Here is a 69,258-nt window from a genome sequence, read left to right as displayed (position 1 = left end):
TCTCAGTTCTGAGTCTGCCTCCCACCTTCACATCCCACACAGAACAAAACGGACCGCTCCTAAATAGCCACAGAAAGGTCCGGGCCATTCGGTTCCCACACACGAAGCTCTCTTGGCCTCTGTGCAGTTGTTTTTTTTTTTTTTTTTTTGACATTATATTAAAAAATAATGTTTCTCCATGTGTATCATTCCTGAAAGTCATGACAGAGTGGCTTCACGTACAAACAGGACCATTGAGGGATCATCTTGTTCCTTCCAGCCTCCATAAAAGCTTAGAAGCATGTCATAACCACCAAGTGTTCTCTTCTGTCTCAATAACTCATTAAGGTATTAATAGGCCCACATTCTCGGCAAAGTGCAGTAAAATGCAGACATAGTTAAAGTTTCTCTTGTGAATTCCCTCAAACTGGGAGAGAAATCGAGGCAAATTCCCCCGTCTTTCTTTGCACAGCCCTGTGGAGCTGGGCTTCCATTCCTTTCAGCTTTCAACCAAGGCCATTTCCGGATGAGCAGCGTCTGTGTGTTTTCATGTTGAATCAGTTTGTTTTCGGTGTGTGGCTGAGTCCTCTGTGGACCCAAGTGCAGGCAGGGCATTCTGCAGAGGCAAGGCTGCCGTTTTCAGGGGTGTGCCATCCGATCGTTTGAAAAGACCCACAGAGCCAGACAAGGTAGCTGACGCCTGTGATTCCCAACACCCGAGTTGAGCTGGAGTCCAGTTTGAGCTACACAGTGAGTTCCAGGCTGGCCTTGGCTACCGCCTGAGACATTGTCTCAAAAAGCCAAATTGTTGGGAAGACGTTTTCCCTTCAGTCTTCATCACGAAGGAAGCGTTCTCCATATCCATGGCAACTTAAGAGGAGACAGAGAAATTGGAGCTGGAATAATTTGAATCAGGAATGTCCTCAGTAAAGAACTGGGTATGTGTGGCCTCAGTCACAGCCTTTCCGATGGCTTTGCATGATGGCCAAATTACTAAGTCAGCTTGGCTGGACTACAGTACCCAGATATTTAGATCACAAATATATGTATACCGTCTCTGAGTAAAAGGGTTACTCTCCTTTGTGATGGGGGTGGGTGGGTGGAGAGGGATGGTGATGTGGGAGTGATTTCTTATTAATAAAGAAACTGCCTCGGCCCTCATAGGACAGAAAATTAGGTAGGCGGAGTAGACAGAAGAGAATGTTGGGAGAAAGAAGCTTAGTGGAGGAGTCGCCATGATTCTCCCGCTCCAGACAGACGCAGATTAAGATCCTCCCTGGTAAGCCAGCTCGTGGGCTACACAGAATATTAGAAATGGGTTAGAACAATATGTAAGAGATAGCCAATAAGAAGCCAGAACCAGCCGGGCCAGGCAGTGTTTGAGAGAATACAGTTTCCGTGGAATTATTTCGGGCATAAGCTAGCCATGCGGGCGGCTGGGTGCCGGGGACACAGCCCCGCCGCTCCTACTTCAACAGGATGGGAGAAGGTGAGCTGAGCACCAGCATGCATCTCTTCCTACTCTCTGACTATAGATGGGAGGCCGTCAGCTTCCTCAGTCTCTTCTGCCATGGTTCTTGCCCCCGAGGGGCTGTACCTTCAGACCATGTGCAAAACAAGCCCTTCTTTTCCTAGGCTGCATCTGCCCAGCATTTTGCCACAGCAGTGATGAAAGGACAAGGGCTAAAGTATTATTTTACAATGTCCTTATGGATCTCTTTTTTGGCTTCATTTGTTAACAAGCCACTGTAGTCTAAGCAGAAGAAACCACAGGAGCAGAATGAGAAGTCTCTGAAGGCCTTATTTGGCAGCGAATGTGCCATCTGCTGCTGAGGACAGTGTGGTGACTGCAGCCCTATAAGCTCAGGGCTGGGAGGCAGTAGGTGGAAAGTTCCAGAAAAGTCACTCCCGGGGCCATGATGCACCTTAACATTTTGTTCTCCCAAGCACACTGCTCCAAGGCATATTCATATTCCAGGGCTCATTGCTCACGGAATTTCAGATGGCTTTGCCGTTTCTATTCACGCCCCAAACACAGGTAATATTTTGAATTTTTAAGATGTGTTTCATTCCTGAGAGGCGGCACATGTCGGGAGCCTTTGTGTACTCAGTTAATGACCCATAAGAAAATCCCATTATCAACCAGGTTTGTCCAGATCCAGGCTTCTAAACAGCTGATAGTATCTTTATTTCTAGAAAGGTGGTACTGGCTGGGACGGTTAACCCATGATCCCACAGAGCTAGCAAGTCCCCAGTCCTCGGATAGGAAAGGGAAGTTCTAGAAGTTTTGAGACAGTTCTACGCACTGACAGACCCTCTCTATAAACATCATCTCACTGGGACTAGCTCCATAGCCTCCTGGGGGCTCTGCTTTCATTCTGTCCTTGAGTGATGTAGACCAAGTAGCCAGTAGTCAGGAGCCGCCATAATTCAGGTATTGTGTTTTATCTCTGTTTTTTTATTTTCTTTTATTTTTACACACCATCCTGTGGCCTCTGGGAGCTTCTGGAATTGGAGTGTTGCTGGGGTGATGGGACTTAAGACAGAGGAGAAATGCAGCTTCCTCTTAACGTGGAGCCCCGGCCATGACTCAGCCATTACCTGCCACCCAAAAGCAACCCTAGGGTAAGACTTTATCTAAGAGTTTATCATGGAAACTTACCACGGACCCTAGCAAAAGGTTTTAGTCTCTCACCATTTTGGCTACCTTGGTTGACTTGGTTCTTAACCTTAGACCTGTCTGCTAATAGAGAAAAGAAATAGCAAAAAGCCAGTAGGTTGGTAGGCATACAGAAGGACATTAAAGCCAGGAGGTCGGTAGGCATGCAGAAGGACATTAGACACAGTGTTTATTTATTAGCCAACACCAAGGCAGGACTGTGATGTCTGCTTATGGGTTGCTAGAGGAAAGAAGACCCACGCTGCTTCCATTTTAATTCTTGCTGCCACACCAGCAAATGACCTAGGACATTTTAAAGACAAGTCACCAGCTAGATGTGTATTGGACCCTGTCCAATCTTTGAACATAACTCATTTTGAGTTGTAAGTCTCACTTCATGACTCTTTAGGGGTGAACTGCACTTCTAGCAGAAACAGGAATGTTGCACAGAAATTCCAGGCATCAGCATCGTGGGATCTCCAACACCATTTCCAGTCCTGGTTGGCCTAGTTGGTGGGGCTGCCCAATGATGGTGACTGGGTCTTGCCATATGTAAGACAGCAGGAGCCAACTGTAGAGGTCAGTCGTGCTTATGAGAGCCAGTTCCATCCATCCATCTCCACCTGGTTTAAGAGGCAGCTGTCCACACCCACGGCAGGAATTACAGACCCAACCGGCATGAGCCACCCACATGTGCCCACTTAGCCAAAGAGATGAGAGGAGGGATAAGCAATTGAAGTCCAGTGATCGCTGATGTGCCAGAGCTGTTGAGTTCTTGCTCTGAGAACACACTCAATCACTTCCGTTTGCTGTTGCCCCTTAACAGGGCCAAAGCTACCTTGGTTTATCTCTCTCAGCCATCGACAGAACAGTCATGATACAGTCTCTCTGCCAGAGTGCGAAGGTTTACTTAAGTCCGGAAATTAAGCTAAAACTGTTCTACTATTGGAGTTAAAATCGGAAAGGGCATCTTCATGGGGTATGTAAATATGTTCGCTGAACTTTGAATTGTAATGCTGATATTTTCACAAAGCAATAATCAGGAGAAAACAGTTTATTATGGGGCAATCACACCTTACACCAATATGCAGGAAGAAAAGTTTCCAAGGGGAGGTGTAAGCCTCTGACAGAGGTGGTTTTGCTAGATCTTCTTCCATACATAGAGACCACACACTCAGAAAGAGGGAGACACCATGACCTGCACCCATGAGTCCCTGCCCCACGCTGGCAATGAAAAGGTAGTCATCCCCAGGGAATGTCATCACCTGCGGAGACTCAAAACACCGCAAACATCATTAGTGAAAGAAGCATTGGTGTATGCAGCTTAGATGTAACGAAAGTCACCCTCATCAGCTAGCAGCCAATGGGTTCTAGTCTACTGTCCCTAGAAATGGGCTCATGATGACAAACGGTGGGAAAATGACAAACCAAACACCACTGCCTAGTTTGGTAAGCCCTGAGTTTACTGGGGTGACATTCAGGACTGTGGGCGACTCAAAGGCAGCTGCTCCACCAAAAATGCCACCTTGGCATGGATGATGACTCATGAAAGATGCCCGGCCGGAGCTCCCACCAACTTGCAGGCATCCCAACTGCAGCATCTTCCTTGCCAGCGACTGTTGACTGCATGTGTATCCTCTAGATGGGGCCTCTTGAGTCTCGTAAAAAAAAACTCCCAGAAGGTCACACTGGAATTCTAAACAAAGCCTCCACTGGGACAGCTCTTTCAGCTGTCAAACACTGTCAGGGCTTGCGGCTCAGCAGTTTCTAAAACCAGCCTGTCCCCAACTCTCTGGTCTCTGGTGGCCGGTGAGGAAGTCTAGAATCCCGTGGTCTATTCCAGCTTCACGGAAGATACTTTGTTCTTAGCCCGCATCCCGCTGAGAGTTACAGAGATAAGGAGAGCAGGTGTCCCAGCCACCATTGCTGCACCTCCACACTCAAACCACGGGATAAATCCAGAACTGAGAAGAATTCAAAGGCATCCCCATGCCTGGCCAAGGTCACTGACCTTGCGGTTTTTCAGAACAAAAGATAAGAGTCCAAAGATCCAACCGGTAGGAATCAGCCTGGAGCCAGCAGCATTGACTTGAAATGGGGCCTGGCTCCTGTCCTTAAATTCTGATCCTAACAAAACAATGACTTGCAGGTAATAACTATTACCAGACAAGTGAACAGGTGGTAATTTGGCCTCATATAACAAGGCCATATATGTAAAAAATACCATTTACACAAACTACTTTAATAAATAGCTTATAAATATACTTATTTTATCATGTATTCTCCTTTCCTATTTTTAACCCACCCTCTGATAATCCCATGCACATAAGGTATTTTGAACATATAGGCCCCTCTTCTCCTCTCCCATATCCCCCTTTCAGTCTCACGGAATACCTTCTTCCCACAGCTTCCCCTTGTGCTTTGACGTCTTTTTTTTTCTTTCCCCAACTTTTTGTGGCCCAAGTTTAATTAGGGTTGATTTATGAGCATGCACACAGTGTTATTTACTGACGCATGAGTAACTCCCCAGTGACTGCACCTACAAGGAAGATGATTCCTCTTCCACAGGTAGACAATAACCACCAATGAGTTCTCGGGGAGGGGGCGGGACTGCCAGAGCTCCTTCCCCAGTTCTGACCCCAGCTGTGACCCCAGCCATGACCCCACCCATGACCCCACCCATGACCCCAGCCATGACCCCAGCCGTGACCCCACCCATGACCCCACCCATGACCCCACCCATGACCCCACCCATGACCCCAGCCATGCCCCCAATCATGCCCACAGCCATTAACAGAATGTTGATGGTCCCAGTCTTATACAGGTTTTATGAAAGTGACCACAGTTTGCATTAGTGCAACAGCTACGGTGCATCCAGAACACAACTTTCCACAACTGTCCTCTCCACCCTGCAGCTCTTCCCCTTCTGTGGTGTCCCCCAAAGCCTTGGAGCAGGTTCTAAAGATGCTCCACAGAAGACCGACGATACCCAGCGCATGGTGAGACCCTATTGCCAAAGAACCACACACTTAGTTTCAGGACAAAGAGGAAGCAAGCAAGGAAGCAGGACCCTTCCCAACAGATAGCTTCCCGGTGCCAGAAGGTGCTATGCTGGCTGCTGGAGGGATCAAAGTTATCAGTGATCTCATCTAGCTGTGAACCCTGCCTGCCCCAATGCTGGCCCACCAGACCATTGGTACAGAAATGGCACAGTTGTTGTGGGGAAAAATGACCACATTCAGATTGGATTTGAGGCTTGATTCGTAAGAAGGAATTGCATGTCTTCACTGCAGAGGTGAAAAGCAGAGTGAGAGAGGCCCAGTGAGAGGGGACACTGGGCCAGCAAGATGACTTAGTGACTAAGGGCACTTGCCACCAAGTCTGATGGTCTGGGTTTGATCCTTGAGGCCCACATGTTGTAAGAAAAAAAAAGCTCCCTCAAGTTGGCTTCTGATGTCCACATAGGTGCCAAGCACACTTGTGTGCACTAATAAACGCACACAAAATAAACAGGCACATGTAATAAGAGCTCTTTTTAGGGGCTGGAGAGATGGTTCATTGCCCAAGAGTACTGGCAGTTCCGCAGAATCTGGGTCTGCTTCCCAGCACCCACATGGTGGTGCAGTCAACTGTAGCTCCAGTCCCAGGGTATCCTACGCTTTCCTCTGGCTTCCATGGGTCCTGTGCACATGAAGTGCACAGACATACATGCAGGCAAAATATGCACGCACATAAATATAAACAATTACTTTCAATTTTCTTTTCTTTCTTTCTCTGTGTAACTTTGGAGCCTGTCCTGGAACTCACTCAGTAGACCAGGCTGGCCTCAAACTCCCAGAGATCCACCTGCTCCTGCATCCCAAGTGCTGGGATTAAAGATGTACAACACCACCGACTGGTGCTTTCAAATGTTTTGTAAGGGGAGATACATTTTCCAGGAGAACCCACAGTTTACATGTATCTTCCTACAAACACTCCCTTTATTTTGCCTGCTAGCCCATGGAACAGGAGATGCTCTCATTGAGACACGTGGGCAGAGAAGTAGGTTCCACAGTCTGCTTTTATCGTGAGGACAGACTCTCCACATACACTCAGGTCAGAAAGCAGGGGCTTCTGTGCTGGCTGAGGGAGCCGCACTGTGTTGTGGAGGATAGTGTAACCACGTGTGAACACCCATGACAGACTGCTTGCTGCAACATCATCCACTCAGAGGAGATTTCCACGACTCCAGACAGGCTCTAGGTATCCACGCGTGGGGAATAAGATCGTGTCTATAGAAACATGTGACACACAAGGAGAGACAGATCCCTTTACGGTGCACGCCGTGCTGTGCTGTGTGCAGTCAGGGAAGGCTCACTCACTTTAGGAAAGAGGAGTGACCTCCAGGAAGTGCATCAACTTCTGTGGTGTCAAGTACAGTGGCAGAGGACGAAAAGCTTCTCTTGCTCTGGAGGGAGCCGTGACGGTAAAGATCAATGCATTTTTATCATCACTGCATGCTTTAAAGATGGATCAAGATAGGAAGCAGTTGATGACACACGAGCATACCCCTAAGTGAGAAGTAGGCCAGAGCAGGCTAGTTTACATCTGTCCACCTGCTGTGGACATCTGGCAGAGGCCCATGCAGTTTCCTCCCACAGATGAACCCTGTACCTCTTCCACGTCAACCGCTCAAATCCAAGAACCTTACCATTACTCTGGCCGACACCACAGCATAGCACATTGCCCTGAGTCTCTGTGAGGAAAGCTTTGACTCACCCATCTTCTGAGTTAGGGTTTCTCTGGCTGTGAGGAGACACTCTGACCATAGCAACTCTTATAAAGGGAAATATTTAATGGGGTGACTTACATTCTCAGAGGTTTAGTTCATTATCATCACGGTGGGGCATGGTGGTGTGCAGGCAGACATGGTGCTGGAGCTGAGAGTCCTGCATCTAGATCAGCAGAATATAGGAAGTAGTCTACCTCACTGGTGTGACTTAAGCATACATGAAACCTCAGAGCCCACCTCCATAGTGACACACTTGTTCTAACAAGACCACACCTACAAGGCCACACCTCCTAATAGTGCCGCTCCCTTTGGGGACCATTCTCTTTCAAACCACCATACCCATTCATTTTGTGACTGAGTATGAGTTCATGCAGTAAGAAGACTGCTTGGCCCAAGCTCTAGCTTCTTAATGGCTAACTCTTACATCTTATTTTAACCCATCTCCATTAATTTGTGCATCACCACGAGGTCATGGCCTACCAGCAAAGTTCCAGCGTGTCTGTCTCCAGCGGCGGCTCCATGGCTTCTCCCTGACTCCACCTCCTTTCTCCCAGCATTCAGTTTAGTTTTCCCTGCCTACCTAAGTTCTGCCCTATCAACAGGCCAAGGCAGTTTCTTTATTCACCAGTGGTATTCACAGCATACAGAGGGGGGGAATCCCACATCAAGTGTGTGCACGTATGTGCGTGCGTGTGTGTGTATGTGTGTGTGTGTGTGTGTGCGTACTCATATGCACATACTTGAGGAGGCCACAGAACAACCTCAGGTGTTGTCCCTCAAGAACAATGAGCTTATGTTTTCAGTTGGTACTTCTCATTGCCCTGAAGCTTGCTGATTCAGCTAAGCTAACTGGCTTGCAAGCACCTTGGGGATTCTCCTGTCTTTTCCTCTTGTCATTGGCATGGAACGTGGGTACCATGCTTGGCGTTTTGGCATGAGCACTGAGAAATTAGGTTCAAGAACTTCAAGCTTGTTTGTATTTAAAACAGTACCATCTAGGGCATCAGAAAATGGGTGGGGCTGTTGCTGGAAACCTGTACACCCTACATAGTGTGTGCTGGAAAATCCTAACCCGTTCAGAAGGCTGTTTACAATGCATGTCAGAAGTCTGGCAAGCGATCATCATACCCCATTCATTGTTTTCCGGGGAATCTACTCTAAAGATAGAGTCCAAGTTTCAGAGGAAATGACATCATGGGTTTCCCTTTGGCATGATTTTTTTCTTTCTTATTAATTGAATTCTTTATTTACAAAACCATTAGACATGACATCAACAACAGTTCAGAATAAACTACCCACTCAACACCAAGCAGTTGGCTACTCCATGGAGTGCAGGCTAGAATGACAATCAAAATATTTCACAACCATGATGTTATCAGAAGTGACACCTCACCATCAACCTGAACCCCATAGGGATGGATGGGTACTGCCGGAACACCCGAGCGACAGTCATTTTTAACGATACTTTAGAAATCAACGGAAACGCTGCTGCTTGTGACACATAAACCTGTATTTGAATAGAGCAAAGAAAGAGGGTGTATATGCTAAATGCTAGCCATGGCTGTCTCTGAGCCCCGGAGTTGGAGTGCCTTTTCTTTCTTTGTTCTTTTCTTTTCCAACATTCTATAAACAGCCTTGCTTGTAATCAGGAAGAAATGCAGTGTTCTCCTGAGCACAGCCCCAAGGGCTTAGATGCCCACATGCGTCTGTCTCAGGACCTCCATGGAGCTCCATCTCTCAGTCCGAAGAGAGTGCGTATGAATCGATTTTTATGCTATTGGTGGAAGCATCTGGAAAAGGTTCTCCACGGCTAAAACGATCAAGATGCTGACTCCCTTCTGCATTTTATCCGATGCTGTTTCCCCATTGCTCTGTCAACGTTCAGAGTTTTGGAAATTATATTTAGGGATGCATATAACTTTTTCATTAAAAGTTTGTCAAAATAAATGTAGATTCAAAGACAGTTTTAAGAAATCCAGGGGCGAGAGCCTGGGCTCCGTTTGCTCAGTTTGTGCTGATGGTAACATCTTTTGAAGTTATGAAGAAAACAACCATACAGCCAGGTACCAACACTGTTTCTTCCCTTCACACGCAGATTTTCCTAGGAGGTACCTTTCATCCATGGGAAAAGAGCCTGGCAGAAGCAAATTAGATGAAAAGGGGTTTGCTGAGGCCTCCAGTCTCATGGAGAGGAGAGCATGGCAGCCAGGACACCATCCATGGTGGCAAGAGATGACTGTGAACTGTTGACAAACTTAGTGGGTCAGGAGGGAGAGCCTGAACCAGCTCACGACAACTCACTAGCCCTACCCTCATGGCCCTGGGTTGGTCAGCAAAGTCAATCCCATGTTCCCGAAGTCCCGTGTTCTCCCGAAACAGTGTCACCAGATGTTTGCAGAGGGACATTTCACATTCAAACCATGACGTCAGCTGCACTCACACGTCTGGGGGCTATGTTTAGCTCAACGTGACTTTACCACAGAAACAATTGCACATCCACAGCCAAAACCAAGACCAGAACGATTCCATTGCACGAGCATTCCTCGACCAACCTGTTTTCATCCTCAAATTACGAGCTGTTCCACCCCCCAGTCGCCAGCCTCTACTTCTCCCTACAGTTGGTTCGAATTTTGTATTGTACTTGCTAGCTTACAGTCCAGACTTGTCAAAGGAATGAGACCCTGACCTCTGGCCTCCTCAACTCTCCAATTACGGTCAAGGGAAGTCAGACGAGGGGAAGTGGGATTTTTTCCCCCTCCAGGTCTGCAAACCTCACTGTGGGAGAGAAGTTGATTGGTAAGGACATTCTTCCACACACCAGCTGGAGGAAAACAGTACTTTGGTTCAGGACAGGCTCCCAATCAGAGAAACAAGAGGAAATTTTCGTGGTTGTGTCCATTTGCAAAGCCTACTTCTACAAATTATCTGAAAGAACGAGTCACGTCTGCTGGGCCCTGACTCAGTTCCTTTGGATATCAAACTGACCGCTGATCAGCTTCAGTAGCCCCCGACATGAAAACAGAATTTTCTAGGAAAAAAGAAAAAGAAGGAAAATGGCTCATCAAGCTTTCCCTAACTGTCTACATATGGGTCCAGGCTGGGTGTGGGCTGCATGTGGGCTTGGTTACAGGCAGGGGCTCGATAACTGATGTAACCCAACCGCCACAACCCCAGAGTTACCAGGAGCTGACAGGCATGCAGCCTCTGGACTGAAAGATGGGACCATATTGAAAACTTTCCTGAGAAGCCAGTCATCAATGGACTGGATCAAACATGGCTACCCCTGAAGAGTGAGTGGGGGCACCGGCCACGGCAGTGACCTTTGCTCTCTAGTGATAAAGATTTTGCTACCTGTGGAGTTTCAGTTACCTCTACACATCTAGATTTCATGTGCACCCATCAAATGTGAGCCAGATAGTGTTGACCAATGGACCAATGTGAGATGGGCCATTCTAGAAATAGAATAGGATAGTTCCCAGCTGCCCAGATCTGAAATAATAACTGAGAAGCTATATTATTTACAATACTGTTTGGCCAATAGCTTAAGTGTATTTCTAGCTAGCTCTTACATCTTAAATTAACCAATTTCTGTTATTTTATATTTGATCACAAGGCTTGTAGCCTACCCACAAGGTTCCAGCTGGTGGCTCATGTCTTTCTCCTCTGGCAGCTACATGGCATCTCTCTGACTCCACCTACTCTCTCTACATCTCTGTTTGGATTTCCTGCCTGGCTTTACTCTGTTAAGCCATGGGCCAAAAGCAGCTTTATTCATTAACCAATAAAAGAAGGACTTCCCACACAAAATCTGTTTGATAACACCTCTACCTGTGATGCTCTCTCTCCATGCCTACAACTCCTGCTCCTGCACCCATGACCCCTCCCTGCCTGCACTTCCTGCTCCACCCATGACCCCCTCCACATCTTCACCTCTGCCTTTTTGTTGTGTGTTGTTTTCAGACGGGGTCTTGTGTTGCCTTTATTTCCCTTCAACTCCTGATCCTCCTGCCTCTGCCTTCCAAGTGCTAAGGATATGGGACACCATGCCCAGCCCCTGACACCAGAATTCACAGCCTCCTACTTTGTTTGTGACCACATCAGGGACCCCTGTGGGCTCCTGTGCCTCTTTTGTTCCCTTTAGAAAATTAACATGGAAGGAGGGAGTCAAAGGGGTCACCAACAGTGTTCCAAATAAAAGATAGAGAAAATCAGAGGAAAGAAATGTACTGTGCCCGGATGTTGGACTATAAGGGATCCATCACCTTCCCCTGCCTGATGCCACCACTTAGCTCAGCTACGGCACCTTTGACCTTGTTTGTAAGAACTCTTCTCCGAGCCTACAGCCATACAGACTCTGGGCCTCCGGGATGGGAAATTGGTCTTCAGACAGCTTATGGGTGTGGCTTAGTGGATTTGATTTGAGCTGTCTGTTATTGTGATCTAAGCAATCCTAGCTAATGCAAGAGGAGGTCCTGGCAGATTGAAATCAGCCTTCTATCTGAATGGAGGTGTTGAAAGGCCTTCTCCTGAGATTTCCAGGCCAGCCGTGCCACACGGCCTCTGAAGGAGGTGATGGTCCAGCACTTCCGGAGTTGGAATGCGCCCTGCGTAGGCACATGTCTTTAAGCACTTGGTTTGGAAAGGTTGTGGAACCTTCTGAAAGGAATGAGCCACAAGATGTCTTAGTTAGGCTCTCTATTGCTATGGAGAGACACCATGACCATGGGCACTCTTATAAAGGAAAACATTTAATTAAGGTGGCAGCTTACAGTTCAGAGGTTCCATCCATGGTCACCGTGGTGGGGAGCATGACAGCATGCAGGCAGACATGGTGCTGGCCACATTTTGATCAGAAGACAATGGGAACTGGACTGTGACTCTGAGTAGTATCCTGAGCATAGGAGACCTCAAAGCCCACTCCCCACAGGGACACATAGCCTTCAACAAGGTCGACCTCCCAATGATACCACTCCTCACGAGCTTATAGGGGCCAAATATATCCTAACTACCACACAAGGATAGGCCTGGTCTTTATAACCCAAACCTACTTCCTGTTCTATTTCTGGCTCCTTCTGGTCCTGCAGGCATGGTCCTCAACCATATGAGAGTGCAGTCCCTGGCAAAAACCAAATCCAACCCTTTCTGCCTTAAGTGATTCTTCTGAGAGCATTTTATCACGGCACGGGAAGAGGAAACCACACGAGCACCGGTCACCAGTCAGAGACGGCTGCCGGCTTTTCCTCTGCAGAGACAGGAGGGGTCACCTGGAACCCTAACAGAACGCTCCATGGGTCTTGAGTGTAGCCGACCTGAAGAATGATGCAGATACACAGTCCAACCTGAGCCAGGACACGCATTTCAACACCAGAGAATGGGCACTGAAACCTGTAGCACACCATGCCTGCCCGTCTGCGCCCTATGTGCTACCATACAGTTCGTGAACCAGGCAAGGGACTAGAGATTGAAACACACAAAGACACACAGACAGAGACATGGGTCATCCTTGATGCCAGAAGGCCCCCTTAATTGTGTCCAGGGGTATCTTATCTAGGGATCCTTAACTGATAGCCACGCCCCAGCCAAACCCACCAGAAACCACTCCCCTGCCATCAGGAACTCCTGAGGGTCTAGTGCTCAGAGCAACTGCAAGCATTACAAGTTGTTTACCAGAAATTCAGGATCTGAAGGGTTCACAGCTCCCAACAGAAACCAACTCACCCATTTAGGCAAAATATGGCTGTATTTGGCAAAACCAACAAGTCTTGGCAATTACTTCTATTTCAGTCAAGGAGCCCAACCTGAAACTAGAGCTGCTGAAGGGCTGCTCTGTCCATCCACCTCCTGGGCTTGTGTTTCCAGAGTCTCAAACACGGCTAAGTAGCAATGAAAACTCCAAATTCCCTCCTTTCAGAGATGCATTCCCATTCTAAACATCCTCAGACACAGACATGAGAGTCTATCAAAATAAAAGTGAAGGCTGGAAGCTGTACTCACCGAGTGTTCCCTACACACTGTGAGATCCCCTTCTCCTGCCCTCCGTCACCACTGACTCCAGGTTCCCTACACACCTGGCACCTCTATCTCCTGCCCTCCACACTTGCTCTTTTGTTTTGGGAGCCAGATTTTTACCCCAAAAAGATGAGATTGATGCCGATATCATGAACATTTACCTTCATGGTCAAGGAGATTAAAACATAAGCAGAAAGGGAGGACGGGCTCTCTCCTGTCCAGAGCAAGATTAGATGCAACTAAATCTCAGGGACATTAAAGTAATAAATCTTCTTTGGAGTGGGCAGCAAGCCAGTCACAGAGAAGTTCCCAGAACAGGCAACGGAGGGAGCAGAGGTCAGCAAAGGGCACAAATTTCTTCCCTTGCAGCAACAACAAAGGCCAACCCCCCTTTCCTTTACTGCTCATTCATCACTGGCCATAAATTCTGTTGCAAACCTATGTCCCTTGGTGACATTGCTTCCAAACTAAAGACAACACAAAGAAAAAACCACAGAGGTGAACAGAAGGGAAAAAAAACTCTGAGAATGAAAGTTTGGAGGGAAATACAGAAGACAATCTTTCCCGGAATGAATTTAAGGTGAGCAAGAGCACTAACTGCCTCGCTCGCAGTTTGTGTCTTTTATTTTCCTTCCAGGTGTTACCATAGCGGGAGGAAAATGTCTTCCTTATAATAAAACCCTGTCCCTTCATATCCTTTCTCCCCTCAAGAGCGGAAGTGAAATCAATTAAGGGAGGAAAGAAATAAACCAGCACCATTATATCCAATGCCATCCCCAAATAACACAGGAACTCGGCTCGGCTCGCCTAGGACTCTCGGAGTCTTTTCATAGATCCAACCAGCAGGAAACAAAGTGATGTCCAGTGCCAGCTCGGTCACGACAGGACCCTGCCTGGTGGTCCCATAGCTAGCTGCCCAACCGGGGGAAGCTGCTGTCTCTTGAGATCACCAGTATTAAACGATCCCAGAAGTGGACTCATTTGCCATATTATCAACTCTGACATCTGCTCAGACACTCCTTAATGCTTAGCAAAACAAAACACACGTAGACAAAGCATTGCTCCCTGCACAGGTATCCTGCAGCCAGACTATCATCTGTAGAATCATGACCCTTACATGTCTTGCTTCTGTCAGGGGAAAGATCTTGCTTAGGAATGAATAAAGAAGCAGCTAGGGCTTGCTGCTATGCAAGATTAAAGACGTTAAATTTTGTCTAAAGACAGTGAGAAACTCCCACCCCGTGACTCTAAGTCACATCATTTGACATTGGCTCTTGGGGGATAGTAATACAGGCATGCCGGAAATCTGATGTATCACGTCCCTTGACTGCTATTAAGAGATTAGATTCACATATATTCATTTTCGTGTCAGCTGGCTGTGTATTAGACCACAGTAAATTAATCTCTGGGCTTTGATACATGAGCCGCGTTCCTCTCCGATTTCTAGGAACTGAATTGGAATCAAATGCCGCACCAATGTGGCAGCGCTCCACTTCAAACTCTTCTCCAAGTTTTATTTTTCCAGAGCCAAGCACAAATATTTACTGCATCTGACAAAGTTCAAAGGACTCTGACCAGAGAGCCTCTGGTCAACAGCTTCGTTGACCTTCCTGGGTTTGCCTGTAGAAATCTACTCAGGCATTTGTGTTGGCCAGCCGAGCCTTTTACATAAGATTCCATCAGTCCATTTTACAAAACCTTGAACACAGGGGAACCATGTTCCCTGGTGTGTGTTGTCTTCCCAGAATACACTAGGCTCAGAATTTCACAATCTGAAAGCTTTCTCTTCAAAAAGGCAACTCAGGTGATTATTCCAGAGTTTCTTTTAAAAAAATAGAAAATTTTTTTTTTATTTTACATACCAATCCCAGTTCTCGGTCCCTTCCCTCCTCCCACTGTGTGCACCTTTTTCCTACCCCACCCCCAGAGACGGTAAGGCCTCCCAAGGGGAGTCAATAAAGTCTGTTATATCATGCTGAGACAGGACCAAGGTCCTCCCCTCTGTATCTAGGTTGAGGAAGGTATCCCTCCATAGGGACTGGGCTTCAAAAAGCCAGTTCACGCGCTGGGATTAAATCCCGATCCCACTGCCAGTGACCACACAGACTGTCCATGACCACAACTGTCACCCACATTTAGAGGGCCTCGTTCAGTCCTATGCTCTCACTAGCTTGGGTCAGCTGTTTCTATGGGTGTCTCCATCGTTGTCTTGACCCCTTTGCTCATATTATCACTCCTCCCTCTCTCAGACTGGACTCTGGGAACTTGGCCCAGTGCTTAGCTGTGAATCTCTGCATCTGCTTCCACCAGTTACTGGATGAAGGTTCTATGATGACAATTAAGATAATCATCAGTCTGATTACAGGGAAAGGCCAGTTCAGGCACCTTCTCCACTGTTGCTGAGAGTCTTAACTGGGGTCATCCTTGTGGAGTTAAAGCAATGCATGAGCACAGATTCTGGGGTCTAAGCATGTGTGCCTCTTGCCTTGGCTTCCAGCTTCCTGGACTCCCTAAATCACGTGGTCCTAAGCCCGTGGACTGTCCAGGTATCTGAGCAAAACTTGTTTCTTTCCTGCTCAAGTGGGCTGGGGAGTCTGAGAGGAGAATTTCTGCCAGGGAGACCTCAGGCCAAGCACAGGGTTATAATGAGCATTCTGGGCACTGGGTGATATTCTTGGGTCCCTGCCCTAGCCACGCCCACTCCCATAACCTCTGACCCTCCCATCGCCATCTTGGGACCCCTCTCTCTCTCTTTCTGCTTCCTTAGCGTGCGCACGCGTTTTCTCTGTCTCTCTCTTCTCTTATCTCTCCTCTCTCCTTTTATCTCTTTTCTCTGTCTTTCTTTCTCCCCCTTTCTTAATAAATACTTATGGCTATTTCCTGTGTTTACGTGTCTGTTACCTGCCGCCACCGTGGGCCAAGGAAGCGTGCCCTCCTGTAGCCGCTCTCCCATGGCAGGCTCCGCCAGCCCGCCCGGGGACCGTTTGCAGCGCTCTCATCGTTTTTTAAGAATAACACTGGGGACATAAAATCAACAAAGGGCAAATGTTAGACCATTCATCTTTGTGTACACACATATCCTTCTAGTACAGACCAGACCTCCAAAGCCAGTTCTATTGCTCATTAAAGAAAATAACAGTGAATTTAAAGAGAATCAGAGAATCAAGCACGCAGGCTCTGAGGGCATAGGTGAGCCCAGGAAAAAAACAGGTCATTTCTCTGAAACATGTTCACTGTATGTGGAGGGGAGCAAGTTGGTAGGAAGCACTTGGTTGGGTTAGAAAGAGAAACTCACTTAATTCAAGGCTCCTAGTCATCCTTAACTTTTCCCTCCCTTTCCCCCAGCCCCCTCTCTGACTCCTCTCTTTCCTTCTCTATGCCCCCTCCCTATTCCTCTACACAAAGTACTAGAAGGAAAATTCCAACCCAAGGTAATTGGTCTCATCAACAAAAACACAGACAATTAATAATCTCACAGCAGTAAATCCCAAAGAAGGGGGAAACACACACAATAACATCCCAACAATGAAAACTAAATTAACAGGAGATAGCAATCACTGGTCATTAATATCCCTTAATATAAATGGATTCAACTTGCCTATAAAAAGACACAGACTAACAGATTGGATATGAAAACAGAATCCATCCTTTTGCTGCATAAAAGAAACACACCTCAACCTCAAAGACAGACATCAACTCAGAGTAAAGGGTTGGGAAAAAATTTTACAAACAAATGGACCTAAGAAACAAACTGGTGCAGCTATCCTAATATCTAACAAAATAAGCTTCAAACTAAAATCAACCAAAAGAGACAAAGAAGTACATTTCACATTAGTCACAGAAAAAAAAATCTATCAAGAGGAAATCTCAATACTGCACATCTATGCCCTGAATTCAAGGGGGCCCTCATATGTAAAAGAAACATTTCTAAAGCTTAAATCACACATTGAACCCCACACACTAATAGTGGGAGACTTCAACACCCCACTCTCACCACTGGAAAGGTCAGTCAGACAGAAAGTTAACAGAGAAATAAGGGAACTAACAGATGTTACGACTCAAATGGACTTAACAGACATCTACAGGACATTCCATCTAACATAAAAGACTATACCTTCTTCTCAGCACCTCATGGAACCTTCTCAAAAATTGATCACATACTCACATACTAGGTAACAAAGCAAACCTCAACATATAAAATAATTTGAATAAACCCCATGTATCTATCTTATCAGATCACTGTGGCTTAAAATTAGAATTCAACAGCAACACTAATTTCAGAAAGCCCATAAACACATGAAAATTAAACAATTCTCACCTGAAGAATCAATGGGTCAAGGAGAAAATAAAGGGAGAAATTAAAGATGTTCTAAAATTCAATGAAAATGACCACACAACATACCCAAATTTATGGGACACAATGAAAGCAGTGTTAAGAAGAACGTTCATAGCACTAAATGCCTACATAAAGAAGCTAGAAAAACCCCACATGGGGGAGGGGGAGGGAAATGGGAGGAGTGGTGGGGAGGAGGCAGAAATCTTTAATAAATAAATAAATTAATAAATTAAAAAAAATAATTAGAAAAACCCCACACTAGGGAATTAATAGAACACTTGAAAACTTTAGAACAAAGAGAAACAAACTCGCCCAGGAGAACTAGATGGCAGGAAATAACCAAATTGAGAGCTGAAATCAACAAAATAGAAACAAAGAAAACAATACAAAGAAACAATGAGACAAAGAGTTGGTTCTTCTAGAAAATCAACAAAACAGACAAAACTTTATCCAAACTAACCAAAAGGCAGAGAGAGAGATAATACCCAAATTAACAAAATCAGAAATGAAAAGGGGGACATAACAACAGACATGGGGGAAATCCAACGAATCATTAGGCCATATTTTAAAAACCCTATACTCCACAAAATTGGAAAACTTAAAGGAAATGGACAACTTTCTGGATAAATATGACTTACCCAAATTAAATCAAGATCAGATAAGCAAATTAAATAGACCTATAACTGCTAAAGAAATAGAAACAATCACCAAAAGTCTCCCAACCCAAAAAAGCCCAGGACCAGAATCTAAAAGATTTTCAAAGAAGAACTAATACCAATACTCCTCAAATTGTTCCACACAATAGAAACAGAAGGAATATTGCCAAACTCTTTTTATGGGGCTACAATTACCCTGATGTCCAAACCACATAAAGACATTACTAAGAAAGAAAATTATAGCCTAATCTCACTCATGAACATTGATGCAAAAATAGTCAACAAAATATTGGAAAATCAAATTCAAGAAATCATCCACCATGATCAAGTAGGCTCATAAACACTTTCAGAAATGTGGCAGGATACAAGATTAACTCAAAAAAGTCAGTAGCCCTCCTTTACACAGGTGATAAACGGGTTGAGAAAGAAATCAGAGAAACATTGCCCTTCACAATAGCCACAAATAGCATAAAATATATCGAAGTAACTCTGACCAAACAAGTGGAAGACCTGTATGACAAGAACTTTAAGTCTTTGAAGAAAGAAATTGAAGAAGACACCAGAGAATGGAAAGATCTCCCATGCTCTTGGGTAGATAGAATTAACATAGTAAAAATGGCAGTCTTACCAAAAGCAATCTACAGATTTGATGCAATGCCCAGCAAAATTCTTCACAGACCTTGAAAAAACAGTACTCAACTTCTGTTTTTTTTTTTTTTTTTTTTTTTTTTAAAAAGCAAAAAACTATGGATAACCAAAACAATCCTGTACAATAAAGGAACTTCTGGAGGCATCACAATCCCTGACTTGAAACTCTACTACAGAGCTACAATACTGAAAACAGCCTGGTATTGGAATAAAAACAGACAAGAGGACCAATGGAACTGAATCGAAGACTCAGATATTAATCCACACACCTACAAACACCTGTTGTTGGAGAGGATGTAGGGTAAAGGGACCACTCCTACATTGCTGGTGGGAGTGCAAACTGGTACAGCCCCTTTGGATATCAATATGGTGATTTCTCAGAAAATTAGGAAACAACCTACCTCAAGACCCAGAAATACCTCTTTTGGATATATACCTAAAGGATGCTCAATCGTACCACAAGGACATGTGCTGAACTATGTTCATATCAGCATTGTTTGTCATAACCAGAACCAGCTCAAATGCACAGTAGCCTCAGTAGTTCTGAATAACCAGGGATGCTTGTGCTCCCGGGTGGAATTTCACCAAAGGATTTTAATTACTGAAACCCACACAGGCATTTCCCAAGGGGCAGTCCCGAGTATCATAAATAATTGCTATTATCATGATAATTTTCAACATGGAAAATGAAAAAGGCTACTTCTCAGACTGACTTCCCAGGTCAGCTTTAGGCTGACAGGGAACTCCTGCCCCTGCCCTCAGGACAATTAGTGCGCAGACTGTCACACCTGAGGTTTCCAAGATGGTTTCTGCAGGTTCCCCAAGGCAATGATGCAAACCACCTTAATTAAAACAATTGGAGTGCTTTATAGTGGGAGGTCGTGTAAGAAATGTAAGGCTATAAACCTCACACAGAGTCTGGCCACAGCAACTCAGAGTCGGCTGTGCAAAAAGAACAGTGACCAGCAAGAACTCCACCTTCAATCAGAACCCACCGGAAACAGACCCTGTTGGGACAGGAGTGCTCGGAGACTGCCTGCAGCTGTGTGCCGAAGTGTGCACCGTCATTAACCGTCCCCCTCCCCACCTGCCCTCCAGCCTCCTGCTCCTGCCCTTCAGAGCTGGGCCAGCTTTCTCTGGGGTATGTCCTGCGTCACTGCAGATAAATGCACCAGAGTGAAAGCTCCTGCCCACTACCTACTGCCATCTTATTGTAGCACAATCAATATAAACCCAGAGACAGAAATTGGCGTTTAAAACCTGAAGGTCAGAAAAGCAAAACAGCCAATTACTGGCTTTTACCTCTACTTCAGTCCGAAACGGCAATCCAGCCTCCAGGGATCTCAGAATAAGACTGTAAGCCGTCTCCTCCCGTCTTATATTCCTCTTTAATGCTGGGATTAAAGGCATGCACCACAACCGCCCAGTTTCTATGAAAAAAAAAAAAAAAAGAAAGAAACAATGTGACTGGAATTAAAGATGTGTGTCACCATTGTCTGGTCTGTAAGGCTGACCAGGGCGGCTGTTTTACTCTCTGATCCTCAAGCAAGATTTATTAAACTACAATGAAATGCCACTACATCTTATCACAATGAACTGCAAAATGATCCCAAGGAACCCTGCAGCATAAACTGGTGGCAGGAGGCACGGCACCTGCTTTCTGCATCTAACCAACAGTGATTAGATGTGATTTCTTGATAACCCGAGTTGGCCACGCTGGCTAAGACGGGCCCTCTATCCTTGAAGAGCTTGCAGTCCTGTCAATACTGAACCGTTTTCTGTTTTGAAAGCTGGGGTCCACCGCCCCCCAGCTTCTCTGGCATCATCCTGTCCTGCATTCATGAAGCCCTGAGATGGTCTCAGCTCCAAGTCCTGGACACATGTGCGAAGCTCCTGTTTCCAAAGAAAGCCACTTCCCGAGGTTCCAGGACACTGAGGAACCGGTGGAAGTCATGACTCGCCTCTCCCATCTAAGCTGCCAGCTCCAGCATAACCTGTGCACACCCCTTTCTTTCACTGACTGAGCTGTCTTAGAACTCATATTTTGATAGACAATGGTATCAAATATTTCATGTTCCTACTGAACTCTACTTGTTCTGCCGAGGGTAGAGGAACTGCTGAAATTATTGAGTTATGTTTGTAAACTTGGTATACTTATCCTCAGTTCTCTAATTTTTTTTATGTATTTTAAAGCTATATCATGGGGTGCCTACCTACTGAGGATTGGTACACACCTCCCTCTTTGTTCTCTATTTGGATAATTTCTGCTGGTCCACTTTCAAAGGCTTCATCTTTCCTTCAACAATATCTAAACTTCTAGTGAGTTTAGATACTAGCCGGACAATTAACCATCACAATAACCCAAACAATTTCCATTTCACACCTTGTATGTCTTATTTTAACCGCCCCTCTGTCTTTCAGCCAATGCCTTTACTCTGTAGCCCAGACATGCCTTGAACTTATAGCTGCTTCTGCCTCAGCCTCCTGACTTATTCCCAGCTCATCATGTTTTCTTTTTAACAGTAACAGCTGGAGCCTGATCTGTGCTCGCTCTCTCGCTCTGTGTGTGTGTGTGTGTGTGTGTGTGAGAGAGAGAGAGAGAGAGAGAGAGAGAGAGAGAGAGAGAGAGAGAGAGAGAGAGAGAGAGAAAGAGCCTTCTGTCTGTCTTTAGATGCATTAGTGTCTGCCCACTCGTTCCAACATTTCTGCCACAGGTATCTCATATGAACTGTCAAGGACTCACTCAAGAGGCTTGAGAGGACAAGAATTTTAGTATGTTGCCTAGAGATCATTCTCGGGATATTTTGGTGAAGAAAATGGCTGCCTTTTGCCTTTGTCAGAAGAGTCTGCCTGAGTCTAAAGTGAAGAGTTTTGGATTAATTCTGTTGGCAGAGGACATCTCAAAACAGCCTGGTGTAGACTCTGTTGTGTGGTTTTTAGTGGTTACTCTAATGAAGATTTATAATGAAAAGGAGCAAGCTGAGTAACGTCAATTACAAAATATAAATTTTGAGGAGAAAAAGAACACCAGAAGGGGGGATAGAGCTAAACCCTATGTTCAAGGAGACTGATTAAAAATGGAATATAGGGAGGGAGTGGTGACCTCCAGGCAAGATCCCATCCACTTATGATTCCAGCTCGGAAAAGGGAACTAAAGAAAAGCTTAGAGCCCGGTGTGGTGGGGCACACCTTTACTCCTAGCACTGGAAAGGCAGAGGCTGGTGGATGTCTGAGCTTGGGGCCAACCTGGTCTCTAGAGCAAGTTGCAGGACAGCTAAGCTTAGGCAGTGAAGAACAGAAGGCTGGTGTAGTCATTGAATTAGGGAGCTATATTCTATCCTCATAAGCAGCCGAACTTGGCAGCTTCTGGCTTCAGGGTTATGTATAGACAAAGTTATGAAATGAAGCCACTGATGCCAGGCTAAAAAGCCTTTGGGGGCCAGGAAGTGTGTGAAATGGGGTGGCTTGAAAGAAAATGACCCCCAAAGAGAGTGGCACTTTTAGGAGATGTGGCCTTGTTGGAGGAAGTGTGTCACTGTGGAGGTGGACTCTGAGGCCTCTTTTGCCCAAGCTCCCTGCAGGGTGACTTGCCGTCAGCTTCCTGTGGTCTGCAAGATGTAGGACTCTTGGTGATTTCTGCAGCACCACATCTGCCTGCAGGCTGCCATGTTCTCTGTCATAATAATAATGGACCGAACCTCTGAACTATAAGTGAGCTGCCGCAATTAAATGTTTTACTTTAAAGAGTTGATGTGGTCATGGTGTCTCCTCACAGTAATAAAAACCCACACTAAGACAGAGAGAACATATGAAGTTCTCACTGCTCCACACATGAGTTCATACCTGAGGATCTAAGGTCCCTAAAGCCAAAGCCAGACGTATCATTCATGAGAAACTCCAAGCTGGATTTGTTTCAGCTCTGGAAGAGCTGCCTTCCAGAGTCCTACATGCATAGAGTCTGCCCTGACAATACCCTAGGAAATCCATCATTCCCCAGGACTCCAGAGATGGCCTTAGCTCTGGTGGACCTAGTAAGGGGATCACAAGTGTGACAATCACCCAGAGTGTCACTGACAGGCTTCTAGCTCCCTGCAAGGTTCCTGACTTAAAGGACTGAGGATTTCTCAGGTCCCAGGGTGCTCATACCAGGGCCCTACCTTTGATTACTACTCAGAGGAGAATTTTAGAGTAGGAGAATTCAACAGCCTCTCCTCTTCTTTTGCCAGACTCACCCTGGCCTCAGGTGTAGCACCTGCACTATGGAATGGTATGAAAGCCGGGAACAAAGCTGGAGACTTAAAAACCCACACAGAGAGACAGAGACACAGGGACACGGGTCATACTTGATACAAGAGTGCCAAGAACACCCCCTTTATTGTCAGCTTATATAGGGCTCTGGCCACGCCCCAGCTCTTGGGATCTTTCAGCTGCAGACTAATCAGAACCCACTCCCCTGCCATCAGGGTCTTCTGCTCAGAGCAGCTGCAGCCTGCTCAGAGCAGAGAAAAAAATGAATTATTTACAAGAAACTCAGGGTCTGGTGGTCCGTAGTCCTCAACACTCAGGGTTTGCCCAACTCCTTCAACTCAGGATTACTAACTTGGTGTCCTGAAACCCACTCTAAGCCCCATACAGATGCTTTTTCCGAGGAAGCCTTCTTGACACCCCAAACTCAAGATGGAATCCTCTTCTGTGCTCGCCTAAACGTCTCTCCTCTCTCAGGCCTGCAAAGATGCTGCAAGCATGTGACCAGCTCCTGGTGTCGAATGTGAGGTGCCACATGGAGTGTCCCACAAGCCTGCACGGGGTTTGGGAAAGCAACCAGGATGGGGTGAGGTCAGGCTTCTGAAGAGGCTGCTTCAGGGGCTCTGAATATCATGGTTTCGGATGAGGAGTCTGCTTCCGGCCTCAGCAGAGGGCTACTATGAGCCAGAACCCGAAGCTTCTGAATATCATGGCAGTGTGTATGGGTTGCTGGAAGAGGAGCATAGTGACCTCACCTCTTCAGTCATGTGTCCCAGTCAGATGGTTGCCAAGAGACCAAAGACCATCTCTACCTGTGGGCACCTCCCACCCAACACAGTGAGAAAGACAAAGAGACAGAGAGACACACAAAGACAGAGAGATCCACACAGAGAGACAGAGAGGCACACATACACAGAGGGAGAGAGGGGGAGAGAGACTCCGTCTCTAGCCCAGGTCATCCCCTTGCATTTGGCTCATTCAGTACCATCTTACAACTCAGTTCAGGGACCAGATCATCTTTCATGACCTTGTTTACTACAAAAACTGTTTGTGCCAAATTCCAAACAGCAGATTTAACCTTGAACCATGAACAAAAGTCATTTGTGTTTTGGGGCCAGCTGGGGGCAGAGCCCTGGCCTGAGCCTGAGGGAAACAACCCCCCGTCCTTGTCAGCAGTGACGGGAACTGCACCTTCCTAAACGAGGAAGGCACAAGAATTGCTACATTTAAGACCTTAACGGTGGTGTTTCTTTTGTGGAGACAACATCCACGTGTACATTAGTGATGATGTTTAGTAACCGTTCTGGGCATCTAAGAGAAGGGCAGAGTTCTCCAGACAATTGAGGTATGAAGGCTTTAAACTGTGCGGTGTGGTTCAAAGCCCAATGCTCCAATAGGATGGTGTTCTCATTAATAGGACGCGGTGTCATGTCTTTTTTTAGCTCGGGAACCGGAATGCTCTCAACATCACATGACCCAAGTGTGACACAGGTGGCCAGAAATTAGGGCAGGTTTTGTTTTTCTCTCCTGGGGTGCAAAGTACTCGGTTTGTTGGAGAAAAATCAGAGCGCCACCTACTCCTCTTTTCCCTGACTCTGGGGTGTATTTTTTATTGGATAGATACAGGTTGCTGTGGGCTTGAAAGGCCCTTCAAGTTTAAGCAGGTGGTGAGGTCTTTCCCGGACCTGTCTGACTGTGAAGTTTAACAATGCAAATCTGGGGTTGGGAATTTAGCTCACTGTAAAGCGCTTGCCCGAGAAGGGCACAGCCCTGGGTTAGCAATGATACAAACCGGCTGCTTAGTGTTTTCTGCTTCCCTGTAACAAACTTCCCACAACTTGGTAAGCCACTGAAAGTCTTTAAGGTTCTGCAAGTCATGCGGGGCTCACTGAATAAAACCAAGACTCATCAGGGTGGGGTCCAATCCCATACCTTCCCAGTTTCTGGAAGCTGTGGGTCCTCGGCTCTGTGGCTCTTTCCTCCATCCTCAAGGCTCATGTTCTTCCCCGTGTGAAGCTGTGTTTGGCGGGTGCGAAAGGGTCTCACGAGGCAGCTTTGGACCACCTGGATCGATTGCTTGGCATTCTCCTCACCCCAGGTGTCCACTTCCCTCTGCCATACTAGAAGCAATGCAAGGCTTAGAGTGTGGACATCGTGGAGGTCATGATCACTATTAGGGTTTTTACCATTTCAAGTTCACATGTGTTTTGAATTTTAAGGTAAAGGTCACATTCTCTGAGTTTCCATCCTGTGGGAGGGAAAAATAGACATATAATTCCACTCTTGTTGTATTTTTCACATGAAGGGTTAGAAGATGTTTTATTCAGGGACTCTTGGAGTACTAGGATGTCCTGAGACAGAGTCCAAGATCTGTACAGAAGGGTGCTCCCACACTGTCTTTCTGTGGTCACTCTGTTCCCCAGGCCCTCTGTGCTGACTCGGCTTGGGGAATATTATTTTCAGGTGTGTGACTTTTGTTTATGCTACATTTGTTTAACTCTGTGAAGCTGTGTTACCGTGCCTGTCTAAAACACCTGATGGGCTGATAAAGAGATGAGTGGCCAATAGTGAGGCAGAAGGAAGGATAGGCGGGGCTGGCAGACAGAGAAATCAAAGGAAAAACTAGGAAGAAGGGGAGCAAGAGAACAAGGAGAGGAGGACATCAGGGGTCAGCCACCTAGCTACACAACAAGCCACGAAGAAAGAAGAAAGGTATACAGAAAGAGAGAAAGAACAAAGTCTAGAGGCAAAAGGTAGTTGAGATAATTTAAGAAAACCTGGCAAGAAACAAGCCAAGCTAAGGCCAGGACCTGATAACTAAGAATAAGCCTCTGTGTGTGATTTATTTCAGAGCTGGGTGGTTGGCCCCTCAAAGAGCCAAAAAGAGTAAAATATGGCACAGCAGACACATTTGACTCTTGTGTATAAGATCCCTCCGCTTTGCTTTGCTGATGCCCAGAAAGTGGCTTCTAAGGAACAGCAGGTGGTCCTGCCCAGCCCAGGCCTGACTCCACCTCCACCGTCTCCATGACTTTCCCTGTTAACAGCGGTACCTTGTCCTTCCTGACTTTTAGCACATGCCACGGAGAACATGTTCATTCCTGGCCTGTGCTTTCTTAATACATCCTAAAGTCCTTCCAGCCTGACTTAATGCATCCTCCTTAGACTTCTGCACATGGAGGTATCTCTAACGTTTGCAGCCCTGGGTTTGGCCTGTGATGTCACACAGAGACCTCGATGTCAGCTTCTTTTCTCCTATAAAATAAACTCTCACAGTAAGTTGGCCAAATCTTTCCATCCTGGCTTGGAAATGTCTTCCAAGCCCAACCTTTGTTTTCCTAAAGAGATCTGGTGACACAGAGATGTAAGTAGAAGAAGCCAAGCCTCCTTCTCTCTAGACAACGCGGGGCATGCCTAACCTACAGCTCATGGGCCACAGGCAGACCAGGAGAGCCATGACTGCAGCCCGACACATTTGTGAATGCTAGCGCCATCATGTCCTAATGTCCAAAGGTTGGACACCCTCCAAAGGCTCCAGGACAGAGAGTAGACCTTTGTGGTGGACACAGCAGCTCGATGCCATGTATTCTCCATCTATGTAGGTGGAATCCTGCCACCATCAGAAGGCCACTTGAACTTCTGCGGCATTTTTATGTGTACAAGGCACTGGTATGACGCAGGGGGCTGGGGGAGTCAATTGTAACTGCTCTAGAAACATGGGATGCCCCAGTGTCACCATGAGACCCCTGGAGCCATCATACCTACCTTTGGATTGAGTGGCTAAGTACCCCTCTGCTGCTGAGAGAGCTGAAATCCTCGGCCTTTGTAAGCTCTGCATTCCCATAGCCTCTCGACATCAGCCATTTCCTATTATTTTCTGAGCGAGACATTGTACCTCACTTCCTCCAAATGTGAGATGATCCCATCAAAATTAGTCTTCTCCTGAGATGAGCCCCCTGGATGGTTATCCAATATCAGCCTGAAAGCATGTAGATACATACATGGGGGGAGGGGTAACAATAATAACCAAAGAAAAGACACTGGGTGTGGCCTCTTTTTTTCTTTTTTTTTTTTTTCTACTTTTACTTCTGGATCAAGTTCAGACCCCCACTCTATTGCTTTGATTTTTTTTTCTTTAGCTCTTTCTTTCCTCTCTTTTCCTTTGCCTTCCTCCCTTTTCTTCCTCCCTTTTCTTCCTCCCCTCTTCCGTCCTTCCCTTCCTCCCTTTCCTTTCCTCCCTCCATCTCTTCTTTCCCTCCTTCCCTTTTTTTTATCTTCTACTGACCCTTTGGATTGAACCCAGGGCTTCAGCCTTGCTGCGTGCTAGGCAGTCTTTCTACTGCTGAGTTCTCTCCAGACCGGCTGGCTCTCTCTTACACTCGGGTCATGCTTTAGCTTAGACCACTGTTTCCCATCAGGTGAGATTATCTGTGTGTGAGTTCTTACATATTGTCTGCACAGATGGAAACAGAGTCGGAATGAGTGCAAAGGTGTTCAACATTGGCCTAACACATTGTAAGATGTCTGCATAACAGAGGATTCCAGGGTTGTCTCAGCCTGTTCAGGCTCCCATAACAAAATAGTCTGTGCAATTTATGGACACAGAAGCCTATTTCCCACAGCCCCTGAAGCTGGCAGAAGATCAAGGTGCTTGCAGGATGGGATCCAGTGACTCTGCCTTCTGGTTCTGAGATCAAATGTTCTCACTGCAATCTCACAGAGTAGAAAGAGAAGGGAGTGCTCTGAGGACCTTAACCCCACACCTTGGATGACCTTATCGCCTCTGAAAAGCCCGGCTTCCTGTTACCCCTGGCTCGCAGGTTGTGGATTTTGGCACGTGAGTTTTAGAGAGACTCACAGATCAGACCTTAGCAAAGTTTAAATTCACTCTCCCAGAACATGGATAAGCAGCTTCCTACATCAGGGCCCACATGTTTGCTGGGGTGAGATTCTCTTCCTACAGACTTTTACCTCTGTCTTCCTCCTGGGTCTCTGCTGAGTGAGAAGCCCTAACCTTGCTTCCCATCCTCTTCTGATCAATGTGTCCCAGTGCCTGATGTTGTAGAATTCTATTTTAACTATGTAAAGACTTGAGTACATGTGTTTATGCTGTAAAATATTACTTTAACTCTGTGAAGGTGTGTTACAGTTATTTCTGCTGCCTTTGTTACCAATGTAAAGAAGTGTTACATTTGTTTCTTCTGCCTTTGTTACCAATGTAAAGAAGTGTTACATTTGTTTCACCTTGCCTGCCAAAGGCACCTGATTGATCTAATAAAAAGCTAAAAAGCCATAGCTAGGCAAGTAAGGGACAGGCAGGGCTGGTAGGCCAAGAGAATAAGTAGGAGGGGAGAGAGAGATGGAAAAAGAGAGGGACATGCCCAGTGCCAGAAGCTGGGCAGCTGCCAGACAGACAGACATGAGAAGCAGTGAAAGGAAGACAGACAGAAAGAGAGGTAAAAAATCCCAAGGCAAAACATAGATGAGGAGAAACAGAGCTAGTGGGATGAGCAGAAGATGAGGTCGAGCATTCATAACTAACAGGAAGTCTCCGTGTCATGATTTGGGGACTAGTCAGTGACCCCAAGGAAAAAGCCAGGTACAGCCCACACCTGCTGTACTGGCAACACCAGCCCCCAGTGCTCTCGGACCAGAGCAGTGCTTGGCACACAGCAAATCTGAGAGGAAGACGCGAGAACTGAGGAAGGCAGACGGGAGGAAACTTGCCCTGGCGTCTTCTGGCAACCTTGTGAGGAAGGAGTCCTGCTGCCCTTACTTCTGTAGCGAGGGCCCTGCTGAAGCTCCCTGGACTTAGGGTTCCCCCAGCGCTGTCTTCATCTCTGCTCTGCTAAGGTGACCCAAGACCTTCCTAAGCACAGCACTGTGTGGCTGGATTTTCTGCATAGCTCTCTCAGGCTGAAAAGAAAATCATTTTGAGCTCAAGGACCCTTACCATTTCTCAATCTGCTCTCCCTTCTAGTGACTTCTCCCTCAGCTCTGGGAGACAGACCTGCTTTTCCATGTCTGTACTCTTTCCTTTCCCATCCCTACTTCTACTTTCTGAGCTAAACTTTCTTAGCATTGTTTTCCAACACATTGATATTTTTTATATCAACTGAATTCATTCTGCTGGATAGCTCATCCCAACATTTTATTTTATTTATTATTTAATATTGGGGTGGGGATGCTGTGGAATACTGTCAAGGCCAGAAAACAGCTCTGGAGGCTCTGTCCTCCCCTTTCACATTTTTGTGGGTCCTAGGGATCAAATCAGGGGGTCAGGCCTGACATGAGGAGCCTTCACCTGCTGAGCCAGTGGCCAGCCTGACTTCATCTACTCATTCTATCCAAAACACAGGAAAGTGCTTCCAATACATGGTCCCTTGTGGCCAACAACAGTTGTGGGTGAGACCAAGAACAAAAACCATTAACCAAAAAAAAAAATTGAGGGTTTGCTTTATTTATTTTTTTATTTGTAACTTGATTACTAGTCTCAGGCACGAAGTTTGTGGATGCCGATATCAAGTCACAAAGTCACACACAATAAACATATGTCCCCTAGCAACTCATGAGCCAGTGGTCAGACATCCTGAATTTGACAATTCTTTGTCCAGTGGGAGTCCAAAGAAGTTAGAAGGTCAGGCACCCTTGAGTTTGAGGATTTTCCATTCTCTTCTGTTTTGGGGGTACCGGTCTTTCTCCAAAGGGCAGCTGCACGACCTTACGTCATGGTTGTTCTCGAATGCTTTTAGATCTTTTCAGCTGCCTGAAGGTCCTATCTGCTCTGAATTCTGCATGGAGGATTGTGCCATCTCAAATGCAGGGCAGGCGTGCACTTCCCTCTAGGTGGGCTCCCCTACAGTATGTGCATGGCTTTGTATTTTCCTTGGCCTCCTTGAGGGGACCTGGGTTCATTGTGCACACTCAGCAGCAAGGAAAGATGTCTGCATAGGAACTGCACAGAACACAAAAGACTCTACAGCAGCCATCCAAAGAACAAAGGCTCTTGTTACCTCTGCTGCCAGGGTATGAGTTAGGTGACTGCCTTGCCCATTCAGGGCTATTTCTAGGCACAAGGCCCAGTTTCCTTAGAGAAAGTGCCCTGTTTTCTCTAAAGGATATGAGAAGAGGAGGTCCTAGGCTGGCCTGTAGGTCTGAGTAAGTACCCAATGTCACGGGTCCCAGGCATTGACCTCAGGTCCTCAGGCTTAGCAGCAAGCCCCTCTAACCACTGCACCATCTCACTACCCCACAATATGTTATTCCAGCCATCTGCCTAGTTCATTCACAAGTGGAAATGTCCCTGAAGCTCTCAGAAAAAACACCGCCACTCCTTGCTGTCTTGGAATGTAATTCCCCACCCCCTCCGATCCCAAAGCCTTTCTTTCTCTCTGACAGGAATTCCTCTACACTTTTGCCTCCCCAAACTCTTGGCCTCACTTTCTACATCACTGTTGGGGTTACTTTTCAGGAACCTCTTTTGGACAGGTCAGTTGGAAGTGGAAGGGGGTACCCAGCTCCTTCTATTAGCAGAACAGACCAACCAGAAAAGCAAAAGTGGTCTTCACAGTCCACTAATTAAAAACTCTGAAAGGAGGCACTGAACATCACCATTTCCCTCAAAACCTATCTCCACGTTACAATACATCTTTCAGATCTCAGAGCCATGTGGGATCTCGAATTCAAAGTCCCTGGTCCTCTTCACACAATGGCAGCCAACAATGAAAACTAACACAATGCCTGCAGAGATCCAGGGAACGAGGATATATGGAAAGTTGCCAGAAAGAAGGAAGATGAGGCCTCAGAGAGACACCCTTTAAGACATCACACAAAGCACACATAACATCAGCCCCAGATGCAACCTGAATTCGGGAGGAGAGCAGAAAGATGCGAGTACCAGACCCTGCAGCCATGCTGTGGACGAACAGCCCTCCTGCAAGGCAGCTGAACCCAAGGTCTCCTGACACCCACACCTAACACCCAGACACCATTTGCATGTACAGTGACAGTGAGGTGTTTGAAAAATGCAGCTGGGTACAAGGCAGCCTTGGAACTTTCCATGTCCTCTAAGCATCCCTGGCACTTCCTCGTCGTTCACTGGTTCTGTTGTTTGTTGTTCACCTATAAAATTAGTGTCTGAGTCATATCTGCTTTCTCCCCGTGTCTCAGTGTGTCCCTGCTCCCGGCCATGTGACACTTCTGCTACCGCCTTTCCTGACCCCGAGGACGCAACAGGAAATGTATGCCTTCCCATAGGTGGGTGGGCAGGAGCCGACGCTGGTAGCTGTGGAAGGCAGAGTGGTTATAGAGGTCTCGCCTACCAGTGTCCCAGAGGACATGAGTCCCAGTTTGTAAGCCTTAGGCTCCCAGAGCCTGCATCACCTCGAGGCTATAACATGCTAACTGTGCCTGTCTGCCCGTCTAGGTACTCCTCTCCTCTGACACTACACAGCTGAAGCGCAGCTTTTTATCAGTTTTAGCTTGGTCTTTGTTCCCAAGGCTTAATTTAAATCTCTGATGACTGGAACACTTAATTGACTTTTAAAGAAAGTAAACAACAGGAAGTGGCTTTTCATCAGGCTGCACTAATTGACTTCACCCACAGTGCGCTTGGTGGGAAAGCAGCTTTCTCCTCTTTCCTGGGTGGCTTGTGACAGAGAGATTAAGCCCCCTGTGGCATCTGTGGCACTGCCAGCCTGGCCTCTTTCCAAAGAGCCTCCTGCTGGCATCTGCTGCCTTGGGTCTTCTGGCCAATGAGGGACATGATGCCATCGTTACACAAGTGACCTGCAGGAGACAGAGGGTCTGGCTGATGCTTAAATAGGAAACACAGGTGATCCTGGTCTCTGTCCCAAGTCTAAGAGCCTTCCGAAGTCTGTATGGCAGACACAGTTAGCTTCATGTTTCCCAAGGCCATCGGCATTGTAGAAGGAATATAAGCCCGTGGCTTTCCTTGTACTCATGTGTGTCCCACAGTCTCTTTGCAAGTGAATTCATTGACAAATATATACATATTTTACATATTGACATATTACATATTGACAAATATGTACACCAAGCATTCAGATGGTTACAGCCATTGAGTGTTTGACCTTGATTGATGATTTAAAATCATACATTTATAGATTGATGATTTAAAATAATACATATATATTGTATGTATATAATTTTCAGAGGTGGCCACACATAAATATACTGGGTCACTCCAAAGGAAGGAGACAGAACACTATTCCACAGCAGCTTCTGACATCTGCGTCCCTCAAGCTGTGGCGGTCGATAACGGGGGAGTTGGGATGTTGATCATGAAACAGCTTTATGTAGAATCTTGTTTTTCATTCAAAAACATCTGGGGGGTACTCTAGCTTCTGTTTTTAAACCTGGCTATAGCATGGTATAAGATAGATGGTTTAAGGAAATGTCAAGCTTCACATAAATTTAATGTTCTCAACTGGGAACACCTGAGGACGATGCTGCTTGCTTCCATGGTGACGAGCAGAGAGCACTAGAGCAGCGAGCTCTGTCCCTGCCAACTGGAGTCTTGCTTCCTGGGTTGTTTTGAGAAGCATTAACCCACTCTGCTGAAACATAAGACGGAGACCTGAGATACCATGAGGGCACGGAAGTCAGAGCAGTGTGTTTTTTTTTTTAGATAAACACAAACAATGCGTGATAACCCCGATGTAAGGCCAGGTGAGGTATGCCTCATGTGTAGATATAAGGACTGAAGACACGGGCAAGCCAATTTGTTCATGGACTTGTGTGTTGTGACCATGAAGATGATGGAGATGGCAGGTTGATTGTGCAATCTGGTGAGAGAAGGCTGGACCACCCTCCACGAAGAAGTGCTCTGGCGTGGTTCAGATGGGTGGAAAGAGGAAGAACTCATTCCCAGAAACAGAGTGGCTTGTGAGTACAAAAGGACATTCTGACTAGAACGCTGAGGGCCAGGTGAGGACCTAGGCACACCCTTCTATTCCTCATGTGTGTGTGCCAAGGAAGACCCTTCAGCAGGGAAGCAGCACCAACAAAATCAAGTGCCAAGAGAAGTCCTCAGTTGGGCACTCTCTATGAACGTGTCTCAAGCCCTGGGTGCTTAGATGATGGGCAGGCATGAGTGATCTCAGGATGGGGGTCATGGAGAGAATACCAGAGGCTGGACAGATGACTCCAGGGCTAAGAGTGCTTCCTGCTCTTCCAGAGGCCCTGAGTTCAGTTCCCATATACTTGAGTCTCCCAAAAGTGTCCTACAATCTACCCTGGCATTGCCCTTGAGATGGGTTCCTGTCTGACCAGTCTCTGACTGTCCTCTTGAGTCAGATCTTCACACCTCACCGGGCATCAGGGTCCTTGCCCACCTATCAAACTGGGTTGAAACAGAGCATCTCTGAGGGAATACGGTGATGTCATCCTGGGACCCCACCTCCAAGCTATGTCATAACCACATGACTCTAGGACCACAGAGACTGCTGAAGCCTACAGATGCCCACTCAGCTTGTGTTGGCTGAGTGTCAGGGATGAAGATAATGACACAGTTGACCTGTGTCCTTCCAAACGCAAGCCTTCAGAAACTGACTGCATTTGTAAGGCAGAGGCTCTGAAGAGTTAAGTGAAAATGAGATCTTTTTTACCAGCTAAGACTGATGTCCTTATAAAACTCAGCCATGAGATAGTGACATACATTGAGAGATGGAACTGATAGCCTCTGTCAGCCAAGGAAAAGCCTCCAGAGAAACGAACCCCAAGACTCATTGACCTAGGATCTTCAGCTTTGGGGTTGAGACAACATCCTCAAACCTGCCACATGGGATTCTTTGTCTGTGTGCTCCAGGAGACTGGTGTGGGGGTTGGAAGGGAGCAGCTAACAGAGGGCCTGACGCTGCAGGTACCAGCCCCTCTAGACAGGCAGAGATTTTTTAATGTCCCCACAACTCGCTGCCAGGTCCAGAGTGATGTCAGCTGAGTGACAGCCAAGTCAGCCAGGTCTGTGGGAACCAAAACACAGTAGTGACACAGCCCGCACACAGTAGTGATACACCCCACACAGTAGTGACACAGCCCACACAGTAGTGACACAGCCCACACAGTAGTGACACAGCCCCACACAGAACTGACACACCCACACAGTAGTGACACAGCCCACACAGTAGTGACACAGCCCCACACAGAACTGACACACCCACACAGAACTGACACACCCACACAGTAGTGACACACCCACACAGTAGTGACACACCCACACAGTAGTGACACACCCACACAGTAGTGACACAGCCCACACAGTAGTGACATTTACTTCCCTCAAGCTCACGCTCAGAATCTCCCACTGCAGGAGGAACAGAGTAGTCAGAGTCTATGAAAGCTGACGCCATGTGGGCCTGCAGCTCTCAGAACAAGGCACGATTGTGCTCTCAGAGAGCGGTGTTCCAGTGCCTGTGTGCCAACACATGCAGACATTGCCACGCCACTTCCTTCCACATCCTTGCTTCTCATGAGCCCTGCTATACCCTGCAGCCATGGCCGAGGATCAACACTTTGAGCTGGTGTTCAGGACATGGCTCTCTGCTGGAGAAAACACACTCTCTCATCCCTCAAAACCCACTCCACCGAAGTCAAAAGCCTCAGTGACATGCTGAAGAGTGCTGGGTCCTCTTCATCCACACACCCTCCAGGACTACTGTCCACATGTCCCGACAGGGACTAGCCCTTGTGTCATTTTCCAGGTACTGCTAGCTTGCTGAACATCATGTGTAAACCACCCTATTCCATGTGTCTGTGATGTCTAGGTTGGTATGTCCTTCTGGACTATACATTGTATGTTCAGATGCTGTGACGACATCAGGAAACATCTCTCAGGGTTTACAGTCCCTTTTCTAGGTACCTGCCGTGGACAGAGAGCAAATGGTCCACAGATTGCACCTACAGAAGTCAGTCTAGATGCCTCGCATGCTCGTGAGAATACCACCAGGATGCTGACTCCTAGGGCCCTGAGATAAGAGACCTTAACAGAGGGGAGCACAATAGTGACAAGTAGAGAGGCGCCCATATTTACATCAGTACCAGAAATGCACTCCTATCAGCCATGTTATGGCTGGCAGAGATCAATAAGAATGGAAAAAAGTGTAACACGATGATGGGCTTCCTGGGTAACGTAAAAACCTCAATAAATTTCTAGAGTATTTAAGCCTCCTTTAAAAAAAAACGGTAGATGCAGTGTGACTCTTAAGAGACAGCTTTCCGGCCATGTGGTGACAGAGACTTGGTACTCCTCCGACAGCATCTGTGATGAACTTAACATTTAGACAGTCTTCATAAAGCAGAGCCTCACAAATATGGCGAAAGTTCTGACCGGGAAGAAAAGACTGACCTTCAGACAGAAGAGGAAGTGTGCCTGCCTGCCTGAGCTCAGCTGAGGCTTCCATTGGGCCTGAACTACACCATCAGGTCTTCTAGTGCTCAGGCCTTCATTATACTAAAGATGTTCCTGGGTCTACATTTCACCAACCATACGTCTGGACATCCGGGGTCCCTCAGTCTCAACAGCCATGAAAGCCATCTCTTTATAAGATGGATGGATGAATGGATGGATGGATGGTTGGATGATGAATGGATGGACAGACAGACAGACTGTAGGTAGGTAGTTAATAGATACATTGGTAGATGGTTGATACATAGATAGATGATAAATGGATGAACGTAGGTAGGCGGAGAAATAGATGATTAGATAATAGATACAGATAGGCAGAGAAATAGCGAGCTAGATGACAGATACAAGAGGACTGACAGATGGTTGATAGAAGATAGTAAATAGATAAATGGGGATATAATAGATACATGGGTAGATAGTAGACAAAATGATGAATGCATAAAAAGATACCAAAAGAGAAGGAGGAGGAAATAATTTTTTAAATAGGAAAAAGATTTGAAACTCACTTAGCAAAGAGGATGAGAGGGCACCCAGTCTGATGGTTAGTAACTGTATGTGAACTTGTGTGATGCCTGGAGTCATCAAGAGATGTCTAATGAAATGAATATGCTCACACTGCCCACCACCAGCATGCCTAAGACTAGAAAAATGGGCCACAGCTGGCATCACACTGGCAGGACACACAGCAGGTGGGTGGGCAAAATGCAATAGCCAATCCCTGAACAGCACTTAGTATTTGGCCACTGCCACCCCACTCCTAAGCATTGCTCTAAGAGGGGAAAGTGTCCACAGGCAAATGTTCATGGGACCTTCTTCCCAGAAGCACAACCCTAATCCAGCCTTACAAACAACCACACATCCATCAGCCCACACATCCCCAGCAGCTGCAGCAGACTTGTGCAGGAAAGGCTCCTCTCAATATGGGGAAAGGATGGCCGTCACAAGCTGAAGCATCAGCACAGTGAATAAAGGACCCCACTATATGGTGACAACCAGGGATAAAAGTAAAAACTTTTATCCCTAGAAGACTGGGGATACAGCTCGGTGGTGAAGTGATTGTTTAACAGGGACAAAGCCCAGGATCTCAAAATACAATGGCTAAGTAAATAAGCAAAGGTACATGCATCGAGGGTAGAGGCCCCTGACCATCCAAAGGTGAATCCCTTCGAGGCCCTTGAGGCTTCGCCATAGCCACCCAGCTAAGATACTGGTCATTGGCAAGTTTGCATGAGATATTACCCTAGCCAGAGTTGCCTAGGAAGCTTCACCGGTTCCTGGTGTGTACCTAGAAATGTTCCTCAAATGTCTGGCACAGCCTAGGACCCCTCGGCCATCCAGGACACGTGGCTCTGATGACATTTCTGACATACTTCTGGGGTATGTGTAAGCATGTTACTGACTGACCCCCAACCTCTTCTTCATCTGTGTCTCTCCCCAAGATCAAAGCCCCCCGCCCAGGTGCTCTATCAGAGGGACCTCTGCCGAGAAACCTGGCCCATAGGAGCCAAGTGCACCTTCCTTGGTTTGCATATTTCCCCAGAAGCTGACTCTTACCCATTCTTCCCTTTTCCTCCAATAAAATAAGCAAATGCATATTTTGTGGTGGCAGACCATAGAGTAACTGGTAACAAACCAAAACCAAGCCCCTTGCCTGCGATCCCAGCATGCCAGCAGCGCCTCCTCCCACCCACATGGCATCTGCAAAGGCCCACGGGGTAGACAGACTTGTGTTCTTGTGTCTGTCCTTGCCTATATGGCTTGTTATTCCCTACTGGAGTAAAGACATAGATGTGGAAGAAAATCCTCCCAATTGCGCTTCAGTAATTCTTTCAGAAGAGTCTAGAAAGCCCAGGGACCAATGCTTCTGTCTGTACTCTGAAACTGGAGATAGCAGGTGGTCACAGGGTTATTCTAGGAAGGGCCATGATAGGGTGTAGTGAGATCTCCATTCTTTCTGGCTGACACCAGCTACAACAGGACAGCAGTGCCAGAGCACTTAGCTAAGGTTCACAGTACTGCAAATGGAAAAAGACCTCTAACTCTCATTCTCTCTCTCTCTCTCATCCTCTCTCTATCTGCCTCTGTGTGTGTGTCTACCTCTCTCTCTATCTCCCTGTCTGTCTCTCTCTGTCTGTCTCTGTCTCTTTGTCTCTGTCTCTCTCTGTCTGCCTCTGTCTGTCTCTCTTTCTTTCTCTGTCTCTCTATCTCTGTCTATCTCTCTGTGTCTCTGTCTCTTCTCTGTCAGTCTCTGTCTCTCTATCTATCTCTGTCTGTCTCTGTCTCTCTGTGTGTCTGTCTCTCTCTCCATCTCCCTCTCTCCTCTTTTTCATTCACACTGCATTTTAATATCTCTACCTGTTTTATCCACCAATCCTGTGGCACTCTCATGCAGTGGTTACCAGGAGCACTGCAATCCTGGTTGACCAATAGAACTCTCCTGTCTGCCGAGGTCAACTGAGTTCTTGGCCTGACAGTTCCAAATGACACCAGGGCAGACAGGTCCACGGAACTTCAGGGATAAGCAGCATTGTTTAAGGTGAAATTTGGTGCTGATATTAAGCTGTTCAGTGTGGAAATAAAGGTTTTGTTAAGGGGACCACCTAATGTCTCCAAGCACCATGGAATCTTACTTCCCATTTCCATGGAAGGCAGGAGGAAATGAGATGGCACAACTTCCCTGTAAAGAACAATCCAAAATATTGTGTAAGGACAGGGCACCAACTCCCTCCACAGAATGGTTTGACTGTTGCATCTTTCCACAGGGTGCCTTAAGGGTCATTAAATTCACATGTCTCACCAGGGAGATGGCTCAGTGGATAAAGGCATCTGCCACCACACCTGATGACCTGGGTTCAATCCTGGGACTTACATGGTGGGAGGAGGGAACCAACTTCCTAGAACTGTCCTCTGACCTCCACACACGTGTCATGACATGTACACACACATAGACACACACATACATGCACAGGCTATGTACACAATAGTAATAAATAAAATACATCTTAATTAACACATGCATTTCTCGTGTGTTTTTCGGCATGTGAGAGCAATCTCTCACAAACATGATTGGGTTCCATTCTCTACACAGCTTTACAGTTTGTTTTCTCTTCTCTGGGCAGAACTCTGTCTCCGCAGGGAAACTTATCTACCAACCAATTTGATCTTTTGACTTGGAGAACAGAGGCTCCTGCTGCGTGAGAGTCTCTGTGCATGGCTCATGTAACCATCGCTGTCGGTAGATCTGTTCTTCCGCGTTCTGTCGAACTCATGACCAGGTCTTTGCTCACTACTGTGTCCTAGAACAAGTGCCTAGAAAAGAACCAGAAGACTGCGTTGCCTTTAGTTCCTCATATCTTGGAATAATGTGGTGTATTTTCAGTGGTGTTCAATTAAACCCAGTGTTCTCATACGATGAACTGTGTCAGACGGACCCCCAAGGAGCCATCCTGCTTAAAGCTGGGACAGATAGCCGAGTCCCACCAAGTCTGCTTACTCGAGGGGTCCAGGCTGGGCCTCCATGTATCTGTAACCAGATTCCAGTGCTGCTGCTGCTGGTCCAGCTGCTGCATTTTGGAACTACTTCAGCTAGACCATAGCCATGCCTTCAGGAAGTGGGTGACGGCCTGGCCTCTGGAACTGTATGTAGTGAACCGGAACTTGAGGGTTAGGTCCCTAGCCCTGCCTTTCCAGGTGAGCAGGAAGGTGAGCGCCTCAAGCAGAGTTGCCCAGACCATCACCCACTAGAGACCCTGCCTAAAGCTGTTCACCCGTGCCTGTCTTTCTCAGAGGGGACCCAGGGCCTCACAGACTCCTGTGGCCTTTTAGCACATCCTTCATTCATGTGCTTTCACCTTTTGAATGGTGTCTGAGACACGACAATTCCACCCCCAAAGTCTCACATCTGCCCTTTATGCAGGGCATGTTAAGATAATCTTGCCCAACAGTAAGACTGGGAAGTCCATCCAGAGTGCCCCTGAACTCAGTGCCATCATGGTATCAGGCCTGCCAAGCAACACTGTGCCCCTTCTGTGATCTGGCTTGTTTGTGCTTCTTAGAGGTCACATTTTAAACTATAGGACAGGATCCCCAGAGTAGGAAGGCTAGGCAATGCTGTTCGCTGTCTCAGGACCAGAGTCAGGAAGGCTACGCAATCTATCCACTCTCCCCAGGACACAGCCCATGTGGCATTTACTCCCTGGACCCTGGCCAAGAGTGGCTGGCAGCAACTGATCCAAAGTAGTTCTGTGTGGAAGTCTTGCTCATGTGACATGAGAGCCGGAGGAATGAGTCATCCGAGTTCAAGGCCCATATTCAGGCTTGGTGACACTCTGCTCTGTTTCAGATCTAACCTTGAAGTCCCCGGAGAACCTCTATTCGGTCTCTTCATCTAGCTACGTCCCTGAGAAGTCATACAGCTGCATCGCCCTCCAGGGACGTCGACACACAGGGCTCTCCTTCATCCTGGAAAATAGAGATATCTTAACTCTGTGTTTCTCAGGAATGGGAGAGGCTGGGAACAAGTTTGGTTAAGCAGACATCAGGATGCCATTCCCCGTGTCTTTTTCACTGGCTGGAGCTTCATGGTCGCCGGTGATTGTCGTGACCGTAGTTCAGAAATGCAGAGGGTGAGGTTCAAAGGTGGCTTCCGTGGCTTTCTGAGGACGTTGGCTAGAAAATAAAAGTCCAGAGTCCCGGGCCCCTCTGCTGCTCGTTTGCACGGCCTCTAAATGGCTGCGGTGCTCATGGCCGTCAACAAGAAGCAGTTAGCATTCCTAAGCCCTACTGCGTGTTGAGCACCGTCTTCTATCTGGCTGCTGGTGTATGTAGCCCCCAATAAGAAGCAGTTAGGTTTCTTTCTGTTGTTGTTGTTTTGTTTTGTTTTTGTTTTTCAAGACAGGGTTTCTCTGTAGCTTTGGAGCCTGTCCTGGAACTCGCTCTTGTAGACCAGGCTGGCCTCAAACTCACAGAGATCCACCTGCCTCTGCCTCCCGAGTGCTGGGATGAAAGGTGAGAGCCACCACTGCCCGGCTGCAGTTAGGTTTCTTAAGACCTACTATGTGTTGAGCAGTTTGGGGAATGGGTCTCCAAGGACGATCTATGGACTGAGCTGGGTCTAGATATGGAAGATAGGTCCTCCTCAGAGTCAAGAGGCCTTTGACAGGCCTAAGACAGGGAGGACTCACTCGCTAATATGGTCCAACTGGTAGGTACGAGAGCTAGGATTCCTGGCTCACTCCTTCCTCAGAGCTACTTACTTTAGAGTTCTGGGACAGTTTGTCAATTCCCTATTGGCTCCTCTCCTAATGATTGACACTGTGTTGGGGGTCATCAAAAGACTTTACTGCCCTTGTCACAAGGCTTAGAGACCCTTCTCCTCTCCCCACAGTGATAGGATCTAGTATTCACAGAAGCAACAAGCACACAGATGAGTATGGTGATGATGGCAGACTTCCTGCGACGTGGTCATCTGGGGGAGAGAAGTGAGGGCTGAAGGAGACAGACATGGTCTCCATGTCCTGAGGCAGCAGACGCTCACAGGGGAAAACACCCATAGCAGGTACAGCAGACAGAACCAGGATTTTCTGGGCTCTCCTTTATTTATGGGAGGACCTTCAGCATAAGCAGCAAGAGTGTACCCCAAAAGCCTATGCTGACGCTGGGTACTGATTTTTGCATTTCAGCTCAGGGAGCCTAATGAAGTTACTGACCACACCCCCTGTAACACCTGCGCCTGTGTTACTCTCTCAATACAGTGGGCATGCGAACTGTACTAATCGGCCATCAATACTGGAACAGAACTACTTGCACCCATTATCAATTCACCCTCACCAATCAATTTCTTACCTGCTGGCCAGCCTTCCGAGGGCGTCTCAGGGGTCCCCTACTTCCCGATCTCGCTGATGGGCCTCCAACTGTAACACCTGTGCCTGTGTTACCCTCTCGGTACAGTTCGCACGCCACTGTACCGTATGTGAGCCGGGCCAGGGCCTGGAGATTGAATGAACACATAAGAGACCTGGGTCATCTGAAAAGAGATCAGCCCACTGCCCTTTATTCAAATTTAGGGAAAACCTCTGCTGTACAATGGAATATCCCCCCAGGCAGGTGGGAAATTACCACGCCCAAGGTGGAGTCAATAATGCCCTATAGCTAATCACCTGGCGGGGGGGGGGGGGGGGGGGCACAGGAACAAACAGGAAAAGCTGGCTGGCCAGAGACTATCCTCAAAATAAACACGGGAGCAGGGGTAGACCCATGGGCCATACAACCCCCGAGGCTTGAAGGGCACAGGCTAGCCAGAAGGCCTCAGATGCTGCACCAGATCTAGGTCCTGGAGCCAGGTAGGTTATCACAAAAGGAGAGACAGCTCCCTACTGGGACCAGAAGTAGGAAAACCAGTCTGTGTGTAAGCAGCAGGTTCCGCCCAAACCCATCTTCAGTCTTTCCATACTCCAGAAGAAATGTGGGGTCTGAGGAAGACCCACAGACCTGAGCAGTAGAGAGAAGCAAGGGCAAGGACCGCACAAACTGCACCTCCAATGAGCTTGGGAACACTAGCGAGTGGTCGGGAGGATGGGCAGCCCAGTCTGAGGACGTCCCTTGTTCAGGGGAACAGGAACAAATGCTTAAGTAGCAGTCTAAGAGTACAAAATCTCACAGCCTTGCAAAGGAAGGGGTATTATACCCCCAACATGGCAGCTCAGTTCCTGGCCTGGGAGTCTATTGACGGTACCTCAGATGACACCCAACTTGGACACCAGTCTCTCCAGCTATAACAACTCAGAACAAGATAGGCCTTGATGTCTCAGCCAGAGCTGGTATCCACGTAAAGAGGGGGCAATATGTGCACACACAGAGAAAGGATAACCTGCACCACAGAGCAAGAACTGGAGCAACATAACTGGGATCTAAGGATGCAGGAAGGAGCTGCAAGATTGCCTAATGGGCATACATCAACCTGCGGAACTATAAAGAATAAATTCCCATGGTTCCATACCCCGAGGACCGGGACCATGGGTGAATACCCGTCCTTCTCCAGGTGAGCATGGTGAGGTCAGAGCTGGACACTCAGGGAGGAACTGGGAGGGGCCCAGAGGGCCAGCCTCCCTCCATCCAGCACTGCTCAGCTCCCCAGAGTTTCCACTCATGCACCCTCTTTGCAATTCCCTGTCCACCTGTAATGGGAGTCACTTTGCTCCGAGGAGCAGCTGGGAGAAGATGCAACTGGAGGCTCCCAGGCTTCTGAGCCCGCCCGGGTCACATGCTCCTGGCAGCCGTCAGCTCACGCGGTGCCAAGTGCTCGATTGAGTCGTTGGCATGTCTGGCATTTGGGGTTACTCTCTGCGGACGCGGGTGAGTCACAGAGAGCGTCACCACTGTTCACGTCAGGGCTACACCAAGGCATTCTGCCCAGGGACACAGGAGCTCCTAATATAGACACATGCAGGTCGTTTCTGTCAGCACCCTGGGGCCTGGGGATCACCCTGGGAAGTCACATGCATTCCCTTGTCATCCACCCAGCATGTTGAGGTGTCCTTTACAAACACCACAGAAACCAAGGCTGGCACCAGGACAGGGAGCCCAGAGCACTGCCCTTTCTTATAATTATAGTCGAAGATCATAGGTGGGGGTGGGGAGGGCAGAGGCAGGGGTTAGCACTGCGTCGTGTGTGTGTGTGTGTGTGTGTGCGCGCGCGCGCGCGCGTGCGTGCGTGCGTATAGGGAGAGAGAAAGAAAGAGAGAGAGAGAGAGAGAGAGAGAGAGAGAGAGAGAGAGAGAGAGAGAGAGAGAATTTGACCATGTGCACAGGTGTAAGAGGGTAGGTATGTATATGTAGATGTGTATAAGTGGTGCAGGCTCTGCCACTTTGTGTGGAGTGTGCTGCCCCCTAGAGGACAAACAGCCGGGACACTTGGGAAGGCACCAAGCTGTAAATCCCATTGCCCTTGAGGCTCTGGGTTTCAACAAGGAAGGGTAGACAGGGTACAGTGCCAGAGGATGTGGTTCCAGGGGAGGTAATGGGTTGCAGAGGTAGATGTGGGGCACAAGGTAGGGGGATGGGATGTAAAAATGGAAGACGGGGTACAGGAAGGAGAATCGGAGTGCAGGGGGAAGGATGGGGTTCAGGGAGGAGGATGAAGATAGGGAGAGATTATGGGTACAGAGATTGTGGGGTCCTGGGGGCAATGGGATGCAGGGGATGATGGGTACAGGGAGGAGGATGGGGTGCAGGGCTGGGGGCGGGGCCTGTCCAATGGTGGAGAGAAGCAGACATTCCTTGACCCTGAGCACTAACTGAAGAGACGCCACTCTGTGTCACTCAATCCAAGTGACCCCTTTCTGGCCTCTGTTCTTCCAGGCGCTTCCTGCGCGGTCTGACCCCCTCATCTCTGTGAACGTCACTGGGGTGGATTCCCCTCCGCAGCATAAGTGGTCTTGAAAAGCCGAACAAGTGATGAATCGGAGAACTTCCTTTTGTGGCATTTCCTCAAGAGCTGCAGCTGTAGCTCTTGGACCAGGCATGGCTCTTGACCTGCCAAGAGAAGCAGCCACTCCGGGGCCACCGAGGCTGGGACGTGGCTTCTCCATCAGGGCTTCCAGAAGGAACCGTCCCTTGAGAACAATTAGCTCAGCCCAGTGAGACCCATGCCAAACATCGGACCTCCAAAAAAGTGATGGGTCTCCTTATCAAGATAGTGATTGTTCGTGGGTCATTAGTGGAAAGAGGTATCAAGGGAAACGGCTTTTCTTCTACAATCCTGGGGGCAAAGAGGTTTGTAGACAGAAGAAGAGCACAGGGGAAAACTGCGAACTGATTGTCAGTGTTAGTAATAACTAATTGCCGCGGTGTGCTAAATTAACCTCCCTCCAGCCAGTGTGCCCTGGCTGTATCCAAGGTCGTCTGCGCACGTGTGCCTGAAGGCATGCTTCCAATTAGCCGGTCATCCTTAGATGTTCTTAGAGAGGAAAGGGTTTTATTCCGTTTATAATTGTAGTTCATCATTGAGGGGAGCCAGGGCAGGAACTCAAGGCAGGAACTGAAGCAGAAACTGTAGAAAAAATGTTGTCCACTGACTGGCTTTCTGTGACTTGCTCAGCCTGCCTTTTAAAAATACAAGCCAGGACCACCAGCCCAGGGATGGGGCCACCCACAGTGAGCTGGTCACACTCACGGCCATCATTAATAAAACGCCCCACTGACCAATCTGACGGGGGCATTTTGTCATTCGAGGTCCTTTTCACGGCGACCCCAGCCTGTGACCACGGGGCAGAAAACTGACGGGCACAAATGGATTACAAAAACTAAAGGGGGGACATGGAAGCAAGAAGGGGGATTTTGGGCAAAGAGGGGGTTCGCTGAGAATGAAGGAAGGGATAAGAGGACTGGGCATGTTTAAAAATACTTCATAAATGTGTATGAGACTATTAAAAAAAAGACTTTTAAATGAAATATGTCAGGCAAGAGAAAAGGAAATCAGAGGCAATTCTCTGAGTGATGGAGTTTGAAGACCTCCAGAGCAGACCGCGGTAATGAAGATGCGCACACCTTTAAGTGGCCTTTCCTTTAGCGCAAGCGCTCTTTGTGACAAGAAGGAACTAGGCATGACCAAAGCCAAGGGGCCCAGAGTATTCATGTCAACCATCTTTATGACACAATAAACGTGCCCAGGAATGTTCTAATCTCTCAGATATGTCTTCATAACCCTGAGCGAGGCCTGTCCAGCCCTCATCTGCCATCTTTCCTTCTTAAAAAAAACGATGACCTTGAAGTGAGCATGCTCAGTGATGCGCATCTCAAACTACGCACGCTCAGGTTTAGACACAGCTGCACGTGTTGTGTCAGCTCCTGAAAAAAAAAGTCCCCAACCTTTGTAAGGGAGAGACTGCTTTGTCAATGACTTCACTGCTCTCTTTTCTTGCTGGAGGGAACACGTCTTCGCACCATGGGCTTCTCGGCTATGCTGGATCTGGCTTTGCACTCACCGAGAGGAAAACCCGTCGATGGCGTTATGAATCCCACATGCGCAGTGTGCATTGTGTGCAGTCTTTTCTCCAAAAATAGCAAGAGGGGAGAATAAGAACATGTGATTTTATCTTCTTTTATGTGTATTCGAAAATACCAGGAGCACACGAACAACTAATTAGACTGTTTCCTGGGGCAGTGGGGAAGAGGCCTGTGGAGGAGGCGGGTAAATCTGGAAGAGGGGGAGTTTTCACGGTGTTCCCTTTTTGATGTATTTTTAAACCATGTGAATATGTTACCTATTCAAAAAAAAATTTATTAATCTTTTTTTTTTAAAAAAAAATAACAGGCTAAACAAGTTTCTCCAGACCATACTGAGTGGATTTCAGATCTTGAACTGACCTTCTCCCAGACAGTCTCTGCTGACGGCTGGGTTGTCCTGTTCCTTCCTCTGTGGGAGCACCATGGCAAAGAGAAATGTGGGCGACCAGAGCTGGGGTCCACGGAGTATTCATCAGCCCTGCTCTGTGCTCTTGCACATACCACAGCTCCACTATAACGCCCACCCATGGGAGAACCTGCAGAGGCGCAGAGGTGGAGGGAAGTTGAACACAGGTAGAGATAATAGTCAATCAGGCAGGGGACTGGGCTCACTAAATGGCGGGTTAGCATCCTAAGGCTGCTGTAGAAAAAAAGCACAAGAAATCTATTCTTTCCTATGTCTGGGGGCTGGAAACACTGACCAAAATGTGCCTGGTCTTGGAAAGACAGGGCCTCTCTTGCCTGATCCAGCTTCTCACTGCTACAGGCACCTCTGGCTCGGCCCCTGGATTATAGGATCATGACTATCAAGAGGAGAATCCTTCTTCACAGTTCTTTGGGCCCCTCTGAGTTCACATGGCATTTTCCTCCCACAGACATCAGTCCTGTTGGATTTAGACACCCCCCCCCCTTCTGCCATGCGCTCTGATTAACTGTGTCTGCAATGGCCTTATTTCCAGGTAAGGTCACAGGCCTGGTTCGTTGTTGTTGCTGTGATAAAACACTCTGGGGGGGAAATGTCCACCCTTTCTCTTGTAGGGAAGTTTAAGCAACAGGGATGTGAAGCATTGGGTCACATTCATGGTCAAGAGCAGAAAGAATAAGTGTGTGTGTGTGTGTGTGTGTTCATTGTCTGTACTGGCACAGTCTAGGACTCTCTACCTAGGGAATGCTGTCACCCACAGTGGGCTGAGTCCTCCCACCTCGGTTGTCAATCAAGGCTGTCCCTCACAGGCTAATCTGATCTACAAGAGTCCTCATTAGGTCTCCCTCCCCAGGTCACCCTTGTGTCAGGTTGACACTTAAGACGGATCATCACAGCCACATTTGTAGGTGCCAGGTTCAGGATGAGAAACACATCTCTTTGGGGTGGGAGGTACAGCTGAGCACAAAATATAACCTGGAAATGCTGCCAGTCAGGTTGAGTCACTGAGTCATAGTTCACTGTCCTACAATGTTAGTTTTAAAGAACACAGACGAGGAAGGAAGCATCTGTCAATGAGCCTTCTCTCAAGCAATTGGCAAAATAAAGATTTGAATCCCCCACCCCGCCATAAAAGTTGGTGAGAAACCTTGACCTGTAAGCCAAATCAAATCACCTGCACGACAGGAGATAACCCAAGAAGGTCATGATTTAGAGACATCTGGATATACCCGGTCATAGTCATGAGCCCTCCCGGATAAAAGAGAGATGTCTTCTGAAACAATGAAGTACAGGTGAGGTGTGGGCTGGACTGCTTCCCTCCCCCAGAATGAGACAAAGCTGTCCACCTATCGCAGCTGCAATCAGGGAACGGAATGTCTGTCTTCCATCCTTCCGGGTATGTCACCTCTGTGGACGTGACACCTTTGATTCAACCCTTGTATAAATCAAAACCTCTTGACCTTTCACTTAAATAAAAGGCAATCACTGGGCTGTCACATTGTGAATAATAGATGGAACCATTATTCAAGAGGCTTCACCATCTGAGGAACAGGGAGGCTGTTTTTGGAAAATCTATGGCAGAGGATAGCATAATTATAACTTGGGTTTGTGTGGCATTCAACCCCAAGTCATCTCAAAGCCCATGGTGGTTTTCTAGCAACCTTTCTCCAAAAAGAGACAGTCACCAGAGGAACACGTCAGTCGGGTACATTTCTTGCTCCAAGACATTTGAAATCAGCACTTCCAAACAAACCTGCCCATGTCATTGGACCAACACCTTGACATATTTAAAAACTGTCAGTAAAATAAACCTGGCTTAGAACATAAGCTGTGATCAGAAATCTTATGGGAAAGGATACGCCTCAGGTGGAGAAGTTTAGGGGCTTCATGCTAAGTGGAGTCCATACTGCTAGGGTGCTGGTGAAGACTGAATTGCTTGACCCACCCAGAACCACAGAACTTCTGCTCATTTGGAGATACGCTCTACAAAGGAGAATAAGATGAGGTCACACTGAAATGACATGCCCAGCCCTCATCTCTGGGGATGTCATTAAACAGCGCTCAGGACAGAGACACAGAGGGGCTCCTCTATAAGATGCAGCGGAGACCAGAGCACAGCGTCTACAAGCCGGGAGGCCAGGAAGGCACGGTCCAGTCTTCAAGGGGTGAGACCTGCTGCGGCTTTGCTCTCTGACTCCTGACTGTCAGAACTGCACGAGCCTCCAGTTTATGACAGTGTCTTAGTTAAGGTATCTGTGGCTGTGACAAAAACACTGTGACCAAAAAGCAAGTTGAGGAGGAGAGGGTTTATTTGCCTTTTACTTCCAGATCACAGTCCATTATCAGAGGACGTCAGACAGAAGCTCAAGCAGGGCAGGATCCTGGAAGCAGGAGCTGAGGCATGGAGGGGAGCTGCTTACTGGCTTGCTCCTTATGGCTTGCTCATCCTGCTTTCTTATAGAACCCAGGACCACCAGCCTAGGGATGGCACCATCCACCATGGGCTGAGCCCTCCCCTATTGATCACTAATTGAGAAAATCCCTTACAGTTGTAATTCATGGAGGCATTTTCTGAATCGAGGTTTCTTTCTCTCTGATGGCTCTAGCTTGTGTCCAAGTTGGTACACAAAATCAGCCAATACAGCTGACCCCTTGTCAACTTGACCCATGAACACATCACTATTAAGCCATAACCCTTCCTTTCTAATTCATCCCTAAGACCTCACATTTAAAAACATAACTTTAAAAGTCCCACAGTCTTTACAAATTCAAACACATTAAAATCTCAGTCCCTTTAAAATAGCTAATCTCTTTTAAAACCCAAAGTCTAAAGTTCAACGTCTCTCCTCTGTGGGCTCCAGTAAAACACTTAATTATTTCAAGAGGGAAACATCAGTGCACAGACACAATCAAATCATAGCAAAACCAAATATCCAACCATACTACGGCTGGGATTTATTCTTGATTTTCCAGACTCCTCCAAGGACCTGGGTCCCTTCTCCAGCTCTGCCCTCTGCAGCACACACAGCTTGTCTTCTAGGCTCTGGCTGGCTCCACTCCACTGTGCTGTTCCTGGTGGTCATTCCATGGTACTGGCTTCTCCAAAACGCCAGGGTCTTGTGTGTGGAGTACTGAATAGTGCCGGTATGTGGGGACACAGTTGTGGTGGCTGCGGGGCTGGTTAGAAGCTACTAAAGTTCCTGTGGACTCAAGTAGAATTTTGTAAAACATAATAGATGGTGAGGAGAAAGCCTAGGGTTGCTGTGAAGGCTCTGACACCATGTGTGTCGCTAATATCTTCTGAGGGCCATGAATTTATTGTAAAAAGAGAGCATGCATTTACACTGGGAACAATAAAGGCCATGTTGAGCAGACCAGGGAAGTTTGCTGAGAATGAGGTCAATTTTAGGGAGATCCCTTTGCATGTGCTATCCAAAGTATGCATGTATTTTACCTACAAGGTCCGCTACACGAAGAGCTCCACCAAGATTCCCGAATTCCCGACTGCACCTGAAATTGCATTGGAACTGCTGATGGCTGCAAACTTCCTAGATTGTTAAGTAAAATAAATTATAGTAAACTGCTAATCTTTTCAGTATTTCATACCTGAGTTCAGTTGGTAATTTTTTGCACATATAGCATGTTGCCTGTATTAAACTGAACCCTAAAGTTAATTGCTGAGCAGATTCCTCCTGTCTTTTGCATAAGCAGAGTTGAAATTTGCTTGTTACATCAACAAATTAAGGCCAAGAAATAAACAAATAATGCCAGCTTGTAGGTGGTTTGCTTTCTCCTTCAGATGTGACCTTTAAAATAATAACTAATAAAGCAAATCCTGGAATGTAAGCATAAATGAGCATATTCTACAGGTGAATATGGGGCTAAGAGTTTTTATGTGTTAGTATTTCTTAAGAACCAGTCCTGATCTTGCAGTGTCTGAGCACAACTAGGTCTATGCAAATAATTACATGAAAAAACTTGTTTATAACTTAGCCAAACCTTGATTTTTGCACCTCAAAGAACATGAGTTGAAATTTCTTAATGTGTTTTTTTTTTTTTTGATAAACTACAGTATTGTTTAACAACAAAACAGAACAGAACAACAAAGAAACGCTGGGGTTGCAACTGGGCGGAACTCTCCCCAATAGTCTCTCAGAGGCTCTCCTCATGGTGCCAAGGCTCAACCCCTTCACACGACCCCTTCAGTCCCGGGCCTGCCACTGCCAGTGAGGCTCCACCTTTGCCAATGGCCACTCCTGGCCTCTCACAGTGCCAAGCCTCCGCTCTCCAAAACCCTTCACGCATTCAAAACCGGTACCACCTGGGAACACTTCCACATTACCAAGTCCGGCTGCCAGCACGAGGTACAGCCTTGGCTGTCTCAGGAACACAGTTCCTCTGTGCTCTCGGGAAACACGTCCCAGAAGACTTCACCTCAGTGATGTTGGTCTCTTCTTAATCACCGTTAATTTCTTAGCTCCAGCTGACCAGCATCCATTATCCCAGCAAAGTGAAATTCTGCTTCAGTAGTTCTGGTATCTTGTTAATCACAGCTGATTCTTCAGCCCCAGCTAACCAGACCCTCAGGACGTTAATTCAAAGTATCAAATGGCTCTGAGAGAGTCTTTAAACTTCTCCCTGAGGCTTCACAAGCCAGCCCTCCACCTCCTGCACTGTTCTCAATGTTATCTTCCAGGTCCCCACAGAACATCTCACTGGGCCCTTAAATTCACTGGTTCTTGAAGTCCCAAGTCCTTCCACAGTCCTCCCCAAAGCATAGGTCTGTCACAGCAACACCCCACTACACTGGGACCCTTTTCTCTTAGCTAGGGTTTCTATCACTGTGATGAAACACCATGGGACCAAGAAGCAAGTTGGGGAGGAAAGGGTTTTTGGCTTACACTTCTACACTGCTGTTTATCACTGAAGGAAGTCAGGGCAGGAACTCAAAACAGGGCAGGAACCTGGAGGCAGGAGCTGATGCAGAGACCATGGAGGGGTGCTGTTTACTGTCTTGCTTTCTTACAGAAGCCAGGACCAGCAGCCCAGGGATGGCACCACTCACAATGGGCTGGGCCCTCCCCCATTGATCACTAATTGAGAAAATGCCTTACAGCTGGATCTCAAGGATGCATTTCCATAGCGGAGGCTCCTTGCTCTCTGATGACTCTAACCTGTGTCCGAACAGCCAGTACAGACACGGCCATGAGAAATGTGCACAGTCGGGTGTGTGAAGTTCCTTGAGGTTTCTAGTTTCCGGTGAGGTGGGGAGCATCAGCTCTCACACACTGGGTGACCTTAGCAGGGTTACTGCGTGAGAAGGAGGAAGAAGAGGAGGAGGCACTTCTGTGGCCACAGCTGCTGCCTGACACTGACATTTTGCACATTAACCAGAATTTAACCAAAGGCAATTTGAGCACTTCTATGACTGATCTTACCAAACCTAGCGAGAGGACGGGTAAGATGTGTGCACATGAAGGGTGACGGAAGACACTGAAAGCATCACTAAGGTCACAGATGTGCACACACAGGTCCTCTCCACATGGGAGAGCCACGGCACAGAGAGGCACAGGGGCAGTACTTCCCAAGGGTCTGGTAGGACTCTGACCACAGATCCCAAACTCTATGCCCGGAGCCGTGGGCATGCACCAGCTTCTGCACCTGCAAGGAGCAGGACATTCTGTTTTCCCAGCAGGGTGGCCAGTTCGCCTGCCCTTCAGGCTTGGGTGGCCCATTTCACCCTGGAGAGAACAGAAGTGTAAGTTCTATGATGATTCCATGACACACGCATGTCAAAACTCCTTAACTCTGTGACTACATCCTCAGAGCCAGGGAAGGAGGATGGCCGCATGTGACTGATGTTTCCAGGATTTCACATAACAGGGTGTACTTTACTTCCCCAACAGGTGGGGGAGAAGGGAGATAGGAGAGAAAGTTTCACACTAAGCTAGTCAGATTCACACTAGGTTAGGGGTTTTCATGCAGCCAAGGCGGACCTTTATCCTTCAGCCTCAGCCTTCTGGATTCTGGGGTGACAGTCGCATGCTACCATGCCAGGTCTCTGTGGGGCTGGGGTTAGTACCCAGGGCCCTGCAATGCTAGGCAGACTCTTTACCAGCAGCACTGCACCTCCGGGCAAAGTGGTGTTTGTTTTCTGGGAGCATCGCAAAGATGGGTCTGACCTTGAAAATGACACTTAAAATGACCGAAAAGCTGACTATTTGAAATGATTTGATTTCTGACTTCTTAATAAGCATCATCTCTTGACTCTGTCCCATATGAAGAGGGTGGGAGGCCACACAGGTGATGACATCACTAAAGTAGAACCAAGGCACAGGATCTGGTGTTTGTTTCTCTGCAGCTGTCTGCTGCATGAACACTCTGGAAAGGGCTTAGCAGGTTTAGAGGTCCTTTGTATACAGGGATTTCCCTTGGTGTGAGGCACCTAACGGAATCAAGAATACAGGGACTACAAACGGTAAGCTGTGAGCCAGACTCCGTGTTTCTAAGTCAAGTGGCCACTTGTGTGGACAGTTGCTGGCTGACCATGTTTGACCTGTGTCACCCACAGCTCCTGAATACGACCTGATAAGGCATGACAGACTCTGCAGAATTTCCTGGAACACCACTACTGCCCACTGGCCTATTTATGGAATTATTTTGCCGTGAGGAAGGTTAGTTTTCCTGGGACATGATGTCACAGGAGCCATCGGGATCACCTAGCAACGGAACACAGCAACATGTCCAGCTATTTATAACCAGCTGGCTGGCTGCGCCAAGAGGTACGCACTTAGATCCACCAGAGAGCGCGGGGTCATTTGATTCTTCTGGAAGCCATAGCTGCTTCTAGAGTTGACAGAGGGTGAGGGAGCCCAGACTCTCAGCCGTAGTGCTTGTTCCTAAGCACGCTCCATAGAACCCCCAGTTTGCTCACAACACGGTAGAGCACTGCTGCCCAGAAACCAACTCATTCAGAACCAACTCAGGCAAGCTGGGCGCAAAGACAGTGCTGGGGACGGGCACACTGACACGGAAGCCTGGTGGCCCGAAGTCCATGAGATCCTCCCTTTCCTCCAGCCATCCCAGGACCACTGTCCTAGGCAGGTGACTGAAATCTCAGGGCCTGAGAAAGGAGCCCAGCATCTCAAGGATAATTCCGGGTAGAGAAACGCCACCTTCGGGTAGCCCGAGGCCCACCTCCTGCCTGCTACAAGCATTCGCTTCTTCCTGCTGGAGGGGTCCTGGACTTACCATCTCCCTATCTCCACTAAATACAGCCTTTCTTGACCCCAGGAAACTGAGTTTCTATGTAATATGTCTTTCATCTGTCATGAGTCTGAACTCTTGGGGGCCTCAGCTGGTGACATTGTTTTGTGAACAATCAAAGAAAACGAAACCTTCTGGACACAAAGTATCACTGGCAGATGTAGGGCCACGGGGGCCGGCCTAAGGGCTATAATCTGCCTTTAAATCAGTTTAAATCAGCCTCCTCCACTTCTACCACCACAGCCACAAGCAGCTCTCAAAACCAGGCCCTCCCTACACGATGGCCTGTATCCTCTTAAACTTCAACCCAAATGAACTCTCCTGTTGCTTCTTTGGGGTACTTTATCATAGCCATGAGGAAAGACTGGCCTCTCAGACCACTGAGTCGTCCTAATGCTCTACAGTGAGGACAAGGGTAACCACTGCAGACATAAGTCCCTGCCGAGGCCGAGCAGCATGTGTGTGACAGAGAAAGCTGTCAATACGCAATTACAATGATTTCAGATATGAAATGTCATGCGTGCTTCCTAACAGTACCCCAGCTCATCTCGGCTAATGCACTGACTGCACATCATACCAGGGTAGTGCCATTCCATTGAAGACCATTGTCTTTATGATGCTACTAAGTATGAACTGAACTTCATACATTCATTGTCTGGTGTTCACATGTGGAAGCTATGGTCAATGTTACATGTTCCACTGTGTATAAACATGTGGAAGCCTGCGATCAGTGTCAGACATCTTCCTTTAGAGGTCTCTGTCTACTTGCTTGTTTATTTATTTAGTTAGTTAGTTAGTTAGTTAGTTAGTGAGCAGGGTCTTGCTCTACAAACCAGGCTGGCCTCAAACTCCCAGGGATCGCTCTGCCTCCTGCATGCCAGAATTAAAAGTGTTCACCACCACAATGAATCCACCACCTCCCTGAACCCAGAACTCATTGATTGGCTGGAATGGCTGGCCAGGGAACCCCACAGATCTGCCTGTCTCGAGTTGACTAGTACTAGGGTGACAGATGTGAGCTGACACACTCTGGGAATCCAAACTTCAGACCTCACTCTTACACAGCACTTGGAGTCAACGAGCCATCTCCTCACCCTCTGCACACACTTCTAAGAATAGCTCCTGACCCTTCAGAGAACTGCCCATGGAGTCACTTCAGAGAACTGCCCATGGAGTCAGCGTGTAAAGCAAAAGCAAGGACAGTGAGGAGAGAGACAGTGCCAAGGCCATCGTACTCACCCTGTGTCTTCTCCTTCTCCTCTTACGGACACAGATCCTCCGTGCCTGAGTTTCAGAGAAGACCAAGGTAAACAAGAAAGATCTCTCTCCCTTGGACTGTGCAATCTGAGCTGTGCCTTGCACCTGCCAAGATGTTCTGGGTCTTCAGAATTCTGTGAATAAATTTCCCAGAACTCCCTACTGCCAGGTCCTCCACTCTGGACAACCTGCCGTCCCTTATCCGCACAGACCCACATCTCCCAGCTTAGCTGAGCTAGACCTCCATACCCCAGAGGAGCCCCTCATGCTGAGGGCAAGCATGGAAGAATGGGACTGGAGCTCACCTTCCTCCCCTAGCGTTAGCAACACCCGGGTCTCCAGGTACCCATCAGCTGTGGGAATGCAGTAGCCCTCTGATGTCCTCCAGCTCCACACACCTCCACAAGGGAAATTTGGGATGGGTGCAGGGTGGTACATGAGCAGAGCCTGACCCAGTGCTGGGAATGTCACACCCCTAGGAACAAGGGAGCTGGTAAAACACTCAGCCAGTAAAGTGCTTACTTTGGAAACATGAGGACTTGAGTTCTGATCCCCAGAACCCAAGTAAAAAACTGGGCATGGTGGCACAAATACATACATATACCACACTCTCACACATATACACACTCCACACTCACACATACATAACACATATACACACACACCACACATACACACACACCACACTCACACATACACACCACATATACACATACCCCACACTCACACATAGACACTGAGCATACACCCACCAAACACACGCACTCCACTCATGCATACACACCACACACATACTCACAGATGCATGTACATACACACCACAAACTCACATGCACATGCATGCAGACACACCAAACACACACGCATACCACACACATGCACACAAATGCATGCACACAAACCCATACGCACATCACAATAGTCACATGCATGCACAACATACCACACATGCATGCATGTATGCATCCACACACCACACACTCATGTACACACACACACACACACACACTGTCCACAGAATCTGAATCTGAAGAGGTTTCTCAGCCTCTGGTATGGCAAGCACCTTCCCCTGTAACCTGAAATTCTCTGGGGACGCCACATCTGTGCTGATGGCCAGCAGGCTGAATGACTGATAGGACCTTGTGGATGACTGTGGAGAATCACAGTGCTGCAAGCCAAGACCCAAACTCTCCCAGGCTCTCCTCAGTCCCCTTATGATCCACTCATACCAACCTGATGTCTGATCTAATGTCCAGCATCCCTGGGGCGATTCGGTGAATCTTCCAGATGGTATTTAGCAAACTCTCAGCTTCCCTGACCCCAGAGCTAAGAATATGATCAGATTTGATCTGATACCATCGTCAGCAGAGGTCCCTGCCTGCTGTAACCCCCTGCCAGATGTCCCCACCAGCATTTGTAAATGATTTATTTATGGCTTTGTTCTGTTCTGTGACCACTGAAGTCCCCAGTTCACAGAACCTGAGAAACTGAACCCAGCTGCTGGATCATCTTATGCCCTTTGCACCGAGAGCTGTGTTTGCCATAAACACTTCCTCTAAGAAGCTGGGCCTCTAGGTACTGTGGACTGGGGCCTCAGGCCCTAACTCCCTCTTCTTTCTCCCCTGGGGAAAGGGTTCCCGAGCAGAGGTGGGGTAACGACAGGGGTCCCACCCAAGCTGTTGCAACTCTCTCCGGAGCACGCCACACTGCAAGCTTCTTTCCCCTCCAGATTTTACCTCTTACAAACACGTCTTTAGGGAAGCAAGCCCCACACTGCTGCCTTGACTTCTCTCTAGTACTGCCCACTTCTCACCTCCACACAAGGCCAGGCTAAGTCATCCTGAGCCTCCAAAGCTGTGTTGGATGAAAGAGCTGTTGCAGTGACAGGATGTTGCAAGGCCCAGGGCTTGGTTTTGGCTTTTTATGTGTGACTGATTTTTTTCCCAGCATAATATTTTTATTGATTATTTGGGAATTTCACATAGCACACCCTGAGTCCATTCACTTCCCCTTCTTCTCAGGTCCGGCCCCCTCTCTTTTGATCTCCCCCAAAGAAATAGAAGAAGAAAAAAAAGTCTAGTCCATTCCACCCCTGGGAAAAGAGAGAGAGAGAGAGAGAGAGAGAGAGAGAGAGAGAGAGAGAGAGAGAGAGAGAGAGGAGAGAGAGAGAGAGAGAAAGGGAGAAAGCCGTTGGGGGGGGGACTATTAAAAGTCGTGATAAGGATCCAGAGGTGCAGCTCTTCACAGTTGAAGGTCTCTGGCATGGGTGAGGGTAGGAAAGGACTCACCCTTCAAGGAGCTGCCACAGGGAGTTTGACCATGCTCCGGTGAGGCTTGAAGTTACTAAGGCAGCAAAACAGCCTTAAGAGGCAGAAACAAACCCACAGCAGTAGAGCTACCTCAGCCTAGTCCTGTTTACCTACTGCGGGTTCCCGTGTTCTCCCTGCGCTTTCAGTTCCCTCTGGTTCTCAAGTCTCTTCCCTTCCTAGGAAGTTCTACTAAAGAGCACAGATCTGACCACAACTGTGCTTCCTAATGGGCTCCATAAACCGGACAATGTGCCAGCCTACAACCAAGGCCTTCTGCCTGGGTGGAGCGCGACACCAAGTGGACAAGGGCGTCACCTACAGATGGTTCTGGAAAATACCACCGCTGCCTTCAAACCCAGAGGCAGCCTCACTGTGGGGTGTGGCGACCACTTAGCGCCTGCCTCAAGTTCCCAGCCGCATCCGCGTCCGCAACCTGACTGGTCCCCGCAGGGCGCCCAGGTACACGCTGTGCCAACTGCGGCAAGCCAAGGGAACCGCTTGGGAAAAAGGAAGACAGGTCTGCACGCCTCCGCGGGGAGCTGATGATCAGAAGGAACCGAATTTCCTAAAGTCACCCCCAACCCCGCTCAGACTAGCAGTCTATAAAAGGAACTTCCTGGTGGCGGGAGTGTGACTCAGTTTCCCGGTGACTCAGCGCCACGAGTGTGCCGTGGTGCGGGTGTGCACGGCTATTCCGGGTGAGGCGGTGGATCGGCCTCACGGCCCGTGCAGCTCAGGAAGCTCAAGTGGGGTGTGAGAGGAAGCGCTCCCCACGCAGGGGCTGCGGGGAGGTGACTCAGCTGAGACGCAACGCGTGGGGCTGCAGCACCGCTCCTCCGTGAGCCCCTACGCAAATGTGCGCAGGCCACTGGGGCCCTGCGCGCGCGAGCAGTTGTCCCTGTATGCCCCTGCGCTAGCAAGTGCTCACAGGCCTCTTGATGACCAGCTCACATGCACTTCCCAACATCCTGCGGCAGGGCACGTGGGTGCGGGAGACTTTGTCCCCAGAACACGCTCCAGGCTCAGGTGCACACAGGTAACCAATTCCCCACACCCTAGAGTCCCGCTCTTTTCAGACAAGGTGTGTTTCTGCATCCTTGGATTTTGGAGGCACACTCTACAAACCTAGCTAACTCAACTGTTCTGTTCCTGGGCTGTGGTTGCAACTTACAAGTTCAGAGAGTCCAGAGGACAGTGGTCTCTCCGTCTGAGGGCCAGCAAGGAGCTGGTAAGAGCTGTGAGTGCACATGGGGTTGGGAGGGAAACGAGTAAGGTGCCTCCTGCCCTCCACCCTAAAGAGCTTTGACTAACGTGCACATACGTGGAGGTTTAAGGGCAACCCAGAGAAGGTTTCCCACAGCCTTCGAGTCTGAACCTTTCGACACTCCGAATGGAGCTGCCTAGTAACAGACAGCCAGGACTGTTTTCCATTGCTATTCAGAGTCGAAAGAGCCTGCCACACTGCCAGAAGCAGAAATTTAGTGTAAGCAACACCACCACCAACGCTACATAGATAGGGAAAAAATTCATTTTCTAGAAGTTATGTAGGATGGGGAGGAATTTTCCTCCTAATGTATGTAAAAATATCTTTGCCATGATGGTGGTGACTCACTATGATTTTTAGGAAGAAAGGGAAGGGAACTTGAGATACCTAAGTTCACTGAAAAGTGGAGATCTTTAATGTATAATCATTTAACAGTCTGTATATATGGCCTGAATCCATGTGACCCTAAATCTGTACGGAAGGGCTGGGTGGGTTTTACTACTGTATAAACTGAATGGACACAGAACAAACATTGGACTGACTGGTAACCTCGCGTAATTGTCTTCCCTGAAGCCAACATCAGAAAGACACAGAATAGCCCCCAAATGCAGCTAAGATGGCCGTGAGAAGGAGGACAAGGACCTCGGAGGTATCACCTGTAGGTCTCAGATCTGGAGTTGCTAAGGCTGAAGACAGCAAAGTCCCCAAACTGAAAAGTCACTTTGGGTGGGGGCAATCCTAAATGGAAGAAAATGAACAGCTTTGCATTGTGGGAATTGCAGCAGCGTGTCACTGAGTACAAGTGAGGTCCACAATGGAATCCTATTCAAAGCAATTTTGATAAACCTGCCTGTAAAAAAAAAAATGCAGAAAAAGAGTCTGGGGCTGGTGTGGAGGAAACGCTGCTGTGTGCACAGCCTGTGATCTCGGGTTAATCTCATCCCTCATTTCCTCCTGATGGTAACACTGTGAAGTAGGCAAGTGTTGGATTTCATTTCCAACGCTGCCGTCAGACCCATCCCTTCCTGTTGTGTAACTGGATGTTGAGTTCTGACCTGATTTCCACCCCTGACAAGTTGTAAGCTTGTTCTACAATGGCTTGATTTTTCACGGAACGTTGCGAAGGGCAGGGTGTTATTCATCCCCACGCTTCCTTGTACCTGGGGCCCGGTCAGCGTGTGGAATATAAATGAGGAAGGAGCAGACGGAGGTAAGAGATAGGTAAGAGAGTGATGGGTGGACGGAGGTGTGTGTGTCGGGGGGTAAATAATAGAAAGAAGCGTGGGCCAGAGGATGCACGGGTGAGCGGATGAATGGGTAGATGGCGAAGGCTGGGTGAGGAGGTGGGTATTTAATAGACAGCAGAGGAAGCAGATGGAGGCAAAGAGTGGAGGGATGATAGATGAGGGAACACGGGCTGATTCGTCTTCCTGTAAATTCCTCCTGCCTTGTGGTTTTGGTTTGGAAAAACGTCAAATAAAAGCGACCCAAATCGTGCAGCTCTCTAGCCTCTTTTATAATTTGTGTGTGAAGGGGTCAGAATCTATTTTCTCATCATGCTGGCGATGGGACACAGGGCCCCACCCCTGCCAGGCAAGTGCACTGCTTCAGGGCCGCACCCCCAACACCCAAGACATCAGTCTGGTTCCCTGAGCACAACACAGCGGCCTTTGGAGTCAGGCAGAGGATGAACAGGGGAAGTTCAAGGATTTGAGGGGGACTAGCAGGAGGTAATTGCATCACAGAAGGAATCAATGTTCGTGTGACGGAGTGATTCTGCTGGTACTCAAGGAATCGGCCCAACGCTTGAATCTCCCTGTCTCACCCTGTGCCTTGTCCCTCTCACGTGTGAGTCCACCATGCTGCCTTCGATCACGTGAAGACTAAGCAGAGCCCCTCGACAGAGCCCAGCACACGAGGCTTCCAAAACTGTGGTAGAGTAAATTTTCCTTTAGGGCAGCTGTCACAGGGCAGACCTGGACAGAACCGGCAAAAAATGACCGGGCATTAGCACCACACGCCCCACAGGTAAAGTAGAACTTGCAGCCTGGCACCTGCCCCAGCAACTGGACTCCCATAGCCAAAAGCTGAAATACTTTTACACAGAAGAAAGGCACAAATCCAGAGATGCAAGAAGCTCAGAGACCGGAATCCTCACCAAGGTGTAATGAAATTAATTGTCTGAAAATTAAATAGTGGCAGTGAGGACCATTACAAAAAGCCAGAGAGTCATACAGTCCTCTGGGAGTGAGGACCAGGAGGAAGGGAAGAAAATGACAGTGGGGGGCTACTGGGAGAAATGAGGACCCAGAATTCTGTCTTTTGGGAAAGACACAATACACATTTTCAGCTAACGGGAAACCAGGATCACCCTTCCCGGCAGACCTACTCTGAAGGAGGCTCTCCAGGTATATATGATTGTTCTAGAAATAAACCGTGAATATTAGGAATGAAGGGAGAGACTAGAAATGAGAACTCTCTGGGATAAAATTCTCCCTCAGGTGGGGTGGCCACTCCTGTAATCCCAGTGCTTGAGAGACTGCAGTAGAAGAATTACTGCAGGTTTAAGGCTATTTTCAGTCACCTGTTGAGTTCTGGCCCAGCATGGGGTACATGGTGAGACCCCCCCCCCCCCCGCCTCAAAAGAAGCCATACATACAACTACAAAAACCTATTCTTTACTTCTGTTTAAAAATGCATCAATATCTCAAACAACAGACTATGAGTTAAAACAGCATACCAGAAATGTCAAAAAAAAAAAAAAAGAAAAAGAAAAGAAGAATTAAATCTCAGAGGTGGCAAATAAGAAGTAAACAAAACCTGAGACACAAATCCAAATATAACAATAATTAAACATAAAAGCAGTCTATCACATCAGCTAAGACAAAGATTTCTGGAACAGATTTGGAAAACATGATATAGCCATATGTTGTCTACAAGAATCTCTCTTCAAACACAATTGTGTGGTCAGGATAAAAAGGAAAGAACAGAAAAACCGCCCCAGTAAAACACCGATCCAAAGAAAAGGTGACTGTACCAACATCAAACAAAACAGATTTCCGATAAAAACAATTATGAGACACAAAGCGATGCACGGAGCTATGAGAAACTTCAGCTCAGCAGGGAGACGTGAGACATTGAGCATGCGCGTGCCTAGCGTTAAGCTGGGCCGGAAAGAGTAGGGACCATTCCAACTGCGAGAGAAGATAAACACCCCCACTGGAGAGACATCGTCTCTCCTCTCCAGAGATGGTGCAACCGGAGGATAAAAGACTAGCAAGGCTGTAAAGATGGATTCCAACGGAAATGGATGCAACCTCGCATCCAACACTAATTGGACCCATATCTTCAATCACATGAAACGCGTCACCAAGAAAGAACATACCCTGGGTTTTATCGAGAACTTGCACAAACGTAAAACCATGGAGGTCAGAAGTTGTTTATTCTGTGGTCAGAGTGAAATCATAGTGGAATCAGATATTAAAATAAGAGCTCTCACAGGAGGCCCCGCCAAAACTTGGAAACTAACAACACATTTTCAGATAAACCATAGATCAAAGCAAATGGGCTATTACTTTGGGCTGGATGTAAATGGAACAAGTGAGCAGCAAAACTGAGGAGCGCAGCCTGTCAACACACAAAGAGGGGGTTCGAGCAGCCAAGGTGTATGTTAAAACATGAAGTCTGAAACAGATCATCTGAGCTTCCGGGGAAGAAGCTAGAAAGCGAGCAGAATAATTGCAAAATAAGAACATGAAAGGAAAGAATAAGGACAAGAGAGAAAATTCAAAGAAAAATATTTCAAATCGAGATCCTACTCTGTGACTCAGGCAGGACCTGAGCTTAGCCTCCCTGGGGTTGGGATTAACAAGCATGTGCCACTGTGCCCAGCAAACCAATGAAATTGAAAGCAGAAAAAATCCACAAAACAAAAATTCACTGAAAAAATCAATATTGATACTGACAAAGAAAACATAGAAATGCTATTTTTTAATATTAGTGAATGAATAAAGGCCATCACTGTGGGCTCCACAGACAAGCTGGTGGGGGACGTATAGACACATCACCACAAAGAAAATCTATTAATTCAGGAGGGAAGACTCCAGTGCCATCCAAGATCAACAGAGAGCCTGAACTGTCCTGCAACCATTTGAAACCCAATTCGTCATTGGAAATCTTTCCAAAAAGTCATTTGCAGACACCAGACAGTTTCCTTGGCAAATTCTTCTGAACATTCAAAGATGAAACAGCACCAGCTCTGCTTGATCTCTTCCAGAACACAGAAGAGGAAACCCTGTGCCCCTCATGGTTTGTAGACAGCATTCTCTGATACACAAACAGACCACGGGCCACCCAGATGGCTCAGCAGGGAAAGGGGCTTGTTGGAAACCTGACACCCTGAGTTCAATCCCCAGAACCCACCAGGTGTAAGGCGTGCGTGTGGTACACGTACATACATGCTGGCAAATCACTCACACACATACATTTTATTTTTTTAAAAATTTAAAGCTAAATCAAGACAACCTGGTCTGGAAAGTGGAGTCACGTAGGTGGATGAATCAGGCTAAATAATCACCAAGATACACCAGCATCTCTGGCCAGTTAAATTACAGGTGCAAAATCAACTCAGCAAAGACATCTCTCTAGATGTCTAAGAACCAGATACCCATGAATAGCATAAACTGTGTGCTAACAACACACATGATCTTTTAAAAATTAAACTGATTGTTTCCCATATCTGACAAACATGTCCAAGATCATTCCAATTCTGAGAGTAGATGGTTGGGACAGGAGAGGGGAAGGGGAGAGTCTGAGAATGTCCAAGCATTGTAAGAACCTTGAGGGGTTTGGTCATGTGACTTTGTCACAAGAAGCCTAATTATTTGACAATTCGTCTCCATTCTCCCAGAGGAAAACACAAAGAACACTGCCCATCAGTATGTCAAAAGTGGGCAGAGGACCCAAACCAGACCTCCCTCCCCTCTGCGTCCCTGGTCTATTAATGTGAGCGTTCTGAGCACTGTGTTGGGTTTTCACGGTATGTTATCCTGTTTTATCTTCACGCGATGTTTTCTCGTGATGCTGTTTCTTCCTCACATGTAAAGGTTTCTCATATAGTACCCTGCTCCATCCGTGGTATCTTTTCATGGGAACTGAAAACACATATCTATCCCACATGGACTGTATTTTCAACCCAGTTTAAACTGAAGTTTGTTGGGTGTGGGGACACACGCCTTTAATGCAAGCACTGAGGAAGCTGAGGTAGGTAGTAGGTAGGTCTCTGTGAGTTCAAAGCCAGCCTGATCTACAAAGAAGACCAGAGAGGGAGCCTATGTAGTGAGACACTGTCTCAACAAACAAAATTTCCAAAACTTAAGTCACACACACACACACACACATACCAAAAAAAACCACACTTCTTTTTGTACGAATGTGTGTTGCACGTGTGCACACGTGGAGACTGAACGTCAGCATACAGTATCTTCCCCAGTCCCTCTTATTTTCTGAAACCATCTCTCATGGAATCTGCATCTCCCCCATTCAGTCAGACTGCCCAGAAGCAAGCTCTGAGGATCTGCCCGTCGCAGGCTCCCTGGGGCTGGAATCACTAGCGTGTACCACAACACCTGACTTTTTACACACCTGCTGGAGTCACGTCCCCTGACTGAACCATCTCTCCAGCACAGCTGTCTTGACCACTTCAGATAATTTGAAATCCAAGCTTCTGCTCTAGTTCCCTCTAGGACAGAAACATGCCCACTGCTCTAAGGCCTGGGGGATCCAACCTCAGTGGCAGGTTATGTATTTCAGGTGCTTGCTCAAGTTCTGCTCGCCTTGGCCTAATGGCGTCTGGGCTGGCAGAGCAGTGGGTGGGGGTGAAGCTTTCTCTCCCTTTGCAGTTAATCAGTAAAAATTACCCCTAGTCCAGGACTCTTTGTTTGAACAAATACAAAGTAAAAATGATGTAAGGAACGCAAGCAAAGCTTACAGGTTTATTGGCAGTAGTGTGGTAACTTTTCATGTTTCAGTGGCAGACCTGGCAACAAATTCATAAAAGCTTAATTTTTATACAAATAGTTTTATTACAAATTTGAATTCTTAAGAAATACACATTTAAAGAAATTACACAGAAGGCCTTAGTAGTCTTTTTTTTAAAAAAAACGTTTGGGGGGACTTTTTGTGAAATGTCACTTCAAGCACAGTGGTCCGAGTCTGCCCTCCTGCGACCTGTCCACTCCCTGCCGGAGCTATGGCACAGCTCATGAGAGGCTGGGACGTGGCCTGTGAGTGCTCAGGTGTGGAAGGCTGCCAGGATGCAGGTCTGGGGATGCTGACAAAGGCCTCGGCTGTCTTCACTCTTGAAAGTCACTTGGTCTGTGGTTAGTGTTTGTTTAAAACCCTGAAAACACTGGGTGCAGTGTAAACGTAGTGAGCGCCAAGCACAGGGCTCGTTACCATAGACACCATGTTTATGAGTGGATTTGCCTTTGGCAATAACACCTCTTTGGTTTGGGAGTAAGTGGTTCACATTTGGTGGCCTGGAGTTGGAAACCCTGTGAAGGAACGGCACAGTCTTCGAGAGAGGAAAACGAAGTATGCTTTATTTAACAACGGCTCTACGCTAGAACTTGATCTGCCTAACTGCTGACATCTATATAAATTACTAATACATATATATATATTTATTTTCTGTCTACCTTTGGACCATCTTTATTCCACAGGAAAGCCATGACTTCCACAAAAGCAGCTGCGTAGTACCACACAGGGCGTTAAGTTTGTGTTTGGGGCTGAAAAGATGGAATTCCATATAAAGGGTTGAAGAAACCAGTTTCCTTGACTGCTCTTAGCACAGACCATTAAGGGACCTGATCTGGAAACACACTAGACAGTGGTATGGACAGACACTCACATCTGGGGTTTCAGCATGAAACGGGCTGTGGGCTGTCTGGAGAGCACCGCGTACCCCTAGCACCTTTGGGTTCCTTATGGAGTTCTCACCTCACACATCAGTGCACTAGATTGCAAAAGGCAATTCATCTTTTATTTGATCACGAGTGCCATTTGGTATGTGCCTCTACGGAAAGCTCATTGCTGTCTGTCCTTCTCCTTCAGCAAACAGAAGCCAACGAAGCGGGGTGTGTTAGTTAGGCGGATCCCTATAAGGCACTTTACGGTTTTCATAGTGGACAGTGAGGTACATGGGGTATAATTCTAGGGTTCATTGCTGTTAAAAATAAAACAGGAGGGAGGAGAGGACGAGGAGGGAAGTAGCACCATGTTGTGACGGCGGCAGAGGCGGGCGTCGTTATGTTCTTCTCATGCACACTTGGCAGCGGCTGACGTGCGTGCGAAGCTCCCCTGCCTTCAAGGTGGACGGCGTGGGCTTCCTGCAACACAACGTCAGCATCAAGCCGTGAACCACCAGAAAGGCGGCTGCATTCCTCCGCGCTTCTCCCGAGTCCCGCGATTCCCGAGGGACCCGACACACACCAATCCACACTGATGACAATCAGCAAATCCTATATACCTGAACTCTAGGCAGGCATGCGCTGGGACCCAGCAGTGTGGTTCCACAGCACGACAATGTTTTAGGTATTATCTGCACGTGTGAGCCCACCTGGGCCCGGCTGAGGTCCCCTCTCAGCCTCAGGACCATCCATCCTTTGTACTATCATTAGCTTTTTGTTGTCTCCGGTAGATTCGAGCCTTCCCACGGTACAGAGGAATGTTCTTCTTCCCCACAGTATGTAACCAACAACGAGAGCTCGTTAAATTTTATTGGATAATCGGATAAGTGACAAGCCTGGGATAATTGACTGACAATCAAAATGTGCTCCTAACTCTCGAAGCGTTTGGATACACCTGGCCCGAGGTGAGGCCAAGGATAGGAGACAGCAGCTGAGACTTGTCTTGACCCTAGAAATCCTACCTTACTTTAGTCACTGGAAAGACGAAACCTCTACTATAATTGGTACTAATCAAATTCTACTAAATGTAGTTCACCACATGTAAGAGCATCTTGTCTTGAACTTGAAGGAGCTTAGTCTAGCAAATCCCATTGCAAATTCTAGTTAAAAAGAAAAATCTAATTTTGTTTAAGGAGGCATTTTGGTTCATTATAACTAGGGGGCTAGTTCAAAGCAAAAAATCCCATTTGCAGCTACTAACTTCTAATGAAGCCCTCCCCACCCCCACTCTGAGGTGGAAGGAGCGGAGTCTGTGTTTTATGTCACTGAGCTAGATAGCTTGTGTTTGCTAATGTTGCAGCTGACAATTTCCTGGAAGCCACGGGTTGAGAATATGACATGGGGAGGGTGTTGAGCAAAGAACGGCCTAAACTGGAAGACAATAGCAGAGTTCTTCATGGCTGTCCCCGAAAACAGAGAAGACAGCTGGGCTTGTCCGCAGGAGAGCTGAGCCTCATCTGGGGAGAGCCGGAAGAGGCTGCCTGGCCCCATCAGCCACCTGAATCTGCTCCTGCCGACAGGTGTGACCACTGATGGTGGGGCGTGGCATGCTCCTGACCCTTGGAGGGGGCCCAAATTAACCTCAACAAACCTGGGAGCCCTGGGACTCCTGCTTTCAGATGAATCTTAGAAACAGGAAGACACGGGAAGGGAAAGACATCTCTTCTATTTCGGTAATACTATGTTGAAAGGAGTTTTTATTCATATGCATCTAAGAGTCTTCTGCTGAGTTCCTTAGGACGTACCTCCCACATACGCTGCCCCGGCCATGGAAATGCCACAGAGATGAGTGGCATTGCCCTCCTCACTGGCTACTGAGGACTTCGACTGCTTTTTATAACACTTTAGCACGTTCGTCAACAAAAAGGGCCAACGACCTCTTTTCCTCTCTCAGCTCCCCAACAAAAAGAATCAAGCCTATCACCTTGGCTGACCTCTGAAAACCATATGGGTCATCTGCTCATACAGAACAGCCTCTGGCTGACGGGTCACGGGAAATGAGAAAAGAAAGGGCACCAAGGGACGAGAGCGAGCCCTCCGGCAGAGGATCATTCTGACTTACTTGAACATCTCGCTTCTCTCTATGGTGGCGAGCCAAAAGCTGTAAGCATTCGCGTAGTAATTGCATGTTCCTCGGCCATGGCACTCGATGAACGGGGCGCTTCTAAACTCTTCCAGACAGGACCCGGGGGATGCAAGGGCTTGGCCAGAACCTTCAGCACCAGCGCTGGTGTGCTGAGGGACAAACATAAGGCATGAATGAGCCTGAGGTTTCATCACCCAGAGCTATTCACTATCCCTAGAAAGGAGCCACGGGGTCTCCTCTGTGAAGCTCCGGGTTCCCACACCCACCCCCCAGGCTCACAAACTCTGCGACCGAACAGCTGCTCAGTACTCGGGGTGGTTGGTAATGTGGGCCTGCCAGCGAGGCTGGGGTGCTCAGGCCTCCACACAATCCCAGGGGGAGAAGGGCACCTGGCTTTCTTAGAAAACAACCAGGAAGTCCTTTTCATGTCCCATATGGAGGCAAGGAGGCTAACGAGTGCCAAGTGGTAGGGCCAATGAAGAACTTGGCTCTGCCCGAGGGATTTAAAGTGAATGACCAATATGTCTCTGTGTAGCGTCCTTATCTGAGGTTGGTAAATTCCTACCCGTTTTCTTACCAGGCTCAGGACTTGTGTGCATTTAACAATACTTTCCAGTGTGACAGTAAAGTCAAATGAGCTATAACGAGCTCTCCACACAGGGACCTGTCCCTGTAGTAATTGGCTTTTCAAGAAAAAGAATGTAAGGGCTCAACTTTATCTGAACACAGGCAGGAGCGCCTCACTGCCGGGTGCATTCTGGGTATTAACCTGGTAGGAGAGTGAGCCTCGCTGCCAGGGTGCATTCTGGGTATTAACCTGGGAGGATAGCGGTGTGAACCTGACACCCAGGGTGCATCCTAGAAGGATCGTCCTCCTGGCCACTGCCTTGGCTGAAGCAGCCTGAGCTCCCAGGCCACACCCATGTTTCCTCCCCTCTCAGTTCCTCTGCTCTCAAGCTCCCGAGTGTTAACAAGGCTTCGAGTTCCAGCCACAAGTCTACAGAGCCTCCACACTCCACCCACATAGCGGAGCGGGGAGCCCTGGAGACACTGTGGACCCCAGGAGCAAGCAACAAGCCAGGCTCCAAGTTATGCCCAACAGTGGATGGTCTAGGAAACTTGGAGGCCACAGGAGAAAGAACAGGCATTAATGGGAGCCCTTCTGAGGAAATGAAGCCTCCGGACACTCACCATGACGAAGGAATAGCCAATCCACAGTGAGGACCAACCGTTGGGGCACTGCGGGATCTGGATGGTTTGACTGTGCACCGCCATCACCATGGCGGGTGCTTCGCACACTGCACACCTGGAAGGGAGCAAGCAGCATTCAGCTTGGACGGGACCTGGGGATGCCCACCTCTCACCCCCTCCACCCCCTGGCTCAACTCTAAGTGAAAAATGTGGCCAAAGATGAGACTCCAGTTTGGGGCCTCCTTGTTGGTTGTAGAAGCTCGCCTCTGTTCTAAAACATTCAATTCGAAAACAGTTACTTTTTAACCACCTACTCTATGAGAGGAAAAGATGGGAAGGCCAGGTCCTAAAAGTAGGCAGAGGCCCCTCCTCAAGACGAGGATCCTCCTGTGCCAGGCTGTACCCCGGTGCAAAATGAAACCGGTCAGGGTACCCAGTGTTCTAAAGCTCGCCCAAGTAAGGAAGCACCGGATGGTGGGGGAGTGCAGCGTTTAAAAACACCGACAGCAGCAGCGAAATAATGGCATTCCATCACAGAATGAAGAGAGTGTTAGCCACGCTGCTAAATGAGTACAAACGCGTGAATAATTACAGCAAGCTCTGCATACAGATGGACGGGGAGTGGGCGGGCGGCTGGATTAGTCATCCGGTTTCTGGGGGGGGGGGTGCGCACGTGCGTGCACACACTTTCTATGCTTTCTACTTTATTCACACAAATGCAGATGAATTAAGAGGTTCCATTAAACACCAGCCACTGAAAA

At 47.7% G+C, this 69,258-nt stretch overlaps 2 protein-coding genes and 2 long non-coding RNA genes across 4 annotated transcripts in view; 1 reads left to right on the top strand and 3 right to left on the bottom strand.

Moving 5' to 3' along the window:
- Positions 1 to 16,262: 16,262 nt before the first annotated feature.
- Positions 16,263 to 27,297, bottom strand: LOC126498926 (uncharacterized). Its single transcript, XR_007590922.1, has 4 exons — positions 27,069 to 27,297; positions 25,236 to 25,551; positions 20,361 to 20,488; positions 16,263 to 16,435 (listed from the first exon to the last, which is right to left on the bottom strand). It is a non-coding gene; the product is annotated as an uncharacterized lncRNA (long non-coding RNA).
- Positions 27,298 to 29,836: 2,539 nt separating this feature from the next.
- LOC126498928 (uncharacterized) lies at positions 29,837 to 46,526 on the bottom strand. Its single transcript, XR_007590923.1, has 3 exons — positions 46,093 to 46,526; positions 41,572 to 41,715; positions 29,837 to 40,188 (listed from the first exon to the last, which is right to left on the bottom strand). It is a non-coding gene; the product is annotated as an uncharacterized lncRNA (long non-coding RNA).
- Positions 46,527 to 49,170: 2,644 nt separating this feature from the next.
- Positions 49,171 to 49,716, top strand: LOC126498927 (elongin-C-like). The gene has a single exon (XM_050137926.1). The coding sequence runs from the start codon at positions 49,393 to 49,395 to the stop codon at positions 49,714 to 49,716; it is 324 nt and encodes a 107-aa protein (XP_049993883.1). The 5' UTR covers positions 49,171 to 49,392.
- A 14,502-nt stretch (positions 49,717 to 64,218) lies between these two features.
- Positions 64,219 to 69,258, bottom strand: part of Col4a1 (collagen type IV alpha 1 chain) — a 114,721-nt gene continuing 109,681 nt past the window's right edge. The window contains exons 50-52 of the mRNA XM_050137126.1: positions 68,498 to 68,612; positions 67,283 to 67,455; positions 64,219 to 65,640 (exon numbers count right to left, since the gene is read on the bottom strand). Coding sequence (XP_049993083.1) covers positions 65,559 to 65,640; positions 67,283 to 67,455; positions 68,498 to 68,612 — 370 coding nt within the window. The 3' untranslated portion in view covers positions 64,219 to 65,558. The remainder of the gene's footprint in view (positions 65,641 to 67,282; positions 67,456 to 68,497; positions 68,613 to 69,258) is intronic.

This window comes from Alexandromys fortis, unplaced genomic scaffold (genome assembly GCF_014885135.2).
Source record: "Alexandromys fortis isolate MF-2015 unplaced genomic scaffold, M_Fortis_MF-2015_v1.1 scaffold_3, whole genome shotgun sequence".
Lineage (NCBI taxonomy): Eukaryota > Metazoa > Chordata > Mammalia > Rodentia > Cricetidae > Alexandromys > Alexandromys fortis.
The sequence above is the reverse complement of the archived record's forward strand: the minus strand, read 5'-3'. Positions and strand labels throughout refer to the sequence as shown.

What these genes read in the sequence shown, in the direction of transcription:
- LOC126498927 (XM_050137926.1), top strand. Translation starts at nt 49,393, where the DNA reads ATGGTGAGGAGAAAGCCTAGGGTTGCTGTGAAGGCTCTGACACCATGT.